This window comes from Dysidea avara, chromosome 9 (assembly GCF_963678975.1).
Source record: "Dysidea avara chromosome 9, odDysAvar1.4, whole genome shotgun sequence".
NCBI classification, from domain to species: domain Eukaryota; kingdom Metazoa; phylum Porifera; class Demospongiae; order Dictyoceratida; family Dysideidae; genus Dysidea; species Dysidea avara.
The window spans coordinates 5,462,956-5,535,044 of record NC_089280.1 but is presented as its reverse complement, the minus strand read 5'-3'; the positions used below and the strand labels follow the sequence as shown (position 1 = coordinate 5,535,044).

At 37.4% G+C, this 72,089-nt stretch overlaps 3 protein-coding genes across 5 annotated transcripts in view; all 3 read right to left on the bottom strand.

The window, feature by feature from the left end:
* Positions 1-15,128, bottom strand: part of LOC136266912 (coiled-coil domain-containing protein 180-like) — a 31,812-nt gene extending 16,684 nt beyond the window's left edge. For all 3 annotated transcript variants that reach the window (XM_066061957.1, XM_066061959.1, XM_066061958.1), the window contains exons 1-15: positions 14,984-15,128; positions 14,254-14,372; positions 13,730-13,791; positions 12,670-12,733; positions 8,056-8,107; positions 7,920-7,986; positions 7,434-7,471; positions 7,192-7,326; positions 6,079-6,174; positions 5,902-5,968; positions 5,306-5,402; positions 4,879-4,998; positions 4,302-4,470; positions 3,753-3,875; positions 2,577-2,705 (exon numbers count right to left, since the gene is read on the bottom strand). In XM_066061957.1, coding sequence (XP_065918029.1) covers positions 2,577-2,705; positions 3,753-3,875; positions 4,302-4,470; positions 4,879-4,998; positions 5,306-5,402; positions 5,902-5,968; positions 6,079-6,174; positions 7,192-7,326; positions 7,434-7,471; positions 7,920-7,986; positions 8,056-8,107; positions 12,670-12,733; positions 13,730-13,791; positions 14,254-14,372; positions 14,984-15,067 — 1,422 coding nt within the window. In that variant the 5' untranslated portion in view covers positions 15,068-15,128. The remainder of the gene's footprint in view (positions 1-2,576; positions 2,706-3,752; positions 3,876-4,301; positions 4,471-4,878; positions 4,999-5,305; positions 5,403-5,901; positions 5,969-6,078; positions 6,175-7,191; positions 7,327-7,433; positions 7,472-7,919; positions 7,987-8,055; positions 8,108-12,669; positions 12,734-13,729; positions 13,792-14,253; positions 14,373-14,983) is intronic.
* A 2-nt stretch (positions 15,129-15,130) lies between these two features.
* On the bottom strand, positions 15,131-16,092 carry LOC136266913 (homeobox protein BarH-like 1). Its single transcript, XM_066061960.1, has one exon. It carries the CDS (start codon positions 16,085-16,087, stop codon positions 15,377-15,379), a length of 711 nt encoding a protein of 236 aa, XP_065918032.1. The 5' UTR covers positions 16,088-16,092; the 3' UTR covers positions 15,131-15,376.
* Positions 16,093-21,471: 5,379 nt separating this feature from the next.
* Positions 21,472-70,830, bottom strand: LOC136266911 (mitochondrial adenyl nucleotide antiporter SLC25A23-like). Its single transcript, XM_066061956.1, has 10 exons — positions 70,466-70,830; positions 67,941-68,067; positions 66,304-66,391; positions 64,188-64,299; positions 57,087-57,201; positions 55,969-56,174; positions 55,722-55,829; positions 39,761-39,928; positions 27,949-28,093; positions 21,472-21,783 (listed from the first exon to the last, which is right to left on the bottom strand). Exons 1-10 carry the CDS (start codon positions 70,628-70,630, stop codon positions 21,590-21,592), a joined length of 1,428 nt encoding a protein of 475 aa, XP_065918028.1. The 5' UTR covers positions 70,631-70,830; the 3' UTR covers positions 21,472-21,589.
* Between the last annotated feature and the right edge of the window lie 1,259 nt (positions 70,831-72,089).

Sequence of the window (72,089 nt, the reverse complement as noted above, 5' to 3'; positions counted from 1 at the left end):
ATGGACAGTTTGCCCCATTAACACAGCTGGGTAGGTTGCTTTCTCAGTTACATCGGGTATCCATATAAACAGTCGGGTAGAGAGCAACGCAAGTAAAGTTTCTTGCTCAAGGAAACAACAATAGTAATGTATGTACTTACACACACTCACACTACGCACGCACGCATGCACCAAATTCGCCCAGGTATGGTTGGTGATATTCATGGCAATAATACTAGCAGATCTATCGTTGCATTTGTAAGCCTCAAAGTTGTGTTCATGCCACCACACAAATTTACGCATATTCATTTGTGTGTGGACAATACATCAGAAACAAAATGGTGTGCAAGACAAAGAATTTACACAATGAAACCAGGTCACCATGTACACAGTAATGTTACTGTTGTATAACCCCCAAATGTGGCAATTGAGTACAAAATGATCCACCAAACACAGCCACCAGTATATAAAATAACACACAAAACTTAGTAAATATAATTTGGGTCCAAAGACAATCAAGTTCAATAGTTTATGCTGATATAATTTACAACCAAAACTAGCGTAGCCAGTCAGGAATTTGCATAATTAATTATACCAATTATCTTCTTTGTGAGGAGATAACAGAGTGGTTAGAATTGGATAAACATAAACAATATAATCATAACTAACCACAGTGAGTTGATTCTGTGGTGCGTAGGCCGCATAAACTTAATATTGTTAGTTTCTCATCCCCACCCAAACAACCATTTTCTCATTGCGTCAACAAAACCTGTCACCCACTGGTGACGGAGTGCAGCCATATCAATGGGTTAGGTAGTGTCTACTTAGAATAGATTATAAAAGTTGTATACCGAATCTATCTAATTCAGCTCTGTATTTAGTTAATAAATATGTAAATAGAAATCTTCCTGCCGCAAATGGGTATTTGGATGAGAACTACATAATTTATGTAGCCTTAGGCATATTTTATACCAAGCCTACTGAGTAGCTATAAGGCAATGTATAGGAATTTTTTAAAATAATGCTGGTGTAAGGTTACCAGTAATATACAAACATGAGCAATAGACGTACAGTAACAGCACCAACACTACAGCACACCTTGTCAATAAATTATATGTTAAAGAGATGGGTAATGCATCGATATAATTATATCATAAAGGAAAGTGTACGTATGTATGTACGTAGGTTAAATGTGTGTACATATATGATAATGTAAATGTTCTATGCCATACTTAAGCTTCAACACTTAAACACTGTGTGCTTAAGTAAAACAAAACCTTTGACTGCATTACACATGGTCACACATACTCAGTGAAACACTGGGCTACTTTTCTGCTAAGCATCAGTACTAGCAAATTCTCAGGAGAATCCTGCAGGAGGATGTACATACCATGCCTTACAGGTAAAGGTGTGGGCACATGAAGTCTCATCCAATCCTTCCCTGTTATATAAAAGATGGACAGTTGGCCCCATTAACACAGCTGGGTAGGCTGCTTTCTCAGTTATACCAGGTGTCCATATAAACAATTGAGTAGACCAGAGCAACATTTTTTGCTCAAGGAAACAATAACAATGCACACACACACACACACACAACACACACACAAAGCAAACCATGCTAATTATAGCACAGTCACACCTATCCAGTGAACCAGCACTCAGAGCACTGGGACACCTGCGTACTAGGGTTGGGAAATATTTCAATATTATCGCCCTGAATGCAACATTATGATGTAAATACTAGCTATTTTGAAAATACCACAATACCGTTTGTGCAATATTATTGCATTTTCTGCATAATTGATAAGTGAAAAACCATAATGCTAAAGAAGCCTTATATTACTTATTAGCACTTTATGGTGACTACAGGACTGATACAGAACTGGACCTGAAGGTCTGACAGCAGCTTGTGCTACAATATCTTATTTGGATGTTGTAGCCCCATAATAATGCACTAAATAATCTTGACTGATAACGTGTTTTGTTTCTCTTACTAGACATGGCAATAGTTGTAATTATCGCACAGTCACCTTGTCGCAATAATTGCAAGTAGAAATTACCAGTACCGCCCAACCTTACTGCGTACTACTACAGTGTTATGAGTCAGCACAGGTAAGTCCTCAGGACTAGTAACCCACAGAGGTAAGGTATGGGTACCCGAAGTCCCACCTAGACTTTTATCTGTTAAGTGAGACATAGACAGTTGGCATTTGCTTCCCCAGTTAACACCAGGACACCAGGTCTCCATTTAACAGCTGGGTAGACTGGAGCAATGTGAGTAAAATTTCTTGCTCAAGGAAACAACAGCAGCAACTGAGAATAACCAAGCATCCAACCTGGAATCTGGCTGGTGCTATACAATGTCACACACACACAACACATACCCACAAAATACTATGCATAAATGCATACATAAGCACTATGCAACACACAATATATAACCATCAGTGCATGAGTACATACGTATGTACACTTCACACACACAAAAGTGCTTCACAAAAGTACCTCCAATTACCCAATACCCATACAGATAACCACCTATAGCACTTAATCAACTACAACACTAATATACACACTAGACAGTTACATATTCTTACAGTTAACTGTTGTTCTAGCTCAGCCAGATGGCTATTGTGATCGTCCCAGACATAAGCCGCCCCCTGAGCCAGTTGAAACAGCTGTTGAAATTGTTGCTGATGTTGACCCAACACTTCATCTAGCTGTCTCTGTCAAATGAGATAATACAGTGTCTGGAACCACCCTGTACTGGTATATGTAAATACCTCTTTACACGGTCAACTTGAAAATCTAATTTGTTGGTGGTTATAATATACAGACCCACACACACACACAACACCTGTGCTTTGAGTGCAAGCAAGAGGGATTACAGCCGAGCAGTATGGCTCGGGATAGTACCAAAACAATTTATAATCTAATTTCTATAGCCATGTACTTTCAAAGAATGCTTATGTATGTACCTACGAACAACCACCTAGTCCAGAAAATAAGGTTTTCCAAATTTGTTTTGTTCATCTATGGAACTGCAAAGTCAAAAATTAAAATCTTCTAGACACAATTAAAAGTGCATAATATGATGGAACTACCGTATGGAGGGAAACTTTGGCGCCGTTAAAATTTGACGAATTTGGCGATTGACCATGAATTCGCCAAATTTTCCCCATCCAAATATTTTGGCGGCAAAAAAAATAGCAAACCAAGCCTCGAACTAATCAATTTTCTACTCGACCAAGGGATAGTGGGCCAGACATTACGCTAGAGCCAAGCCTGCCTCGACTACCTCACTAGGTAGCTAGCTAGCTAGTTACTGTACACGTGGTATCCTCAAACTTCACCTCGAAACGGGCATGACAAGTATAGCGAGTCCTACCATGTTAAGTACGATATTCACTATTCCAGACGGTGTAGATCTACTGTCTATATAGTATTATCTTTTTGTTGGTAGCTGACTCCAGGCGCCGAATCGCTGAGAGGCATGGCACTCCAGTTCTCGCTTCAGGCACAGCGATTAGTGATCTAATTAATTCAATACGACGTGCACTTTGCTAACACTTCGCCAAATTTTATTTCGCCAAAAGTAATATTTTACTTGATTCGCCAAATTTTCCCCACTCCAAAGTTTCCCTCCGTACGGTATAGCAGAGCACAATATCAGCTGTAATTACAGATGCCCCAGGCTAATACCATCACCCTGTTTCCTATCTAAAGAAAGAATCCTTCTAGTACTTATATGCAGAGCCATAAAAGGGATTTACCTCAACACTCTTCAGAGCACTACTACTCCTAGCTTGGTGCTCCTCTACCAGTCTCATACAGGATTGATTCATCAGTCGATATGCCATGTGAACATCACATGCTCCCATCTCTACCAGCTGTTCCTACAGTAGTAACACATCAATTAGTAATGTTTAATATTATACCTGCTGAAGTGTTATTTGATCAGCAGAGAAAGCAAACAATATCTTTAAAAAATTTACATAAACCCCTGGGTGTATTGTATGTGTGTGGTAAACACATATCAATTATGGAATTAGTGTGGCCAGCACCTTCACAAATAAGACTATGGCTAAGACTATAGGGAAAAATCTCTCATAGTTGTCACAGTTACTCAGATTACAGGATGACAACATAATAACATAATAATTATGACAGACCATTGTTTGCATATCCTATAACACAGCTGTTGATAAATAATTTTATTTTTTCATATTATGCACTGAAGCCCCTTAGTCTTCACCAAGAAAAAACATGTTACGTATCTAAGAGAACATTAAGACAATAATGTATAAGATGTAGTATCGTACCCGGTGACGTTCCACTTCACTGACACACGCCATGTTTATCACTTCCTGACAATTTTGTAGTTGAACTAGAAACTTGTTGTGTACCTCTTGAAGTTGATTGTGTAGTCTGGTAACTGTTCTGTGCCACTCGTACACCAGTGATTTGTTAACAGCTGGAGGACCTAGTGAACTATACATACAGTCACACATGTGCACACAAAAACACACACACACACGAGACAGTAGTGTGTCATGTAGCCCAAGAAGCAAGTGCACCACACCAGACTGTATTGTATTGCTAAAATGGTTATAAGCACTCATACATAAGTTAAATCACTTAACTTACATAAGTGACACAAATCTGATAAACAAACCTTAAACTTCTATTTATACACATGGGTGCAGTAACTGAAATTAGTTCAAGTGCATAGCTGTCAGTTTAATAGAAACTGAATACAACATTTATACCAACAAACACTATCCACTAATCTGATGGGATTACTTGCACAGGATATCTCAACCCTCAACCCTTACATTACAACATATAGCTATGACTAATAACTGTGTTATAGTAAGGGTGTGGTAGTAGTAGCCCTACCTGATCTGTTGTAATAATTCTTGTCTCTTCCGATTGATGGATTTTTGTTCTGCTATCAGAAACTCCTTCAGCTTGTTCACCTCAACTGGATTACAAACTAGCTCACTGTTCATATACTCCCTGCAGTAATGAATGCAGTGTACTTTGGTGTGTGTGTTTGTGCGTGTGTGTGTGTGTGTGTGTCTGTGTGCGTGTATGTCTGTGTGTATCCGTACATGTGTGCACGTGTAGAACGTACATCAATCTATACAGCATGTGTAGTGTATGAACATGGTAGTCTTCTTAAGAACAGTCAGAACAAGTACACAAACACAACAATGGTAGGTGCCAGGTCGCTGGCTGCCATATACAAACTAGTTGTCTGTGTAATGTGCCTGACAAGTACACTAGTATATTGTGTATATGTTTGTGTAGTAGCCTACTGTACCGGAACTGTTCTTCAGCAATTTGCTGCATCAGCTGTTTCCACTCTTCAACCTTATCCTGCCACTTTACACGATATTCCTTCTCTCTTTCAACCTCCACTACAATGACACACACCAGTACAACATATCAGTACACACACACACACACACACACACACACACACACACACACATGTACGTACACACAAAGCAAAGTAAACTCCTGCGTTGGTCATACCTATGTACCCTGTGACACACACAAGGACACCTGTGCATTACTCAGGTAGTCAGTGCAGACAAACTCTCAGGACTAGTACCCCATAAAATGTTGTACTATGCCTCACAGGTGAAGGTATGGGTACCCTAGGTCCCACCTGAATCTCACCTGCTGTATGAGATATATACAGTTTGCTTCCCGGTTAACACTAGGTGCCCATTTATAGCATTGATTACCAGGCCAATGCTCTACCACTTGGCTACATATGATTTTACACACAACACACACATATGTATACACACACACACACATAGGTACGTAGTACATACATACGTACAACATTTTACCATACAAATACTCATATAAAACCACAGACATGTACACACACACCACAATTCTTACCAATCATCAGGTGTAGATGCAAGTCGGCATATTTTCGTCTGTTGGACAGTACAGTGAGGTTGACCACCTGAAATGTGAACACTTTCTATGAATAAATCAAAACTGGCCAACAACAACACTATATGGGTACACATAACTGATAAACAAACATCACACCAAATGTCATGTGGTTTTCACCTGTGCTTCATCACTAATCAACCTATTAACATCTTCAGACAACTGGTAAGCTATCTGCTCCAACATCACACCATAAGATTTCAATATCTCCTCAATCTATCACAGAACACATCAAGGAAGTTGTGAGAAGACATAGCCAGGGTGTGGTGTGTGTTTGTGTAATGTAATTTATTTAACTGATGTGTACGACACAAGTGAAATGGCTTTAACCATGCCATGGTGATATGAACATATAATAAAATGATATTAATTATATGTTATGTCTTAATAACATAAAGCACCCTAGACTGGCTATGTGTTGAGACAAAAGCCAGTTCACTATTTGCCAACTGTTAGTACTTAATACACAACACTGACATTGGAGCAGAAAGAATGGCTACTGTAAGTTGACAAATATTGTGATTAAAGTCTAATTGAACATTTCTACTATAATCTCAATACAAGCAAGCCATGTTGACCCACAATGCTGATGAGAACATCTTTTTACAATAAAAACAAAATATTTTAAACCACAAATCATACGAATTAACCTTTAGTTGGCAAAGATTCTTATTTACAAAACAGGCTAATATACACCAGTGGAGTTAGCAATTAACAAGTAGTGCGTAAAATTATTACAAATGGTATGAAATTTCTACTCATTATCATCGAGTTAGCTGTTAACTGGCCAACACCATTTAGTGTAAACAGGTGACAGGTAAGCCATACAATAGTAGATGCCAACACACTTCAGCTACACTAATACCTTACATCACCACAATACCATAATTATAACATACAATGATATGCATCACGGCTTTAATTTGATACATAACCCATACGATGTTATTTTACTGGTTAACGTAGGTTTTCTATTGCTCGCACACTTGGTGTAAAGTTACCAGTTGGTAATCTATACACACCACATGTAGTTCGCTAGTGAAACAATGTGGAAAACAAGAAATGGGGTTGGGCACCTATTATGACTGATAATTATACTATTAACAAGCTGATCTTATTCTGTTTGTTAGCAACTGTTAAGTCACAATAGGAAAGTTTAACTCGTTTTATGATAATTTTATGACTGTTGTTATATTCCATAGACACAGCATTTATAAGGTTGCTAAATTGTACCATTTTAATTCTGTCATCTTCAATTGATCGTAATTGTGAGTCCAGTACTTTAATGTACCCCATTCTAACTGTTGTCTGGCCAGTAATTTCCTCCCACACAGTGTTCAGCTGTTCCAAACTGTACGTCTGTAGTTGCTGTAAACAAAAAATACAAATCATTGATTATATACAGACTATGTAATTAAAACATGAAGGATAACATTTAAATCACAACAAAAACACTGACAGTTATAATAACTTACTTCAGAGGATTCAATCTTTAAGAAGAGACTGCTTAAAACTACATTAAAATATATGTCAAAAAAGTAACATATAATAATGGTAATAGCTTCACTAACAAAACTTGGTGGTTTTCTAATCACATTCATGAGTGTATTGCTCATAGTGGACTGGCACTCCAATGGCTTTTGCTTTACAGCCACTAAAGCTATGATAACACACAAACTTGTAGTATGAATTAAATCGTGAATCTTTCATCACCTTCTGCTACTTATTAATCAGTCAGTGGTTACTAATACGTACAGCAGCCCACAGTATCAAATAGCTAACAGAAGGCCAGGGTAGCGAACCATTAAACACCTGTTACCAAAAGTTGTTACACTACCACAATGAGGTACAAATTTTGGCAATTGAAAAGAAGCTTGTAATAAGACCAACACTACAAAAGACTCCCATTTAGTATAACGATATATGTGTGGGTTGTGGTGTGCCAAAGTGATAACACTCACTTTTATCGTTTGATGTTAAGTCATTCTGTAACTGTTCAGATGATTTAGTCATCCTCAATTCTAGTTCCTAAACAGGTGTGTATACTTAGTTATATTGACAGCTGAATAATATTGAATTATACGTCATGCCACTTACGTTGCTAACAAATGTTAATTCCTGCTTCATGTCTTCTATTGCCTTCTCATGCCTGTAGAATAGCATGTTGACTTGAGCAGTTGCACATCACTAACTCTTACACAATTATTACTAAATCAATTATGTATATTTTTACTTACAAGGCAAGGGATGGAATGTTGCCCAATTCCTAAACAAATCAGAAATCAGACTTTAGGCTTGCAAAATACTGAGGGATATAGCCACATTGTAAACAATGGTTGAAGTTATTAACCAATAAATAAACCAAATTCCACTTTATTGGTAAAAGCTCAGTGTAGCTAGCCTAGTTTCTAAGCAGCTAAGTGCCACAACGCTTTACCAAAAAATCGAAACAAAAAACATAGAGCAGTTTAATGGAATTCACGGGTACATTTTGCAAAGAGAATTAACCAGGTGGCTTTGTCCTGATGTAAGTTAAGAGAAATTGGCAGATGGTTCCTTTAAAGCTAAAACCAAAAGCCACTAGTTATCACAAAACGAATTAAGCATTACATTCCAACAAACACTGATGTGTATTGTAAGGTTTCTGTGCTAGCTAGTGACACACTTGAAGGAAGCCAAACAGAGTTAGTTAATAAACATTGTCCACACAAGCAATGGTCTGTGTACACAGGGGATCACTATACATATGTGACCATTAATTCAATGATAGTGCAACTTGATCTGACACTTTGTAGGCCAACTAGCTGTGAATATCATCATCAATAAATATGAATAATTTCTGTCATGTTTTGACAACTAGAAAAAAAATTGGCCATTACTTCATAATACATGGTAGCTGGTTATAAGTATGTATGTATGTATGTACGTACAATGTACAGGCAGGTTTTCAAAAATGTGTGGGCCTTACATGTTATTGCATCAAAAAATGAATTTTTTTTCAGTATTGGCTATGGTCTAGCACAGCCATTTAAAGAATAAAATGAAAAGTCTAGTAATTTGATGCAGACAGACATTACCATATCAGTTAATATAAACTATTCCAAGGCTACATAAAATAATACACTAAAATTAGAATGAGAGTTATGCGACGCCAGCTAGTCAGAGGGGCTAGACATGAATAGCAAGTTTTAGGTAGGAAACAATCCATTCCTTGATAATTATCAGTATCAGCTGAATACCTAATAATGAATACCAGTGAGGAATGACTTCTCATATTGGTCTAGAACTTGTGAACATGTACTATACTTACAATAAGGCTACACTGGTTTCTGTACTTCCAGCCACAACTTATATAAATAAGGATCGTTTATAAGGTGGTTTGTGAGCTCTTAAATATCATCAATTTGCCATATTATGAAAGACTTCAGTGTTGAAGTGCTTCAGCCAAGCCAGAGAACATTCAGCCAAGCCAGAGAACGGTAGGTCTCAAGTGTGAATCCTTATCACGATGACTAAAAATGATTCTTTGCATTCTAAGACAGATAGTGAGTTTGAATGGTGAATGTTTAGTCTGGTACGATGAAGATTTCAGCTATTACTGGCTCCATGGTTCTTGACAGCCACGCCTGTGATGGCGGCTTTGCATCAAGTCAAAAGTTGATGGTTGGTAGTTCCCATTGGATACAAACACACACACATGTGTAAACAATGGTAACCATTTGACGCAAGTGAAACAATTGGAACAAATTCACACTACGTAGACACTACCATTTTAAGGACCTGATGATTGTTACAAGTTTAAATGAAACCAGATGTGCAGGGCATTGAAATGTCTTTTTGTCTTAAACAAGACATCATTATTACAATGTGGAATGTTACAGCCTAAAACTATTATAATGACAATGAGAGAGCCTAACTAAATCAATAATTACAGTTGTACTGATTCCATTACAACAAAAAAAAACACCACTCAAGCTAGCCGATAGCATGTGGACCATTGGCAGAGGTACAGCTTCAAATTAAGCTGCTAATTAATAAAAATATGATTTGTTTGAAATAATATTTGAAATAGTTAGGTCAATTAATCAAACTTGTATTCAGGTACCAATTTAACTGAATTACTACACTAACCAATTAACAGGAAAATGTCATTTGTGTAGATTTTATAGAAATTCACTTATTGTCATGTACACCTATACTGCACATTCTGAAAAGGGTCAATCAGGTCCAAACAGGTCGGATTGCCAAACTATGACCCTGTTAAGAAATCTGCTACAAATTCAGCATGCTTCCCACGGCTGCTACCACCTCAACAGATTTTATTCAGTAGAGGGTAATGTTGTAGACAAATTGTAGTGGCCACCACACAGATAGGTAACAAGGTTTTTTTTTGTTATGTGATCAGTGATCAATGTATATGTTTACTGGTAACTAGGTGAATTAGTGTGTAACAACTATCTCAAATTAACAGCATCCACAAAACTCACTTCAAGTAGTGATAAAAGGGAACGTTAACCTGTCTGTAAAAGCAGTGTCGTTTAAACAGTACAACTGTTTAAAGGTTTCCATTTATCTAGCATGAAAACCACTTTAACCCACACCTTAATTCCTGTCACCCACTTACGGCTCAAGTCGAGCAAAGCATAGCTAATTTCTACATCAAAATGTATTAATCAAACACACGCTTAAACATTGTAATGGATAACGCTATATCGTAAGTCAGCTGTTAATCCACGTCTGTATGTAGTATATAGCTCAAGCTGTTAGAAACCATACCACACTCAACCACATACAAGTTAGTCACTACTACTAATAATTAAAAGCCCTTGAACTTACAAACTGCAGGAATTTGATAGTTTTCATCTTAAGCACCAGCCAGCTATGAATATCGTAATGTTCAAGTATCGGAAGATGGGAATGAATTAGCCATCTGCACACGCCCTAACCAAGGAGGTTAAAAACCTTTAGTCTACCCTTTGAAGCTAGGGTATCAGGTAACTTCAGTCCATGGGATACCAGAAATTATACAGCTAATATAAGATATAGTTTGACAATTTAGTAGGACAACCAACACCCAGGAGTACAAAGGCACCTCGGTCATACCCAATAGTAAAACTGACCACTGCAATATAATTGTTTACAGTAGAAGGTGCTATCTCTCAATATGAGAACATTGCTTGAAGACAATACATCTCTCAGCTGATCTAATACCCCCAAGTGATACATATATGGGATAGTGGTGAAGGAAGCTGTTACTATAAACACTGAATTATAATAAATTTCTGTTTAGTATAAATCTCCATAGAAATGCGCACACCTGCATGTTAGAATGAAACTTATTAACTCCATACAACCCATAGCAGTGGACCAGTTTCTCAGGCTAATTGCCATGGAACAATAGTCTCTATACACAACAATATCACACTATAACAAACAGTGGTTTATAATAAAGTAGTCGTGCAGTCTAGGATATGCCGACTGTTCTATCAACCAAAAACAGTCCCTAATGTTATACAAAAATTAGCCGAACTATTTCTACTTAATAAATTATGATTTTGATATGGCTTATCACATAATAGTGCACACACCCTGTCAACATTAGACCATATGAAGAGTTACAATGCATCAGTCAGATCAAAACAAGTGTTACAGCGTCACACTGTCTAAACTATTGCAGGAATCATCAACAATTGCAGACAAGCGTATAATACATGTTGGAGACATGATTTAACAGTTGACCAAAATGTATTCAGCAACATCTGGCCACTACGTGCTTGTTGAATGAACTGGCGACAGCTTAATGAACTACAAATGGATTCTTTCGTGTTAGCGGTTTAGTTTAGTCAAAAAGATTTGTTAACTCAGTCAAGCCTGTAATCAAGCTTGTAGAAAGTCATCTAAAACATTTTAGCGGCCGACCATAGAAACAAGACGTCTTTATCGCCCAGAGAAAACACTATTGATTAAACATACACGTGAACTAAGTGTCCAGTAAAATAGACACACACACTGTATCATGGTAAACACTTAACGTCATGTATGTAAGGTGTGTACTACGTTGGCAGTGATAAAACTCGCTTGTAGTTACATGCACCTCCCAAACATTAACACTTAATCCATTTTGAAAAACCCATAGATGGCCGGTGCATTAATATTGTTATAAAACCATTTTCCATAAATGATATTAATCTAGAACACTTTGATGGTACCTGAACTATGTATCACTAGCACCTGTACAGTTAACACTGATACTGTTTCTGTCATAAAATAAGTACTTGTCAAGTATAATAACTGTTGTATGTACCCTTGATTGAACTGGACTAAAGCACCAATGTATTCCCACAGTGAAACAATGGTACGTCTCCTGAAACACATATCAAGGATGAAGCCCTGTTAGATACCAGGGAGTGACCATGTCAAGTAATTCTCCTACTGTAAATGTGTCGGGTGCCAACACAAAGTACAGGTCACGCTATTATCTCATTGTAGCTGTACAAAATGGATTGCTGTTAACTACTACAACAATTACACTGATGTTAAACGATAAATGGCATAACTCAACACCAATTTTCTCAAGCAATGAGCCAGTTTCATAATAACTTTTAAATGTTAACAACAAAGGAAACAGCTACACTACACTGAGTGCACCTAAAGTGGTGACGTTGTGAGGCTTTGGTTGATGTGAATAATTTTAAACAAATCATATCCTACCTTTCCTTGCGTCGAGCAGTGACCCTTTCCGTCACGCTAAGTCCATCCAATTCTTGGCTAGTTCCTAAAAAAAAATAAAAATAAAAAAAAATAAAAAACCACACACACATACATGCATACACAAAAGCATCATGACACCCTTTATGTTAACACAGATTAGCTCAAGTCAATCTCCCACAATAAATACCTTACTAAATTTATATCACACAATGGTTGCCAGGTACTGACAGGCTAATATGTTCATTCCTTATACTACTCAACCATCAAACTTGTTAATATGATTATACTTGTTGATTAGTTATGACAGTTATAAAATCTGTTACCAAGAACACTGTATAAGGAATTGTTACAATTTCTGGTTAGACAGTAAAACAATGTGGCTCCCTCCCAAAATAGACCACTCATGCTTGAGAGGGAATTATTTAGCCATCATACAAACACATTCCAAATAACAGTAACATTCAATGACCATCTGGAAGCTGGGGAGAAGCCTGTTTATCAACCTTGATCCTCAAATATCTGATCTTTGTAAGGGACAAACAGGAAATTAAGTCACCGCATTGCTAATGATGCTGTTACTGGGTGAACAACGAAATCAAGCATACCTCAAAGTTATGATGTAACATTCTAATTAACATATCCAACTACAGTCGCTTGTTCCCATGGTTGCTACCGATACAACAATATTGTTCAGATATTACCAAAACACAACCACAAACTTTAAGCAAAATGTTGTCCACACACTGAACATGATAGCATACATCGTAAAAATATGATGTAAGGTTAATGGAAACAAAGACACTTAGACTTGTGTACTGGTTTGTATCTATGATAATATCAGCAAAGTAACTAAGCATCTAGCTACTTCAGTATTCCAATAGAGGAAGTGTTCCATGTGAAATTAGTACACAACAACATATACCACACCTTAGAGCTTTCAAACAATGAAAACCATTGACAACAGTAAATACTTGATGTACACTAAATATGGTTGTGAAGTAGGAAATTATCAATCAGTGGTACTTAGCTAAATCTGACCACAACCCAAATAAGGTCATACCTGGACAGTCTGTGAGGCTAAGTACTTCTAGGGCTGCTTCTTGCTGGTCCAAATCTTGAGGTCTGTGAAGTAACATTGTATGAGTGAAGCAAGTGAGATATCAATGATCTCATTGTATTAGAGACAAAGATCAGCCACCATTAAACGTCAAGTACTGCAGCCACAAAATATTACATTGACAAAATAGAAGGCGTAGTGGGCCCTCTATATTTAATGAAATTGCTGAAATCTTTTAACTGTAACAAACATGTTCCGTATGATTAAAATAAAAATGTAATGGCAAGATTCTGGGAACAAGAAAGTGGCTCTTTACTGGTAAAAAGTGGGGGGGGGGGGGCTTTTCAAAGAGGTTTGTGTACATATACAGACACAAAATTAAAATAGATCTATAACAGGTGATATTACATAACCTATTCAATTTGTAACCATTTAAACAATACAATTATACAATGAATGTGACTAGACATTTCTACACACGCATAAGCACTAAATGATATAAACATGTTTTAATATGTCAAACTCACTTAGCGGATGAACACATTAATGTCTTCGTGTCTTTATAATCCATTGTGTTTTTCATCACCAGCACACCACCTTTCTTTGCCTGGGTGAACACATTACTCTGGAACTTAGCGATTCTCTCCTGGAACAAATAACATGTGTACTTCATGTAGGTACAAAGTAACTTCCTACACTTCTCAGTACATCAACAAACCATGATTACCCGACCTTAACAATTTCACTGAAATAATTATCTCTCACTATACACATAACCATACAATACCCAATAGGCACTCCAAGCTCATACATACAGCTGGAGAAAAGCCTAACAAAAACAAGTGACACATCTACACGCACACGCAACTTTAAGCGCACACTATAAAATGACTCAATGTACCAGGTACAGGTGTTTATGATCTGTTCGTGAACTGTTTGATGTACAATTAAGGTAGAATATTAGCACCACACACCCTTCCTGGCACTAAATCAAGTGTACAACACTACACTGGTGAACAAAAGGTAAAAATAAAATATTAGTCATGGCTCTACAGCCCACTTTAAACATGCAGTGACTGATACACAACCTCAAAGTGTATTTCACATCCCAACACAATACCAGGATACACAAACACTTTCTAACTCGATTTAAACACTCCATTAAATCGTATAATGTAAAAGAGTGGGCTTATAGAAACCATGGGAACCGAATTCAGTAGAACTGCAAAACCAAAACCCACAATTATAGAGCGCTACCTCTCTGGTTGGCACATCCGTCTGGTTTTCATCCCTGCTGCTTAGCTTAGTAAGACTAGAGAGCGCTGCTGTTGCTGCAGCCATTTACCAGCCCGTATCTCTCCCGCCAAGGTTTCTATTGTACTACTTCCATAGCAACACACGCTATTTGATTTAATTTCTTCATAATTCTAAAATTAACGCATACATAAATAATTATTGTAGCACAGACCAGCTGCGCTTAAGGTACACCACACAAATGCAAACATTTACAAAGACCAAACACAAAATAGATAGAAAAAATAATGTTCGCAGTTGCTGCTACAGCATTTGAGGGCGTCTCAAGTGATAAATGGCATTGAACAGCGACTAAATCAGCTAGACGGCTGAACGCGCGGCTCGCGCGCTGCAGGATCACAGCTTTCGGTAGATCGGGGATGGTTGGTAAGGGAAACTGTTACTTCTAATCTGCAAGTGCTGGTTGTAAATTATCGCGGCTGCCTCTTCTCTTTGCTTGCTCCAGGCGATATCCGAGCATTCCCTCTTCCATTTCGTTCGCCTGTTCTGGTACCAGGTTTTGACGTGCTTCTCCGTCAAGCCGAGTTCACCAGCAAGCTTGCATCTATCAACCTTTCCTAAGTATTTCTGTTGGTCGAACTTCTTCTCCAAGCGGTTGAGCTGATCATTAGTGAAAGCTGTTCTCTTCTTTTTAGCTTTTCCAGGGCTGGAAGCTGGAGGAAGAATTCTGATTGGGCTCGTCACGGAAATCTCTCCGTCGCTTTTGCTTCTCTCTGCACGAATCATTGGTGGAAACGGGATCGAGACTGGACCAAAGCCTGGTGGCAAGCAGCCAGCTGGGTAGAGCAGAGGATTGAATGGTCTGAACGGCAGGGAGATGTTGGGGTAATTGAAGAAGATTGGAGCACCAAGTTTGGTTGAATGGCTCGTCTGTTCCTCGCATCCGCTAGTCCCGCTAGCTGGGCTGTGTACACAGTCGCTATCAGAGCCAGAGCACTCAGGAGATGATGGCGGAGTGGGACTCAGAGATGAGCTCCTGTTGTCATCCTTCTGAAGGATGTTCTCAATAGAAAAATTGCTTCTCGGTGAGTTTGAAGATTCCATCATGTCGTTGACAGTGTTTATGACCGTTTGACTGTAGCTGCACCATATTTATAGCTGCTAGACGAAACCTTACTAGGTCAGAGGAAATCTCGTCAGTTAAATTAACAGAGAATTAGTGGCTTTGACACTTATGAAACGTTGTCGTCACTAGTTCATGTAGTTTAACTGCCGCAGAGAACTGAATGGTGACCAATTTTAGGTCTGAGCGCGTATGCACGATAGCTAGCAAAGGTAATGAGAAATAATACTATGTAACTTAGCTACTAACATAGAGAGCTATTGCATTCAGTGTAGCTGGATACTATCTAACAGTCTATGGCATAAGGTTTTCATAGCTATAGATAGTAGGTTGATTAATTCAATCCTGCCACAGTTTAAATACAATAGCTATAAGGTTGGCACTGGAGGGCAATATAGAATCTGTTGATAGCTATAGTCTTAGTAGCTAGCTACAATGCAAATATCCCACTGGCAAATAGGCTACACAGGAAGATGACAACTCAACTTAGACATGACATGATCTTTTATACGCAGCATAACATCCCACTTTTCATAGCTAGCTAGGTAAATGGCTATCACTGCTCTTGCAGATTACCAGAACAGTGACATAACTAGGTGACACTGCAGTGACTTCAATTCATATATATTTAGTGCATAAAATTATAACATTTAGGAGCTAACAGTTCATGATCGGTGTCAGTATGTTACGTCAGTACACCTAATGGCATCAGTATTCTGTTTGGAATAATTATTACATAGTCATTAAAGTGAGACTTCCATGCAGGCAGTGTCATCTCAAATCCAGTATTTGCAGATTAATTATAGCTAATAGCTTGGATAATAGAGTAGAGTGGATGCATACAAAACCAGCCTTTAAGCTTTATACATGATGACAGCCCTATATTGACCACTCCTCAAAGCTATAACTAGACTATCAGAGATCACATAGCTAGGATAGCTGTTTACTGTAGTCCCTATTTTTCTGACCAATACTATAATGGACAATTCCTCAGTCCAATAGGAAGCCATTGATAGTGATGATTTCTTATACCATTGTAAATGGTTGGCAATTTCTGATCTCCATTTCTAGCAGTGGAATTTTAAAAGAGAGATGTTTTGCCATTGTCTTGCACTCAGCCTATATGTAGCTATGTAATTGCCCTAACTAAATAAGCAACATACACACAGCAGTCAAAATTATTTGAAATGGCCATACTGAGAAGCAATTAAAATGTGTATGCAGGTGTGTGTGCGTATGTGTCCAATTGATTGCTACCTAAAAATCTTTCCTATTGCTACCTGTTATGGTTGAATAATTGTATACAACAGCTTCCACTTCAAGTGGGCTTCTTCAGGAATGTAGACATGAATCTAGATTGAAAACTTAGTTATTATAATGCATAGTTCTCATTATCATAATAGTTTATGTATAGGCTTCAAGTCTGGAGACAGCCCATATATTTATCGTAGTATAGCTATATCAGGTGTCCGAACAAGATAGGGGTATATATGGCAAAGGTAGGAGGTAGCTACTGAAAATTCCAGTGCAATTTGTAGACAGCAACATATCCTGTCTTGATGGCCATTCCCTCACGTTGTTCATTAGAAACAACATCTAACACTACATAATGTCGAAGTCATGCCACATGCAATGTTCGCATGAAATCACTTACACACAATTATAATCTAGTTTAGTATACTGAAACATTTAAGAGATGAACATGGGATTGTAGCTAATTGAAACATTTGAGTTATAAATTAGTGGTAAATCATTTTGGGGTTAACCACCCTATCATCACTCCACTTGTCTCTGACCTGATCATGCTGCTCTCAAGAGATGTTAGCTGTAGGAGACGTGTGCTGTGGTTGTGATCCACGGCTGGTTAAGGAATGGCTAAACCTTGAACTGACAAGTAATTTACATGTTAATGTAGTGCTAAATGTACAGGAAATCCTCCACTGCTTCATATCCTATGGTGGCTTAAACAGTCAGCATTTAACTAAATGTATACATTTCTACCTAAAAATCTGCTAGATTTTAGCTGTGGGTTCTTTAACATGCCACTTGCATTAGTGGATGGTTAGTGGTGAATTAAATTGTAATGATGTCATTCTTTTCAACATCAGGGACTTTTATGTGAGCAAACCCAGTTTAATGGGGATGTAGCTTTAAGCGTGCTGACCTTTACAAGAATGAGATAGTTATAAGCAAGCACAATGGAATAAGACCATTAATGGCTTTCCTGTCATCATAGCTAATATGCTATTATGCCCTATACCACTGTTAAAAATCATTAGTAGTACTGTGATGTTGTACCGCTCAAAGTTTACTGTTTGACAAGTACGTTAAACAGCAAACAGGTATCTAAACAGTCAACTACTATACTTCATATCCAATACAAATACAGCGAAACATTGTTTACCACAATTTTACAACTGAAAATTCACCTTCAATAAATGTTTGCTATACCCTGGGAATTTCACAAGAAAACAAGACTCTGAGAGTAAATTAATTATTGCTGTCACAAAATTTTAATGATGGTGGTTATTTTAAGATCTGCTGTAACTTCTTAGTTGGCAAATATTCCCATGCAGCAACCATAGGAATTTATTTATCAAACACATTATTACAAGCATGTACCTATATTGTGTAAGTATGAGAAAGTAATGTAGTTCATTGTAGTCTGAAGTGTTAAGACCAGCAGCATGCCTGGCAGAATATTTATTACATCACAATATTATCAAGTCCAAGTAGATAATTAAATGTTTGTAAATAATATCATCAGTGGTGATCAACATTTGGGATGTTGATGGATAGGGATGACCAAGTGAGAATTGACACTTGTTTGGGGATGGTTAGCAAGTTTGATGTTGTCCTTAAACTACAAACTAGTGTTTATGAAGGGTGTGTAATTATCATAATCATATTATCATCTTAAAATAATTTTAGTGGCAGGAAATAGTACAATATGATACTTGTCTTGTTTGACAACGCAAACACATTCTCTTGGGGTATATACCTTCAGTGTAGGGAAGAATTCAATTTAGTTCATAATCAAAAAACTCGAAAAACACAACCCATAGATAAACTAATAATTGTATACCAGGAAACAATCCAGGGGGGGGGGGATATCATTTTGCAATAGTTTTAAACCAAGGGAAAGCTTTTTGTGGCTACATGTGATTATAATTATCTTTCATGTTGATGCATACGAGATAAAGAAATGATGTGAAATGGTTATGAACAATATCACAAAAAAAATTCTTTGCTATAGTACAAGTTGGATCTTCAAAAACATTTAATAACTCATGGATGCAATTACACATGATCTTAAAATTTGGCTCATTTGTAGCACTGCTTGACCTGCTAAACATAATATTATTTCAAAATCTTTATATTGAAATGTCTGACATTATTTACAATCAATCTAAATATTCACCATACATTTTCTACGGAGAAGCCTTAAAAGTATAGTTAGTGTCTAATACAATTCACTCTTGAACTTGTAATGGAGCCAAACCATGTGTGTCTGTTGTCGACACCTTTATATACTGTCACCTTTAATCATCTGGTTTGTTGAAATATTAATTCTTTTGAGCCACAATTCATTTTAAGCTGTTTTTCAGGATCCAGCTCAACTTGTACATACTAGCTACAGTTTTGTTCTACAAGGTACATTCTTTCAAACAGACCACATACAGCTGCCTTCAAATAATATATATTTTCAAACTGACAAACATCAATTAAGTGATAGTTCCTACGTTACCATGCAGACACACAGTGTTGGTGTAAACAAATGATACAGATGGCTCCGGGGTCACTGCCACAGGAACAGTATAGAATTACTGCTAAACCAGTAAACAAGATTAAATTTTAATGTATGGAAGAAAATTTGTTGAGTCCCTTATACCAAACAGCTCTACTCATTATCTTCAAGAGTCCAAGTCAAACTAGCTGTACTTTATCAATTGAAAATTTAACATGTGATTCATTGATAGCTACCACTGACATACACAAAACTATGTTTATTTGTCAAGTTGTAATCCTATCCAGTATAAGGTCAGTAGCTATCTGCTCTATGAATAGTTTCAGCTTTACCACATTGAAAATTGTAGTAGCTCACTAAGTGCAATCACTTAACATATGAATAACATTAACTGTTTCCATGAGAGCCAAGCCAATGTAGTATTGTGTTAGCTGGTAATCAAGGTGTGGGCCATTAACTGTCATGTGTGGGACTGCCAAAGATCTCTTTTATCACAAAGAATAATAGTATGTTAATACAATTAGAGAGGTGAAGTACTTTAGCAAAGCCAGGGGAGTGAAATAATTGATTCAACTGTCATGTACCACATTACCTTTACAATAAATGTAGTTGTTGCTAAGAGAGTCACCTACAGACTATAGTGAACACAACAATGTTTATAATTGTTAGTGAGAGTATTCAACTGTGAACATAGAAGGATGTGTCACCAACTACGGGAATATCATCACACCTGTACCAGAGCATGTTTGTCCTGATTGAAAAAAATTAACCAAATGTGTTTACAATGTGACGGTACTGGATATGTTGATACTGGTCATGACAATGTGATGGATGGGTTTGTCGTACGCTATATGCAAACATTGCACGAACATACTTGGCATCTAAAGAGAAAACTTTGGATCCCAGACTGTGTGGTTGTTTAGGTGCTTGCTATATAGACCATATAATTGATAAAGTCATTATCTGGTCTGTGATTTCTTGCGCATACTGTGTTACAAGGGACTCCTTGTGAAACAAACTTTCAATGAATATGTACAATAAGCAGTTTGACTGTTGTCTGTATTTTACCAAAATTTCCTGTAAAATCTTTTGCATTTACCAGCAAGAACATAAACAACTGACAGTGTTGAACTGAAGAATGTATATTGTTGTTATGTAATTATACCAACCTCTATAGCAAAGATTAACACACCCTAGAGATACTGTTTCATCATTTATGTTCTAGTACTACTAACAAGATTAATAATAGAAAAGATCATTAGATTAAGTACTCCCCATGTTAATGATATCACATGACACAAAACAGAGCTCCACAAGGGACACTGCTCAACATCACAGACCAAACAAAAGTGTTGTCGCATATCAAGTGGGAGAGGACATTTCTCCCCTCATGAGAATAGGGACTCGTTGGATGCATGTCCAGTTGGCAGGCCTCTATTGCCCTGACTATAGTGACTACACAACTAAGATAGGATTCCTCCAAAACAGAAATGATTTAAATCAAAAGCATGCTAGACATTAAGCATTAATATTGAACATGTAGTTCTCTTCTTTCATATTCAAGTGAGTTATTTGTAGGTACATGGGGGAAATAGACTAATCTTATTCAGTAAACATATATAATCACGTATAGTTTTGTGATTTTTTTTTACACATAGTGAAATACATTCAACCATATTATTTATCTAAAAATATATACAAATAAATAAATTACATAAAAACGGTGAAATATTCCTATTCATCTAATAGTTTGTACTCCTAGTAGACTCTTCAGTTTCTCATAGACAACATAAGCGATGCTGACAGCTGGTGCCACCTTCAAGAAATTTGGTGCCAATCCACGGTACAACCCTAAAGGTCCCTCAGCCTGTATAATAAGCTTGATTGTACCTATCATGCCCACTGCACCATTGTCTCCACCAACACGAGTAGCTAGAGATGAAGACAATACCTTCTTAAATACTTCAGCTTACACTTATTAAGAAGTGCTTGTATGGCAAATATCAAATAATATTCCCTACTACGGAAGTGTGGAAGTTTCAATTTCAACTACTTAACAGTGTGCCAAATTGTGTTATAACAACAGATAACTGTGGCAAAATTCCCCAACACTTTAACACTTCAATGAATTTTAAGCATTATCCATTTTTAAAAAAATGTAGACGTTTTCCTTGTTTTATTTGTTTCACTTCACATGTATGTGGTTGTCCCCAGTAATACTTGCTAAAGTTTGTAAATATTACGACAGTATGTACTCAAATAGAGGGCTCCCATCACTACACTTAGTATAACAACTTGTACCTGTCACTATACTCCATTACACCATACTGCTGCACAAAAAAGTTAAGGTAGCTGAATGATTTAATCTGAAAAGAAACCATGTGTTGTTTCCCTGTCTAAGGCTTCATAATTATTTGACGTTGGCCTTCTATACAATCTAATACACATGAGATTGTATGTCCTCATGTTGCCTTAAGTAAGGTTAGTGTGCTTTATCACAATTCATCGAAAAACTTACTATGGAGATAAAATGAAATAAGGAAAGCCCATAACTGTTAATTATTAAATTAAAAATAAACTTAATTTTTAAACTAAAATTGTAACTAAGGGTGTTTAACACAATGTTGAAAAATTTAATAAAAGAGAATGCATAACTGCAAAGAACAGAACTTTGCACAGTGCAGCATAGTGAGAAGCCATATAATCAGGTCACTGCATAATAAGGTTGATCACTCAAAGTGATATGTCTATTGTAGCAACTATGTCAATAGGTAATAAGGTCAGGACATTAGGGATCTCTGGTTTTGCTGTAGGAATCGACCATCATCAAACTGCAGTACAATGAAGAATTATGTAATGACAAATTCACAATGAAATCAGTAATTACCAAATAATTTATCAAAGTCAAAAAAATTGCTTTTGTTGGGCAATGACTTAGAGTTTTATAGTTAAATAGTGCCACTAAAGCAGTAAAATGTACTACTTATTCAAATGCAAAAATTCTCTAGTCTATACGGCACCAAGAGGGAGTTGATATCATGTAACACCACAACATTTCTAATATGGGAGGAACTCGGTCAGTGACAAAGCTAACAGGCACACCTAGATTAGATCAATAAAATAGAAGCACAACACATGGTCTAAAATACACAAAGGGTATGTACCAAATAAAAACTAGTTACAAGATGTTATGTGAGCACTAGTAATATTAGATCATGTTACATCAATGTCCGTTATCTCAAATATTTAAAAACTACGCAACAAACTAATCAAGGTTACTACAGTAAATCAAGTTCACACCAATAAGTATAGATTTAAATTTGCAAGCTTCTTTTAATACAAAAAAGATGTGTACAACCAGCTTACAATGAAACAAATTGTGACAATCCAAGAAAAACCTTATCCATTCAATAAATATGATATGCCCATGACACAAAGACTGTATAATCACATTTCCACACAACTTTTAAATATGTTCGTAACAGTTGAAACAAATACTCAAAAAGGTATTTGGTATGCGGTTAGTAAAATTGGTATGTATGTAGGCTGTAGAGTTTTAATTTGTGGAATTTAAAGCACTTTGCTTGTTAAAACATTTACTAATATACTGTGTGCCATCATTGCTATCACTTGAAATCTGGAAAAAAAATGCAGGTACAAGAGATAGTATTTATGAGTACCGGATTGTTAATAGTAGAGTGTATTCAAATACCAAATATGCAAAACTGTTTCAGTTTTATCAGTGATGACAATGTTGCCAACTAATACTGGAGCACCTGTTAAGTATACCAATCTGGTTAGGATTAAGTTAAATATTATATAACATGTTTCAGAGTGTACAGTGTGTTGGTACAACTAAGTGTTATCAATAATCACTCCTTAATGAAGTATTTATATTACATAACGAAATGTCAGCAAAACTACCAATAGTTACAACACAAACACAGGACGGCCTCTATTATCAAATAATACAATCCAAGTACACAAAATATTAAAAATGAATATGGGCGTGAATTTGATGACAAAATTCCATAAATGAAAACTGCAATCAACCATGTGTTGAAATCATTAATTACATTAGGCCACAAAATGGTTACTGTCCTTGGCCACGTTATCGTTTTTCTCAGTTGTTCCTTTGTATGTGGTCTCTCTGGTACTAAATCATAATCATACCAGTGATTTTTGGTACCACTGGTGGTTGAATGCACCTATCAAGCAACTGTTGTGGTAGTGCCTAGCTTGGGCAGATTATATTCTTAGTCATGTGAGCTGTCTAACTGAGCTATTTATTAACAAAAAATCTGCTTGCCATTTTGAATTTAAAAAATAATTTATGTAATCTTAATGTACCAACTAAAATTTTCAAGTAAGTTAATACTGTGTGGAAATATCAAATAAGGTTGTCAGTGTTGAGGGTAAGGCGTTATGTAATAATTATTACTTTTGTGGTAACCAAGTAATATAACGAAATATGCTATAAAAACCAGTAATATAACGAGTCTAATATTATGTAATTTATTACAAGTTACTAAAGTGACAACAGACAAGCACAAACACAGAAACAATACAAGTACAATAGCAAAAATTAAGTCAAATTGTCAATAATAGCACCATCTTCGAAACCCAGGCAATGCCACTTGGTCCTGGTTCCCCTTATACAACAAAGTTACTAATTTCGTTAGTAATCCACTGAGTAACGCCTAGCCACAATGAAGTAATGAAGCCACCTTGAATTAATGAATGAAGCTTATTCACCAGCTTCTTACAATTATAACCAAGATTTATACAAAGCCCAACAACACAATCACGTCAAGTGATAAGGTGGTAGTTGCACAAGAGACAGATTAAGACTGTGGACACAAAGTAATATAATACGTAATATTATTATAGTTACTTTATTTTAAGGGTAATATGTAACTGTAACTAAATAGTTCAGTTGCAAGTAATATGTAATGAGTTACTTTTAAAAAGTAATTGCTTGCCCCAACACTGAAGGTTGTGTATTAATGTATGGGGACAGGAGGATGCAACAAACATACTTGTAAATTGTTACATAACAAAAGATGACACACAAACTTCTAAAGAAAAGCCTACAAAGATATTTGAGCAGTGCAGACCTGCACATTGAAGGGGGTGAATAGATAAGCCACTATTCATTTGATTATTGCTAATATCATTTTCACCACTCTATTTACATGTAAGATTACACAAGTTTGCAGTAGTTTCATCATCACACTGGATGGGCAGTACCAAACCACTTCCACAATATGCAATAATCATCTCTTATCTTACACAACATGTAAACATTACACAGCTCAATGAATAGCAGTATTTCTATTTATAGTAACAATCACAACCATTTGGGGAAGCACCGCTAGGAAGACCAGCTCCCTTGACAGGAAGTCAAGGAGATCTGCCCAGGTTAACTGAAAACTAATTATCTTGTTTAATGCAAACAAAAATTAGCCCAGTCTATATATGCCATGTTGTATGGCTACAGTTACTGACTGGTGACATCAAGATACAGACATTCTTAGAAAATGGTGACTTTGAAAACATTCACCTAAACAGTCTGTATGATTTGCAATCAGTCTGACCATTCTACCCAAACAAAACCATCATATTAAAATATGGAAAATTTCTTACTACAATTAAGCCTTCCACTAGTGAAACACATAACTTATTACAGCCATGTAAGGCTGTCTACCCATGTATAATGGAGCTCGTGTAACATGCACAACAACTTGGGATGAACTTTACTTACCATATATAGCAATACTAACTGCAAGTATGCGGATTATGTAATTTTCAAATGTCCTCATGAACATACTCTACTGCATTATCAGTGTAAAATGTTATTACTAAAATTCACTTTTATGAGATGCTTGCAAACTTGTACCATTTGTACAAGTAACAATGAGGTGGTATCAGCTACTCCCACAGTACAATCACATGTTACACACATGTCCGTCATGTGATAGTAAACATGCACCAGACATCACATTGATTGATTTATAATACAAATTAGCCGTTCTTAGCTGTTCGACGACAACCCCACAACAACACACGTAACACAGACACAGGGTACAATTAGCAACTACAAAAACAACACACACAAAAACATAATATCAACAGTATCAATCACCTGACAATAAATATAGTAGAACCTCTCTTAGCGAACTCCCCGAATTAAGGACACAATAGAAAAAACCTCCATAATAAGGACAAAATTTTTGGTCCCAACAGGTCTGGTTAATACATTTTTACCTCTGAAAGAGGAAAACCTCTATATTACAGCAAAAAGTGACCAAAAATTCAAAGTCCCAAAATGTCTGTAATAGAGAGGTTCCACTGTATAGTTCATTATAGACACTTTTGCCATCATCATTTTCCCAGATAGAAGGCTCCACCACATTGTCACCCTATATTGAAAATGTTTTTAACTGACAAAAAAACTGGCCAAGCAAAAATGTTGAAGTTCTGAAGTGTGTACAGTCTAATGGAATTTATCCAGTCTGTATAAAGCACAAAGAGAACGATATTGGACTAAGAATAATTCGAAAGGCAACCAGTTAATGACAGTGATGACTAATGTGGTCATAATTGTGAAGACATTTACATGAGTTCAATTCATTCAAGTGATGATGTGATAGTAATGAATAAGTCTAGTAAAAACAGCCTGAACTTTCCGCAAACGTTCTTAGTAGACCATCACATTTAAGAACGTGCCAATGTTTACATAGTAAATGTAGACAATAAGACATACAGATTTACACACTTGTTTGCGCGTGTTAGATATTCATCAATATCAATCCAAGATATTTCTGCTTGGATACCGCAGCCAGTATTATCCATTGTGACTACTGGATAACCATTAAACTTGTAATGATATTAATAATACAGTGTTGTAAACTATGTGTAATAGATTATACCTATTGCCAGGCAACTATACTGTAAGACATCTCTAGAGTGTTACTTAATCGTAATAAAGATCTTCCACAGTTTTCAGTACATACAGGTCTGAGAATGCTTTAATAGCATATCATGGAAAGAATCTTTAGAAATGTTTACAAAGTGGCCACAGTTTATGAAATGATTACTACACAGTCAGCATTAACAGGGAAGCACTGATATGGGTGTACTGGCCATGTGCAGGTAAGATTTGTTTATAGTATTAAGTATCGATACCAGCTCTTGTACAGAAACAGAAACTCACTATTTACTTATTGTAACTGCAACAAGACAAAAGGACAATTACATGATATTAGGAACACTGACAATGCTGTAGACAGAATGGCTCCAGCTTTATACTGAGCAAACCTTCAGTCAACTTTTACCCTTAAAACAAGATACTTGGTCATCCTTAATGCAGAGATCTCGCTAGAAAAACTTTATCGTGTGTTGCACTGTTGATGTTACAGTGGCTGCATGGGTCTTTATTGGATAATAGCACGTGTCTACACAATTAATTTACTCATAACTAAATATCATAATTATAATTCTTGTTGCAGTCATCTGACCAATTAGTAACTCCATTACATCACATGATCACTTGTGGTGGACCACACCATAGTAATTGTGTAGTGTGTCTCTAGTGAACACAATAGCAGGGATACTGTAATATAGTATGGACTAGCTTCATATGCTGAACTATTCGATGACGTGATCCAAATGTCAAATTATTAACTGTTGATGTAACCAAGGTCTACTACTACTATTTACAACATTCATTATACTACAGACTAGTGATATGTAGACAAAGTATGTACATGTGTAGATATATCAGGCTAAGTTGTGGAATTTTAAAGGGGACAAACTTTCTTGCTTTTGTTACCAGACAATGCTCCACACACGCACACACCTACACGTACCCTCAAAAGTATTTTTGCATAAAGTTCAAATAATTAAAAAATAATGAAAATTCTAACCTACATTTACATGGTTACTAACAGAATTCCTTAATGGCCAAATGGACAGGGATTAACATAATAATTATGTACAGTGAAATTTCTTCAAACACATTACAAATTCTTACATACCTGCACGGCTATACGTGCTTATTCGAGCGGCAATAACAGCAGCCCAACTAACACTTACTTTGTGCTTGTAGTCTAGTCCTTATAAGGGATAGTGGGTAACTGGCCAGTTGACCACATGAACTGGACAGAGCACCACAAGCAAGAGGTACCAGTACACCGGGATCTTGTAAACCCTCCTTCCTCAACCACATGTTCTTCAATGCCTATAGCAGAAGATGTACAAGTGATAAGTGTGAAGCATATGTCCTACACATGTACACTAGGAAATCACATACACACATTATAGTGGCTTCTTTTGGAAATGTATTCCCTTTAAAGTTAGGACATTTCCATAACAACATGAATAGAAGTCTGATAATGTAACTTGGGAATTGAAATAGAAAATGGATACTGGATGTGTAAATACATAACTTTACCGACTTCAATATGATGACAACACACCTATTGAAGTCCTCATGATTTTAGCAAACAAATAAGTGTTAACACATGGCAATTACCAGTTGATGGTAGTAAATTTATCCTCCTTATCTGTTGTTAGGAAGTATGTATACCATCAATACATTGTATTTCCTTTGTGACTCAGTACAATGTAATTACTCACTCAAATATATACCAATGAACACACACTACGGTGGTTAGATGTTAGGTGTTCAGTGAACACATCATAAATTGTTCATCTAATCATTCTCAAATAAAGTAAGTAAATATTAAAAAAATGAAAGTGACAGTCCATGAATAGCTACATCAGGTTCCATATTGACTACTACTACTACTACACAGATACAGCTCTCTAACATTTAGTAATGATAAAGTGATATCACATCAAGCTCATGAGTTGAAAAGAATTAAAGCAAAACTTGTTAAAGAATTCACACATCACAGGAACGTATATACTACGTATCTATACACGTAGCAATAATTTCCTAAGCTGCTAAAACCATTGTTCCTTTCATTCAAACTTTCTATAGCAAAAAAAATTAACAAAGTATTTAAATTTGTCCAATCAACTCTCGTACCAGAATTCAGTGTGAAAATATTCTTTGGCAGCCAAACAAAGGAAGGTATACAAAAATTAGTTTAGGCTATATGGTTACTTAATTTGAAAAGCCTAATAAGCTTATACCTAACCATATTTGGGTAGTATGTGATCAGATTTGGGAAACCATCCATTTAGACACACTAGCACGAGATGGATACACTATCTGGCTAACAATTATCTTAAACTTGTCAAGTCAGCTTTCAATGTGACTACATTGTGGATGACCATTCATTTGGCATATTAATCATTTTAATGAAGCTGGTATATATCCTCCGCTCCTACGTGAGCATGCACCCATAATACAGCAACACTAGTGAAAAATCTCTATCCTCTGATGCTGACAAGGTTGGTACATTACATTCAGCCATTTTAAATATACTATATATTCATGAGGATGGTTGTGTAAAATTATGTGGTTAGTAAATTTCCCATAATAACTGTTTACAAGCAATGGTTACTAATCTCAAAACTATTATTAATATTATGATAATGAATCATAAGATACTAAACACAACTGATTTTATTATATTTCCCAGGCTGGATGGACTACAATTCCCACCACTCCCATCATTGTCTGTTAAGTACAGTACAGCTGGAGTTATCAGTGACTATAGCATTTGAAAGGTATTAAATTCTAAGCCTGAATTGTTATCACCTTTCGATTTATGCTAAAATAGGCAACCTTAAAGGTTGACACTGTTCAGGGTGTGTGACTATATTCTTTCTGAGACAATTACTTCTATGACTACATTTTGAGACACTTTTACATACAAATAGTTTATGGATCAGAATTGCTGAAAAGTATTTGACTAAAATTATTCGGCAACACAAGAAATAGACCATTTAGGCAGTGTACTACTGAATCAATATAGTATATATGGTACCGCTCAAACGTAACGTCGTACTCGCTCATGCGAGTGATTAAAAAACTTGCTAATTAAAGGGCGTGGCACCTGTTTCCTTCGCGAGTATTCATCCTATACAAATAGGATGAATACTCGTGAAGTAGGTTCTCTCCAACTCACAATTCCATATTGATTGGGGTGAGCCTGAGTGAGCCTCAAACTAGTGAGAGGTCTTGTCATCGTACACCTCACAGAAAAATAATAATTAAATACGAAAAACAAACCTTAAAAGTTAGTTGTTCAGTGTCACAAAAGGCTGTGGTAATATCTTAAGACTTTTTGTCATCATCGATGACATGGCAAAGTTAACGTTGTGGATTACTGGACTTCCTTATTTGTACTTGCCATTGTTCATAGGAATGCATAAATTAACGTTAACAGAAGAGTTAACGAGATAGATTACTGCCTTAACATATTCGGTATACTGATCTATGTTGCACGTGAATCATTTATGATAATGCTGGAAACACTGTGTGTACTGATTATGGTGGTTGGGAGGTAGGAATGCACGAAGAAGAGAATTGTAATTATACAGAATACATGGTGCCTATGTACTATGTTTCTGTCACAGTAACATCGATTTAACCAGATCTGCTTACAGCAGCAACCTGATGGTGCTACTTTATTTATACCACATAAAAATGAACCCAACAAATGTTGGGTTTGTATGCCTGTTTTCGCCACATTTAAGTGGTAAAGTTATTGGAAGTATAATTATTAGCCATGAATCCTTTGAAACGCATGCATTACATACTCAATTTGAAATGGTACAATCTAATTGGAGCCACCAACATTCTCACAGTGCCAAATGTTTTGTACAGTTTCTACATTGCGCACATAGCCAGAATGTTGTTACTGACTTTTTGTCTTTTGTTATTTACGAATAAGTAATATGCTGAGTATAACCCTTTTGTTTGTTACTATTTCACTCATCATTGTCCAAGAGTAAATCCTAATAAAATGATTAGATTTGAGCTTACACATTTGAATTTTTTTTTGTTTATGTAGCTATAGTTTCAATATTTGTAACCGAATTTTACAAAACAAGGCTTCCACACACATCCACTTTTATGACTTTGAACATAACTCAATGTACACTGTAGGACTATGCCTTTAGTTTCAAATTTTGACCTGGTATTTTACAATGCTATGGAAGAACTGCGTGAAAAATTTAGATCAATAGCTTACTGAGTACCCACGTTAGCATTGGTTGAAGTCAGAAAATTGGAAGTCTTGTTTTGTCTAATTTGGTCACATTTTGTTTGACATCTCTACAGGTTTCAGTAATAGTAATCAATATGTGTATATTACAAGTATTGTTCTCACTCGAGGAGCAGACACAGCTGGGCTCCTACACTACATACTCTACCTGTTAACAGTCACATGTTTACCAACTGTGAATAACTGTACTGTGTGTATATAGTGTGTCCATCAAATAGATAATGATATTGTGTTCTTTACTTTTAGTTTCAGAGAGTGTTAGTCAGTCATACAATTCCACATTATGGCTAATACTGCTGGCTTTCAAGTATAATATAAAGATACACATCTAATGGAGAACTCTCAGCAAAATAATAAGTCAGGGGAAATCTGAGATGTGGATCTTTAGTACAAAAGCTTATAAAATCAGTTGAGCATATACTCTTTTACAGTTACATTACAGTTGTACAGGATTACAGCAAATACCACAATGGTGGTAGTGAATGATAGGTGGAAGTGGAGAGCAGTTAGAAGGAAGTAAACAATGACTATACTCAAGATACTCGATGTAGACCATTACCAGCCATACAATAATTTCAATAAAGAACACTGTCAGTTTGTTTAGTAAAGGAAATGGATGCTTATCAACAAAGGATATTCCTGTTTATAGACAATTACACATGATATCTTCCAGTCAATATCTGGTGTGGTATACCAGGAAATGTCATCCAATAGTTGAAGAGGCAGTGCTTCAGCCATGTGTCCATACGAGCGTATACGCTCTTAAATTCTGTAACAACTTTAGATGTTTCACTGGCCAAATTAGGAAATCCTCTTCAATGAATACATTAATATGGATAGATACATACATACAATGCAGACAATGCAACAGTCAATAACGTACGTGTGCTTATTGCATATTACACCGAGAACATGAAACTCCATAGCAACTGACTTGGACTGGAATACACCTAAATAAATATATCCAACAAAAGCCTTAACTGGGGGAGTACTAGGAAGACTGCCATGCCTTAAAATTAATCGCTTTAGCCACATAGAGAAATAGTAGACACCCTCAGACCCCCACATAAAGTCATGTGGTACTACATTGTTAAACATAATGTATTTATCATTGACAAAAACCTCCAACAAGGTGTGTACAGATGGTACTATCATGTATATCCCATTGTGAGTGAGTAAATGCTAAAGAAGCCATCCATAAGTGTATGCAGCTAAGATAGATACTGTGAGAAGTTTACTGGAATATATGTAGCTCCTAAACACCTAGTTTTATAATTTGTACCGAGACAGGATAATTTCTTGGAACGCAGTGGTGACAGTGGCATATCGGTTGTTTTCAAACAGTCAATGAAGAAACCACAAACTGGGCATAACCCAGGGCAGGATGTCCATCGGCACTTTTGATCCACCCAAATTACGCAGATAGCAAAACGGGTTTCATCCTTTAATGGATGGTTTCTTTTAAAATCAGTGACAAGGGAAGAGCAAATTAGCCATGTCAGCTCAACATGAGGGAAATATCCCTGTAGAGTATAAACACAGGACACACACTCCATTGTAGAGTTGTCTAATACATTGTATATATCTTCCTGTGGAACAAGTTCTTGTTTTAAAAAGTTGACCCATGCATTCCACATTACAGTTGCACTAGAAAAGAAGGAATGGTACCAAGCGTATTGTTTTTGTCTGAACACATGTCCCAACTATCAAGTATGTAAATAGTTAAGTGGCCATTATGCTTCGTTTTCAGCTATGTTCAGCCTGCTACACAGTACAAATGAAAAACACTACGAGAAGGATCTCTGCAATCAATCCAGTCACAATGAAAAACTCGGATGATTCCCATCAAACATAGGGAAGCCATCACATGGCGTTACTGTGAATTGATACCTCAGCAAAGATAAATGGGACACAAAGAAGGATACAAGTAACTCCATAAAGCATGCATTGTACGTACTGTAGTATGCCAAAAGGCACCTATCCGGCTGAAGCAATGTTGAACAGTAAAAATCAAGCTCGTAGCCTTAGCCGCTATTGAGTTATGCTTGTCTGAAGGCATAGTCAGTAGAAAATTTAAATAAAATAAAAATTGTAGCAAATTTTTGGAAGCATTTCAGGTCGTATTGAAGGAACTTTTGGGCTTGGTTATACCTAGCCAATACTGCCAAGGCGCCATGAAGGCACTGTGAGGTAGCTGGTTTTAGGGTGATATATTTCGGCCAGAAAACCCCACTGAACTTTCTGCAGTATGCCAAAAGGCGACTGAAGTGATATCTAACAGTGAAAACATAGCAACTAAATAACCTTTATTATTCTATTTTGTAGCAACTTATTGGAAGAGTTCCGGGTCACATTGAAGGCATTTTTGAGCTATATTAAACCTGTGAAGACACTATGAAGGTAATGTGAGGCTGGTTTCTGGTCAACATTATTTTGTGAGAAAGTGCAACCCTCCACAACCCCTGATATATAGCACAGTATAATAATTACCTCACTATTGAGATGATAATTAATACAATGTGTACTTTATTATACAACATGATAGTACTGTATATTACAGCCAGAGACAACTGCAAGGGTGACTCTCCTACTGATGTATCCCAGATAGCTACTGTTGTATTCTGGTAAGGATGCAGCTATAATACTCAAAGTTACCCCTTGAGGTGGCTTGGACCTTCATGACACGATCACTGAACATCTTGAATATTCAGTACATACATAACTAGCACAGGCCTCTGCAAGCAAGAGAAACCATTAAATTTAAATTCGTCACTTAGGTATGTCAACGTTAAATTTACCTCCCATCAATTAAATTTTCTACTTCACGGTATATGATATTTATAAAGTACTTTATCATGAGTGTAGCATTGCAGTATTAGCCAAGAAGGCATTTCAAAATAAATAAGGATGGCTAGATGTCTTGTAAAGAACTGTTTAACTGTCTTTTTGAAATACAAGGCTGAGATACTTATCAAGCCATCTGCTGTGTTATGTAGTCAGTTGGCCTCATCTGTACCAACTTTGTAACAGTACCATAAGTAACCAGTGCTGTGATGTGTAACATATGGTGACCACATCAAAAGAAAGAATGATATAATACTACATCAGCCCCAACTGTTAAGTGAACTGGTGAAGTGGCCATCACACTTTGTTTTCAGCTATGTTCAGCCTGATACACAGCGTTGCAAACAAAGATCAGTATTGTGATTTCCAAGTTCTTGAAATTATAAGCACCATGTGTAATACTGTTTCTGTAGGCACAGTTATTGTCTAACATACTAGTGGATGTTGAGTTGTATGTGTGGACATGCTCAAGCTCCTGTGTGTAGACGACTCTGCCACATTCACTTAAACCACTGCAGACGTACATGCTCATACACGCATGACACTTTGCATTTTCAAAAACTTGGTAAACTGGATTGCAAATAGCATTTTTGCTATCAATCACTACAAAGAATACAGACGGTTCCCATTATAAACATGACAGTACATATATAAGCAGATGTAAGCCATAAAGTGCTACCACTAACCAACACCTTACACTGTCAGTGGAAAGAAAAGGGACACAAAGGAGGACAAAGGTAAGTCAATGATGTGTGCATAGCACGAAAAATCAAAGTTCGGAGAACTGTCTCGCTGCAGCTGTGGGGACCATGCTCAGTAGCTAGCTATTTTCCAGTGTTGGCTACATCTTTGTCAGAATAAGCTGCGTAGGTTAACTGGTCTTCTCCATGTATCCGTTCGATCTCTTATATTTAGTGCGTTCAAATTTGACAATTTCAGTGAAAATTTGTCAACCGCTAAACTTTTAATTCCCTGTCAAATTTTCTGCTTATACAGTACTTAGAGCATGGGTAGTTGGAAAAGGCGGATATGGTCGGACATGGACACGGACATGAACATTTAAAATATATACTTTTACATTTACAAAACAGTTATTTTTCATACCTAACGTTGTTTTTACAGCAGCATTTGCTTCCAGACCCATGTGTCGATCTTATCATAGTGCTTATCCATACATAAGCACACGTGCAAAGGATAGACTAGCATTCTAAAGACCATATAGTGTTGTACACGTGCTCTAGAAATCTAATTCAGTGTCATAGAGATTAAGCCGGAATGTCCCAACCTAATCTCATAGGCCAGGTCCTTGAAACCTTCAACGCTTGGTATAAGCGCCTGCGCCTTATACTAAAAGACGTAAGATTGTGGATTTGGCCTAAGTTAAATTGCATGGGGCATACAAGCTAATCTCTACAATTATGTAACTCTGTATTAGACTTTAGAGCATGTGTACAACACTATATGGTCTTTGGCATTCTGTGGAGTGCTGGTCTAGTCCTTCATACGTGCTCTTATAATGCTATGACAAGATCGACGCCCGGGTCTGGAAGCGAAGACTGCTATAAAAACAACGTTAGGTATGAAAATAAAATGTAAAAGTGCTTTTTGAAAATGTCTGTGTTCATTTCCACGTCCGATCGTATTCGCCTTTCCAACTACCCCTTAGAGCATACATTTGTACAGTTGATATGGGAAGCCATAATGATTCATTAAGTAGTTTAGAACTAATTAAATATTAGATGATATAATCCAAGAGGTCATGGGATACAGACCCATAGAACAATGGGAAAATAAACATCTTAACATTGTCTTCCTCCAGAATCACATATCACTGTTTGATGAGGTCATGGTTTTTAAAAGAGTCATTCCCACTAAATCCCAAATGGTTAAAATATCCCAAATAAAGGAAATGATAATAACCTTTACATTGCACATCCCATGATTATTAAGATTCCAAGTTGTGCGCTCATTTTCCTTATCAAATTGACAGTTAATACACTATTTCTGATGTATGATGGCTGGATATTATACATACACATGGTTCACAACAATGTCCATACAAATGTATGTGTAAAACATATGTACAAAGATAAAATTTATATCGACAAGATGGTGTCTAATTTTCTTTCACACCAGAAAACTTATTCACTATGTTGATGCTGTTAACCAGAGCTTGTAGAGAAGAACACAAACTGTCATCTACTGACCACACACACAGTTAGGCCATACAACATTTTCCCTGGTAGTGTGCACAAGTTTAGGTAAGTAATGACATTGTGAAATGTTTACATGTTAAAGGTAAACTGAAACCAAACAACAGTCAGCTAGTCTCATGAGAAACAAAGAGTTAAACTATTATAGTTTAAGCCATCAAGGAAGGGTATTACCAAAATGTTCAGTGGCTTCCAATAGCATTAATAACAGTGTCATTGGTAACTATAGGATTTTATGAACACCTGTAGTGTATTTGATCTCCAAAGCAAATGTCCATACTGGGAGCATATAATAGTCAATACACAGGTATTAACACACTGGATATTGTATGCTTTGTAACACCTTTAAAGGATTGACAAAGGAAAGTTGTTTTAGTTTTAAAACGACTAAATTTACACATATTAGGGTTACCGTCATTGTTCTAAGAGGATAGCTAGTCAGGGCCTGTCAGAGATACATACTTATATGCATCTTTAAAGAAACCACTCAATAAGTTCTCTACTGATACTTATTCTTTGGTGTAAGAAATGTGCACAGGCCCACACGCATGCACGCACGCATGCACGCACGCACGTACACAAGCAAAGCCTCCAGCACCCATGTGAAACACAGTTATTTCTACTGAGAAAACCAGCACCGGGATGCCTGCGCACCACTTAGGCACTTGAGTCTTGTGCAGGCAAATCCTCCTGGGGTAAGACTAGTAAACCCACAGGGGTACTGTCCAGGACTCATGGAGAGAGGTCATGGAACCTGAAGTTCCATGCCGACCCCAAGCAAGAGAAGGACAGTTGAGTATTTGCTTCCCCAGTAAACACCAGGTACTCATTGATGTTATTGTTATAGCTGGGTCGGCTGCTTTCCCAGTTGACAAAGGCCACCAGGTCCCCATTATACATGTACATATGTACAACTCGGTAGACTGGAGCAATGTGAGTAAAGTTTCTTGCTCAAGGAACAACAATACCAATTTGACATAACTGGGCACTGAACTTGGAACCTTTCGATTACCATGCCAATGCTCTAGCCACTTGGCTATGCTAATACTACTACTACTACTACTACTACTACTACTACTACTACTACTACTACTACTACTACTACTACTACTACTACTACTACTACTACTACTACTACTACTACTACTACTACTACTACACACACATAACACACATACACAACACACACACACATACAAACAAATTAAACCATGCATTAATCATTACAAAATTATGAATGTACACATTATAATGTCTAAACTATGGCCAGAAAAGGTTGGTCAGTAAATTTCTTAAATATTATAAAGTTTTCTGTGTAGAGAGATGACGTTCTATATAGGTGGCCATTACTGAAGTCCAGAGTTGTTGCAAAAATGAATAGTCCAAACTTATAATCACCCATCCTAATTATAGGACAAACACATGTTATATAATATTACAAGTCAGGGGTTAATCTAGGGGGAGGGGACATGCCCCCCCCCCCCCAGGTTTATACTTAAATCCTTGAGAAATAGAAAAGGTTTAATTGATCCCAAAGTTGTATACTCAAATGGTCAATATTCAATGGCATCACAGTAAAATTTTACCAAAACTGAGTATAATTACACCTAATTTTTCAAAATTTTCCTAGGGAAGCTGCCCCCAGACCCCCCTAGAATCCAAAGCAGCTTACTTTGCCCCCCCCCTAGCTTAATATTCTGGGTTGAGCCCTGCAAGCATAAGGAAAAATTTGGAATTTTAAGTTCAATTTGGGATCATAAAAAAGAGGAGTGAAACAAGGGAGGTTGCATACACCTGTAGATATATACTAGCGGATATTTACGTAATCTAGGGCTGGGATGAAGCTTGAAATTTACCTTCGAACATTCGCTAAGTAATAGTTAGACTTCAGACCACAGGGGTCTAAGTAATTTAGTAACCCGATGGCCCTGTGTCGTGGCGCCTGAGCGAAGCGAAGGCGCTACTACAGGGCCTGAGGGTTACTAAATTACTTGGACCCCTGTGGTCTGAAGTCTAAGTTATTTAGACCCTTTATGTAGTTGTTGTACCTTAACATTGTTGACAGCTGCTTGTGACAGAGAAATGTAGCGTTCATAAGTAGAAACAAGCCATTACTCCACCCGTAACAACAGTTACGGGTTTAAAATTAATTTTCAGGTGGCGATGCGTTGCCAACGCTACCAGTCCGGGTGCGCGTAATAAACATGAAAAGGGTCTAAGTAAACATGAAAGGGTCTAAGTAAACATGAAAAGGGTCTAAGTAACTTAGACACCTCCAAAATCCACCAAATTCACCACAAAAAGGGTCTAATAAAAGGTTAGAACATTTGAAGCTCCGGTGTTAGCTATATGAGTTACAAGTTTTCTTGTATCCTTCATAAGTTTTATCCTTCATAAGTTTTATCCTTCATAAGTTTTATCCTTCATAAGTTTTATCCTTCATAAGTTTTATCCTTCATAAGTTTTATCCTTCTAATAAGTTTGCAAGCATTTGGAAAATGCATAGCAGCAGTTCTTAATGACACGATAGATCGATTGCAAATGGACGTGTCCACTATACTGCAATGATGCAAAGGCAAACACAAACTAATGGCTAAAATGACATTTTCTATGTATTATCTACCATCACTTTATAATGTGTTTTAGGCTACAACTATGGTAGCTATACAGAAAATGACATTTATTCGTAATTCTTTTGTAGGCTATAGTACATTATGAAGTTTTGAAGAAAAGTTTTATAATTTGAAGTTTACTTAACCTTCGAACCCACAAAACATTCAAAGCTTCATCCCAGCCCTAATTTAATCCCTACTTCCCATGACTGAATTAGGAATTAAATATTTACTAGTACACTTGCAGGTGTAGGCGACCTCCCTTGTTTCCTACTTTTTTTTCTATGATCCCTAATTAAATTTAAAATTCTATTTTTCCTTATACTTGTTTGTTTACTTAAATACGGACAATTCACATGCCCTAACTATCAATTGCTGACTCGAGAGTGAAGTGGCCATCACGTTTCGCTTTCAGCCATGTTCAGCCTGTTACACAGCGTTACAAACAAAGAACAGTAGGAGAAGCACCTCTGTAATCAATCAAAAAAAGAGAGGATAATTCCGGTTTACAAATGTTGGGAAGCTATCATGCTACCATGAATCAACACCTTGGGCTGTCAGCAAAAAAATGAAATGGGACACAAGGGAGGACAAAATTAAAGTTCATTGGGGTATGCCAAAAGGCACTTGTCAGGCTGAAGTGATGTCGAACAGTAAAGAAATCAAGCCCGATACCTTAGCCCTTATCGAGTTACACTTGTCAGGCAGACAAGCGGCTGGGCGGGCGGTCAGGCAGGTACTCATTGATGTTACAGCTGGGTGGGCTGCTTCCCCAGTTGACAAAACCACCAGGTCCCCATGTAAACGCTAGGTAGACTGGAGCAACGTGAGCAAAGTTTCTTGCTCAAGGAACCAAGAACACCAATTTGGCATAACTGGGCATCGAACCTGGAACCTTTTAATTACCAAGCCGATACTCTAGCCACTTGGCTATGCTGCTTCATCTCACTCACACACGCACAACACACACACACACACACACACACACACACACACTGCACTACACACTAAGTACCAAACAGTACATATTACTTACTTCATAAATGGCAAGATCAATTCCAGCATAAGGGATGATGCCTATCAGACTGGGCAATATTCCTCTATATAATGCTAGGGGACCTTCAGACTTCACCACACTTTTCATACAGTGAGCCATCCCTCTGTACTGGCCTGTACTACCCAGTGCCAACCTGGTCTTCATCACCTGGGGGTGAATTATACAGAGTTCAAAATCACGAGTGATGGTTAACACTGGACTTATGATATGGTACCACTCAAATGTAATGTCATCTCGTGCAAGTGTGAGTGATTAAAAACAAGCTAATTAAAGGGCGTGGCACCTGTTTTGCTTGTGAGCAATTATCCCAAACAAAACAGGATGAGTACTCGTGAGCGAAACAGGTGCCACGCCCTTTAATTAACTCATTTTTAAAATTGCTTGCACTCTTGCGAGACGACAATACATTTGAGTGGTACCGTATGTATTTATGCAAATATAATGTTACATATAATTCGACAAGAATTATGGTACACATATGTAGGAGTTATGTATATTAAATTTCTGCAGGTACACATTCCCACTTAGGCATTGCTCAGGATTGGACAACTTGTGTTGGCTGTGAACACTAAATTTTAACACTGTTGTAAAGTTACAAATTAGTGTTATTTATAAACATACATCACCACAATAATTTGCCTCTCCCATTAGGGAATATATTAAATCAGTTGTTAGTAACCCTTAATACAAACATGAAGTAGAAAGACTTACTCAACCTCTCCCAATTGGGAATATACAAATTGTTGTTATGACAACAACCACTATACTAACTCATAATTAGGTGTGGCTCTTTGTGATCACGTACTACTCATCATAATAAGATGTGACAGCTCAAGTGAGATGTAATATATTATTTGGCCAACACTACGTACCACTTTTTAACAATAAACACTATCATATATACGTTGTATGTTGAAAATACAAAATGTTATGTTACAAAGCGACAATTAATGATGAACTGTTATGATGGTGGTGCTTGTGACACCTCACTTAGCAGCCAATTCTTTAATACGACCATCCCATTGCACATCCCGAACATATGTAGCTAGTGTGTGGGTAGTTTCTGTTATATTTTTGGCTTATCTTTCCTACCTACGTTTTGTGACTGTCAGTTTGGGACTCAACTCACAAACATGTACCCTTTGTGTAGAATGTCAGTGGATGATTTTTATTATGCACAATATATTCAGTATCACAACATGAGGAGAACATTATGGTGTGATGCAGTAACTGATACTGAACCAGAACTCAGCTGACTAGCAAGCACAACTACACAATAAGTAGTGCTGTGCAGCATGTGATTTTGATTAATACAATATTGATACAATAATCAGTAAAATATTCAATTCAATTTCGATACGTATTAATTGTATGAGTGGACTAATTGTGTGGGTGGATGATATTTATTAAATACAAAATTTTTACCAAAACCTACTAGGGTTGGGAATTATAATGATATATCATTGCTATCGCAATAAAAGCATGAGATGATAATTGTATTAAGGTTATTAAACAAACCGGCTGTGGGCGCGTGCCTGGTTTACTGAAATTGTTTTTGTAAAAAACGTGTTGTGTGTGTACCTATCAAACTATAAAACAGTTTAGAAGATACTTCTGTGCATAATATAGGTAAATGCGGTTTGTTTAACAAGCGCTTCCTTAGCAGTGCATAGCAACGTAATTGAATGAATTACAGAAATTTCATGAATTATGAAATACGAAAATTAGCTAATAATATTATTGCACAACCCAAAACTACCCTATTGTAAAATAGTAGTACATAGTTGGTTAATACATAATTTAGTATAAGTAGCATATACTATCTATGGTTAATTCCAGATGAGTTATGTAGCTAGCTGCATGGTGCCTGGTTTTTAGAATTAGCACAACATCAACTTGTTTTTACACATATGATATACCGAGTTTGTGATGTATCGTGATATATTGCTTACAAAATAAAAAAATACCATTAATGATACTGTCTTACGAATGCAGCAAATCACATTTAACATGAAGCTACATGTATATGCAGTGCTTTTAGCTAAGGAGTTGTTTATGGGATGGATATAACAATAGTTACAAACCATAGAAAAACATGAAATGACCCTAAAACCTACCAGTAACAAGTCTAGGAAACTAGTAGATAAGCTTTTAAAAATGATGTAGAACTGGCCCTCATTTCTAGCATGATTGCACACACACAACACACACCAAAAGGCTGTAGCTTTAATGCAAAACATTTTGATAAATATTGAAATCAGCAATTTTAATATCGAAATACAATACAATACAATAACAATACCAAAAATTATCGCGATATTCATAATTTTTCAATATATCCCACTAACAAATAGACAAACATCTACTAGGGTTTGCTTACTGTACTTTCATACTGAAATTTGCTAGCCAAAGCATATGTGCACAAATCATACAGTATGGTAGTACTATATATTAGGAATCATGGAGGTTTGGGGTTTTCTGGCCAAAAATATCACCCAAAAACCAGCTTCACAACTCCATCCTGGCACCTTGGCAGTATTGGTTAGGTATAACCAAGCCCAAAAGTGCCTTCAGTACAATCCTAAATGCTTCTAATAAATTGCTACAAAATTTAAAAAAATTATTCAATGGAATTTTCTACTAACTGCCTGCCTGGCTGCCTGCCTGGCTGCCTGCCTGGCTGCCTGCCTGATACCTTCAGGCAAGCGTAACTCGATAACGGCTAAGTCTATGGGCTTGAGTTTTTCACTATTTGATGTCACTTCGTCCCAAGACATGCCTTTTGGCATATTGCAATACATAAAATACATGCATCATGGACTACCTTTGTCCTCCTTTGTGTCCCATTTCTTTTTGCTGAAAGCTTAAGGTATTGATTCGTGGTAGCGTGATGCATGGCTTCCCTATGTTTACGGGAATCATCCATACTTTCCATGGTGACCACTCCACTGTAATTGATGGTTGGGGCTTGTGAATCGTCCATATTTTTCGTGGTGATTGGATTGATTGCAGAGGCACTTCTCTACTGTTCTTCGTTTGTAGTACTGTATAATGGGCTGAACATAGCTGAAAGTGAAGCGCAATGGACACTTCACTTTTGAGTCAGTAGTTGATAAGCAGGGTGCATGTTCAGACAAAAGCCTTATCTCTGACACCATCCTTTCTTTTGATGTGATATGCACGGATTCACCAGTCATAATAATGTTACAAAAAATGTAAACAAACAAGTATAAGAAAAAAATTAGGAATTTTAAGTTTGATTAGGGATCATAGGGAAAAAAAAGTTGGGAACAAGGGACGTAGCCTATACCTGCAGTGAACATTTAATCCCTAATTCAGCCATGGGTATAGACTGAATTAGGGATTTAATGTTCACTAGTGTATCTGTGACCTCCCTTGTTTCCCAACTTTTTTCCATGATCCCTAATCAAACTTAAAATTCCTAATATTTCTTATACTTGTATCATATAGGTAGATAGGTAGGTAGTTGTACATGTGAAAATCAGTTATGTTGTGACACAGAATTAGTTTGACCATATTAATTACCTAGCGTATTAAACCTAAGGCTAACTGTAAGCTCATACGGGTACAGACAGGCACACTATTTATTTTCCCAAATTAAGCCAAACCTATCATGATTTCAGGACTGGTTCAGTTTTACGGTTGGTACACTTCAAACTTGAAGTGATTGGTCCAGTGGTATAATACTGGTGGACCAGTAGATGTCCAGGATGGACTCAGACTCTAACTTTTTAACAAAACGTCTGTTAGTACATACATGTTGTACAATGCTATACATGTGTACATATAACTGGTCATAACACAATCTGACTACTAATCAGATCATGAGGTGTATAGATGTGTGATGGGTGTAGTATCTTTATCATGTCCTATCACTTCATCTACTTCCTCTACCTGATGGGTATGTTTGTAGTATCAGTTACCAACTGGTCATTGATTATAATAATATTACCCTGGTACATAGAAACCATTGAATGAACACTTGACAATCAGATTGTAAAGAAAAACAATTGCTAGAATAAGAGTTTGTATTTAAGACAAATTAGCTTGACCTATTCAGTGAGTGTGTGAAAGTTTTTGAGTTTCTTAATATCCAATTAATGTTCATTATGATGGACTTGTAGGGATCTCATCAGAACTCTGTTTGTGTATGTGTGTGTGCGGTTGTGTGTTTAGTATACATGTAGATACATGTAGTAAGTATCTTTGCACTTTGTATGTACTGTATGGGGAAGTGTGTTTATCTACCTACATACGTATATATCTACAGCCAGTCAACTGTACTAATACAATACTACTAAGACTGATATACGTATGTCTCATGTCCCATCACTTACAATTTATTATTTCCATTGTCATGACCTGTTGAGACCGTAAACCATTAACTCATCAGTGCAAATGTTTGCATGGTATTGCGTCACAATAGTATACATACATACATACATATGTGTATGTACGTCTGTAATGTATACATGTACATACACAATATGTGGCGTGAGTTTATTGAGACTACAAGGGTGTGCAATTAAACTGATTAAAACTCGTCTTGCTTTAATTTGTGTTTATAAGACACTACCAAAATGGGAAATCAAAAAAATACCAATATGCAGGAAGGTTGCAGTTAAGTGGATTGCGTATAATGATAAAGTCACTCCCAAGACAGACGAAAAGTGCTACGCAATAGACTTCAAACCACAGATGTTAATGGAGTTACTGACCCGACCCAGTGACACCTGAGAGAGGCAAAGATGGTACTACATGGCTTCAGGATTACTACTGTATGTCATGTAAACACTAGTGGGTTGATGTTTAATTTATGTCTACTCAACATTTGTAGTTAATGTTTGTTAATGTACTAATTGTAACAAAGAAAGGATGAGAAATATAGCAACAATAACATGTACCAAATAATTATATAATAAACTCACAGTGCCGGCATTATTTTGAAAAATAATTTAAGGGAAATCAGTGAGAACATGATGAAATGGTCTCAGTATTTAGTCAAATACGTACGCACACACAGTGAAACCTTATTAATAGAGCCATCAAAAAAATTGGCCTCAATAATAAGGTGGTCTTATTGACAAGGTCATGAAAGCTGTCATGGTAATCCTTGTAAGGGTATCATGTTATACCTTCAGATGACACCTGATAGAAATTATTACACAAAAAGGAGTCTTAGATACTGTGGGACTTGTATAAGAAGAGAAGCCTGGTTGACTAAGTTGGAATTTATTAGCCATAGGAAGATCATATGTATATTATAAGAAGTGGTTTAAGGAAGGTTCCTCATTGTACACTAAATCACATCCACATAACATTGACTCATAGAGTACATTATGATGACATCATATTACAGTTAGTTGCTATGACTTCCAGGAAACTTGTAAAATTTTAAATGGGAAGAGAAAAAGCCACAAAACAAGATGGATCACTGGTGTGGTAATGTAAAACGCACATCCTTATTTGGACACTCCGTTAAGAAGTGTAAATTACATAATACAATTCATTCATCCTTTTAAGTTAACTGAGTCAAAATATTGATTTGTGTTTTACATTATCACCATGGTGATCCTTCTTGCTTCGTGGCCTTCTTCAGTGATCCCTATTCTCCTTTAAAAATTGTTAATTTCTTTATTCATCTAATTTGTGTACATTTTATTAATTCATTATTGACTCGTAATTTGTTTTATTGAACAATTTGCTTTCTATACATGCGTACAGTCAAACTTTTGGTACAAACTAGTGTTGTTTTAGTAAGGACTTTTAGTTTTAGTTATAGTAATTTTTCTTAATTCCTTTTAGTTATTGATTTAGTTATGGTTATATTCTCTGTGTTGTTTTAGTTTTAGTTTTAGTTAAAAATGTGAAATTTTTTTAGTTATAGTAACATTTATAAAAATGTTATAGTTTTAGTTGTACGTAAGAAAATCTATTAGTTTTAATTATAGTTTTAGTAATCTTTTCTGATTCTTTTTAGTTTTAGATTTAGTAAAACAATCTGTTGTATTTTAGTTATAATTTTAGTTTCAGTTTACTAATACATATTTGCCTTACTAAAAATACTTTTAGTTTTAGCTACAGTTAACTAAACCACCATCAGGTCACAAACTATAGCATATATTGATGTTTGGGTGCTACATACGTATGCGTAGCTGTATAGTTTCATTCTGTGCTTCGTTCCTCCTGTAGAACATGCGTGAATTTATACGTGCAGCGATCTGAGCAACATGGCGTTGTTTTAGTAAAGAGTTTTAATAATAGTTATATGGGCACAATGTGGAGTCTATGAAATTTATAAACCCGAAGGCCCGGGCTGTAGCACACGAGCGAAGTGAGGGCGCTACTAAGGGCCTGAGGGTTTATAAATTTCATAGACTCCACATTGTGCCCGTATAACTGCTTTAGACTCTATTTCACATTACACTCAGATTACTTACCTCATCCATGGCTGTTTCTGCTGTAGGCTTGGCGAAAGCGGCTGGTTTTCTTGTGATAATACTAGCGCCATGGCAACTATGCGTCCTCACGTGACAAAATAATAGCGCTCGTTAAATCACTGCACGTGAACAATGCATAGCAATTGGATAAACCTAGATTTTGAGCATATGCTATATTGTGCCTGAAGGCGTGGAGTATATTAGAAAACAAGGTGGAGTATATGAGATTTATTACCCACCCAAAACAGCCTAAATAGAGTCTTAAGTTTTAGTTACAGTCATAGCTAGTTTCTTCAATAATTTTAGTTTTAGTTATAGTAATTCTTCTGAATTCATTTTAGTTTTAGTTATAGTAATTCTTCTGAATTCATTTTAGTTATAGATTTAGTTATGGTTATATTGTCTTCGTTGTTTTAGTTTTAGTTATAGTTTTAGTCGTGCATAAGAAAATCTTTTGGTTTTAGTTATAGTTATCTTTCTTAGTTTTAGATTTAGTTTTAGTTATACTACGGATTTGCATTGTTTTAGTTAACTAATACATATTTACCTTACACTTTTAGTTTTAGTTATGGTTAACTAAAACAACACTAGTACAAACACAAGAAACTGACTGGATTGCAATGTGTACAGAGTCTCTTAATAGGAACTAAATTAAATAGCTGTAAATTTAGTGCATGCTCAGCCTGACTGCTTTATTAGAGTATTTTAATAGCCCATGTACAGTAATCACAGAATAAAAGTGAAATGGATCAATATGAAAGCCTATGACTGATGTTTTGATTTAAAAACAGCCTAAACTGGACACGCAAAGCTACGAAAGATTATGCTTAGTGTTGGGTTTGCTGGTGTGGGCTGCTTGTTGCTAATGAAATCTGTTCTACTAAACAGTTTAATCTATGCTGAAGACTTTGTTACAAAGTGTTCAGCAAGCAAGCCTTGCTACTTTTTATCCCGGGATTGTCATTGTAAATTTCACTATGCTTGTGAAACAAAACACATGAGTGATCCCTATTATGAACCCACTATATTGTGGCTATGATTATGTACTATATCAATAGCCTATCAAAGGATTCTGGTCAATGCTTTTCTTTCTTTGTGATAAAGTGCAAATCTCCATGATTCCTAATATACACAACTACTGATGTGTATCACATGTACACACTAGTACTGGTCGATGGCGCAATTACTATAAGATGACCAATAGTAATGAAAATACCACAACGCAGTATTGTAGTATTGACTTACCTGGTGTGTATTTATTTTTTTAAATTTGTATTTGGACATTTAATTCCCATATCATACAGACCTGAGCAGCATTGGTCAAGCCCAAAAATGCCTTCAGACTAACTCCAACAAGTTTCAATGGAACTTTAAACTTTTCCTATTTAATAGAATTTTCTACTACCTGACTAACTGTAACTAACTAACTGATGCCTTCAGCCAAGCATAACTCGACAATGCATACAGCTATGGGCTTGATTTTTTCACTGTCCGACGTTGTTTCATACCGAGACGTGCCTTTTTGCAAACCGCAGTACGTACAATACACACATCACGGACTTACCTTTGTCCTCCTTTGTATCCCAGTTCTTTTCACTGACAACACAAGGTGTCAATTTGCTGTAGCGCAATATGGCTTCCCTAGCTGTGGTGGTAGCTATTACACTGTATTTTCCATGGTGACTACAGAGGCACTTGTTGTATTGTGCTATGTTTGTATTGCTGTGTAATGAGCAGAACATAGCTGAAGACAAAGCATAATGGCCACTGCACTTATCAGTAATTGACTACTGGGGGGCATTTTCAGATGCAAGATTAATTTTATGGCATGCCCGACACCATTCTTTCTTTTGATGCGGTATCTGTGGGTCTATGGGTTCATTAGTCATAAGTATGTTATTAAAAAGGTAAACAGACAAGTAGAAGGAAAAAAAGAAATTTTTAAGTTGGATTAGGGATCAATGAATAAAAAAGTGTGGAATATCAAAAACATAGTAAAACAAAGAGAGGTTGTCTATGTAATAGTTGTAACACGGGCATGAGGGCTTTGTCTGATATGTATGCCTACATATCAGGCAAAGCCTGAATGCCCCGTGTATGTAATACTTATCAGGCTGATAGCCTGTACAGGACGATTAATCACCCAAGCCAATATGAGTGCAGCCACTGGATGTATTATATATGCATACCTAAAATTTTAGATTATGGGTCAGCAGCTAGTACATTCTGGTTACGTTTGGTTACAATGAACGGACATATCCTAGAGATATCACGGAGAATTTCAGTTACACGAGTTTAATGTTTTAATCAGTGCTATTGAATTATTTATGGGAAAATTACAAAGTTCACTAAAGGCCTAGATAGGTAAGCTTGCTTGTAGAGTGGTTACTCTATGCAGAGTGGTAGCTTTATGATGGGGAGTGTCCGTATTCGGAAACGATTGGTGAATAAGCTATAGCACTAGTTCTCACCTTAGGCCAACATTTTTCAACTCGTAGGATGGCAAGGATAACAAAACGCTCTCCACCTGAGTGGTTTGAAAGTGAAACCCAAGTTGTGCATCCTAATCACGTGAGTATAATCGATCCCCCCACAATCGATCTCGGCCTTAACATCTATATAATCACTGCCCAGTTGTAGCCGGTTACATTTCTTATGTAGCCTGGCCAGCTGGGCTTCATACGAAATGCAGCCTGGGCAGCTCCTTTGATCTGAGGTGTGAAAGTGTTACATGCCTTTATAGACTGAATTAGGTATTAAATCTGTTCAATAGTATATCTATAGGTACATGTATAGCTTTTTTCACTACTTTTTTATTCTTTGATCAGAAAAAGGGATTTATAATACTCAAATACAAAATTTCTTACATTAGTTTATTTCATGACTGCTAAATCAATGCATTACACATAAATGTTGCAAGCAAATAACATCATGATAAGCACCTCTGAAATCAATCCAGTCACTACAGAATTACAGATGATCCTTGTGACAGCCTGAAGCCATCAAGTGTTACCATGATTCGATAATCCCACACTATAGCATACATGCCTTTGGTCCATTTAAAAGCCGGGGTGCTAAAAACTAGGCTATACGCCAGAGTAACGTGCTATACAAGAGTCTATACAGTATAATGGATACACACTTTACCTTGTATTTTATTGGTACTAGTAAAGATTCCAAATGGTCAGTCAATTGTACACTCTCAGAACCAATTTGTCTACAATCATTTTCTGCCTTCTGCTCTCTAAGAAATAAACACCTGGGCCTCAACGTACACCAGGCTCGTTTAAATTACTGGTCCATAGGAAATAAATGCCTGAACTTTTACAGTGTATTGAGGCACAACGTATAACACCACCCTTTAATCAAAGTTTACAGAACCCTTTTGTCTTCTGATTATCCTGGCAGGTCACATGCTCTTCAGCAATCTGGTTGATGTCCTTATTTATTTAAGCCAGACACTTGCCCACAGCCAGTCTCAGATTGGCTTTGGGTATGCACCTGGTTTTCATCTGAAAAACTTGTGTGTGTTTCTATTGTTTGTTTATATCTATGTTTATCTTTCCGTACCTGTGTATTTGAAACAGCTTACTGTAATTGTCCACAAAACACACTTTCATAGGGTACTAGGGCAAAATTCCATATGTTAACTGCTTGAAAGACCAATTCCAACATACTCAAGTTACCAGGCAATAACCAGTAGTAGTGCATAGAATGAGTGAGTGTAATTCAAACTCACATTACAGAAATGTGACCCGCTGAGCGAAAGCCCAACTTGTTTGCATGTTCCTTGAATTCGTTTTATGACATTTTTGTTGTCTAGAGGGAAAAACCAATGGACTGTTTAAGTTTCAGCCATTTCTGGTAAGTGGCTTTGGAGTTATAGTGATAGACAAGAAGAAAAGCAAAACAATCGATTTGTACAGTGCTTGTACAGGAAAAAAAAATTACAGGCGCCCGTTTAATCAATCATATCTCTCGAGTGCAATGGGCTACGGAGTTGGCTTGTGCAATTTTATTCATCATGAACTGGGTGCAATGGGCTACGGAACTAACTCATGATATCTCATATTGCACTACATATCTCTCGAGTGCAATGGGCTACGGAACTGGCTTGTGCAATTTTATTAATCAAGGTATAGGTTTTGACTTAAACACACCTATGCTATCAAGCAAGAAGGCCGTTCAAGCTTAAAAATGGCGACGATAAAGTTACATCTTACCACAACATTAACAAACATATGTAACTCACGTTTGCTCCATGGTACAGAAACAAAACAAAGATACTCTTACTCTCCATGAAGAGGTGAATCCACTACTATATCAGATTATTCGATTCGAGTCTTCTTTCATTGTTTACAGAAGTGATTAAAATGTTACATAAAATTATTTATGTAGCACGCGTTTTTACCCAATGTATTTCAATGGCATTTATCAATGCAAACAAGTCAGGTTTTTGCTCAGCAGGTCACAAATACTAAATCAGTTATAACTTCTAGTGTATTTAGTGTGTTCTCAGACATGATTAATAACATAGTACAATTACATGCCTAGTAACTAACTCATGATCTCACTATTTACATGTACATATATGACATTGAAGATAACTACAACAATAGCAGTACCAGTAGTCCTGTTTGGTTATATTGTATACTGGTACATACTTAATCAATGATAGCCTCCTGCATCTAGAGGGGTGCATTTTCAGGACATGTCTCAGCTATTGTATCTTAACTGTTGTCTAAAAATATAAGGGGAAGGGAGCTTGTAAAGGGGGAGGAGAAAGAGAGTTTATCAAGGAGAGGAAACCATACCATCCCATCCCACCCGTCCCTGAGCCTGGAGCCCTGCAAAGCTCGTCCCCCAACCATGAGTATATATACTTACAATCAGAGTTGATAACATAAAATACTGCGTACATACAAATTTTTGATGTCTGAAATTTTCGTGGATAAACAAATTTCAGGATTTTGCGGGTTTTTTATATTTTGGTGGATCACTTGTTTTTTTTCACTTATGAAGGCTATCTGGTATTTAACGTAGGTGGAAACGATGGGTATTGGTGGAAACAGTAGAATCATCATTTTTACCATAGAATATGGACAGCTCAAGAGCACTAGCACTATACAAGTACCACACGCACAGAAGTTTTCACAGTGCATAATTTTCACAGATTTCGCAGTTAACACAACAACCGTAAAAATAAAATCCATGAAAACATCATAACGTGTAATGACTTCAACAATGACCAGTACTTTAACCATTAGCATGGGCTACCATGTATATGGAATCTCCCAGTTGGAGAGATGGTGAATTGTGAGAGGGAATACAGAAATGCAAAGCACTTCAAAGCGGGACATGGCTGGTGCTTGAGATCACTTTCAACTCTCAATTAACATGTTGCTTGGCAAAGTGCTGGCTTTAAGTTATGAGTTATATCTCAGTGTAACATGAGCTTGAATACGAGACAACTCTGCAACCACAAAAACCACAATAAACTTGAAGTACTTGATCTGTGAAAATAAAATCATGAACAATCCAGTATTGGCATTGAACTGTGAAAATAAAATCGTAAAAATCTTGTTTTAGTTTGCAACTGTGAAAATTTTCACACATAAGGTAGCAGGAAGGCTCACTACCAGTTAGCTACTACTGTTAAACATACTACAGCTGAACATAGAACTCACCAGAATTGATGTACATACAGTACCTGTTCTTTAGAGTGATGATTGTGTCTTCCTTGCAATTTACGTAGCGCCATGAACACTACATGAGGCATAATTATCCACTATCAAACCTTTCAGCTATTCCTAGACTGTAGCCTCATTGATAGGACCACATCAATCAACACATCATATTTAAAGTTCATGTTACTAGAAGCGCCTAGCAATGTTCTCACACATGACAATTGTACAACATACTATAAACAACATAAGAATGAATTATGTGAGAAAGATAAAGAAAATTTTTAGAACACTCATCATGTGTAACGTACTTTGGCTAGGCCCTTCTAGTAACTTGCGCTTCAAATATGGTGTGTAGTGTTGATCGATGAGGTCAGGCTACAGTCTAAGAATAGTTCAAAGAACTGATAGTGAATAATTTTGTCTCATGTTGTGTTCATGGTGCTAAGCTGCAAGGAAGACACAATTGATGCTCCAAAGAGCATGCTCTTCAATTGTGTTGCAGTTCAAAAATACGATACACTTTTTACTCAGTTATATTCAGCGACATGGAGCATTACATTGTGGGTTTTGGTTTACAGGTTAGGCTAGGCAGTCAGTGTAGTTGCTAAGTTTCAACTAGTTGATATCCTAAGGTGAATGATCAGTAAAATTATCGTTTGGGCAATGCGTGGATGCATATTTCTACCAACCACATGTCAGCCATTGAGCAAACCAAGAAATAACACAAACAGGACAACTAGATTTAAATAGGTGAATAACTTGTAGTTCTAAGTACTTAACTTGATGTGTTAACTTACTTACTGTTGACCAAAGTTAATTAGTAGGCTTAATGTAGTACAAAATGGTAAAACTAAAAACTAGATCCCACAGTTACAATTTTTATAGCATTGTGTGTAGAAGGAAAATGACGCATGAAAAAATCATCCCACACTATTAAAACCACTATCGATCATCAAATACTAATGTACAAAACAAACAGGTTTACCTATCAGGTTAGTGTGCCGAGTGATATATATCACTTTATACCACTTATGACACGACTGTGTTGGGTTTGCTGATACGCATATACACCTCAGCCCTCGGGCTTTCGGGTGCATATATCAGCAAAATCCCTCGCAGCATTGGTAAAACTATATACTACTCATGTTCAACTGTAGTAAGTTTAATAGTAGTAGCTAACTGTTGGTGGATCTTCCTGCTACTTGCATAGTGATCTTAGGGCTGTCCATAATGGAAACAACAATTCTATTGTTTCTGCTAATTTTGGCATTCATTAAATCTCCTTCCACACAGTACAGACTAAGATATTGATTACACAGTGATTTTGTGAATGTGCTCCAGTTAGACACTCTCCCTCACAACTTGATATTATGAACTCTTGATACATACAGGTATATGTTTTACATGAATGAACACATGCAGCTTAATTTGTACTATTTACAGGGAAAACAGGTTAGCAGAGCTAAGGTTATACACTGTAGTTTAATCTGATCATTATTTGAGGTTTCACTACAACAGACAAACTGACAGGACACCTACTGAACATGTAAATGTCTAGCACTAAAAATTGGCAGGACAGAAATGCAACTCAACAAAATGGTCTATCAAAAGTTTACATTCCTCAACAATGGCATAATGGGAAAAGATTAGCCAATATTTTAATGAATGGTTCACTTACAATCATGCATACAAACGATAATGATTTAAAACACAAGACGAGTGTTATTCCCAGATGACACAGCAGCCACAACCACAACAGTTCTCAGTATTGTAGTAAAACACACAAAGTAAACTAAACAGCCTGTAGAACATTATTTAATTGCTGGACAGACAGAGTGACTGAGACAAGGGTGACAATGAGTGACCAGTATGACCATATAAGGAAGAGGACAGTTACATGGTTAGCAGTGCTAACTTGGCACTTCCAATTAGAGGACCAACACATATCCCATATATAGCATGGGTCCTAGAAAATTAAAACTCTGTTGTAAGTAGCCTGTTATTGATGTACACTTGTACTTATACTCATATGATGGCATTAATGGGAACATTTGATGGCTCACGTTGTATATTGCGTCGTACAGTAGTGGTATACACACGTATTGAATCTACATACACGTTACATGTGATTCCAAGGTATCATTAGCACTACCACACGTGCACAATTTAATGTGCTAATCTCAACACTTCTAGGAAACATGGCCGACATTATTATAGTGACCTAAGCATGGAAGGAGGACATACTTAGTGAAACATACTAGAGCTGAGCGATAGTTGTGATCTATCGATTATCGTGATAGTGAGTAACAATCATGATATGATAGTATACAATGGTACTATTACGATATATTAATTAAACAAGGCTGTATTTAGTCAAAAAGCATGGATAACAGAAGCAAACATGATAGTATTGAAGTTGAGGAAATTGTGCAAGTCTAGTTGATCATGTACAACAAAGATTACAATTGTAATACGTAACAATGTTTACTAGCCAAGTGTTAAAAAAACAGATATGTAGTATGTAATTGGATTATTTATGTGCTATTTAAGTGTCTTTGTAAACTGCTAGTACTACCGTGATACTATCGTTATTGTGATATAAAAGTTAATATCAATCGTGATGGTGATTGTTGTACTATTGCTCAGCTCTACAGCATACATAGATACACACAATTGTCTTCAAAGGAAAAAAAATGATATATCACTATGTACGTACACATCGAAAGTAAATAACAAGAACATTACTTGTCTTAGCTGTTAAACTTTACGGAGGACAATATTATACAGTATAGTAGTAGTGCATAGTAGGGATCATGGAGGATCATGTACTTTATCACATAAACAAGAAAAAAATAGACCAGAAACTATGCAGCCTAACAATATCCTCTGGATGCCTTGGTAGTGTTGGTTAGGTACATGTAATCATGTTAGGTTGCCATGAACATTTTATTGTTAATTGGAATTTTCTGCTGACCGATTGACTGACTGACTGACTTACCAGAAAACTTTTCAGTGAGTTTAATTTTAACAAGTCATTATCAGCCCAGCCAATAGGCCAACAAAAATGTGACCGGATTTGCGAAAAGGTACCTTTTTCATACACAAAATTTGACCCATATTTTGAATTTTACAGCTTCATAACTTTTTAATCATTTCATGTAATCATCTGAAATTTTCCATGAGTGTAGCTACAGTATCTGGCTGCATTTTGATGCAAAGAACAACTTAATCAGTATAAGAAGTAAACAGTTATGACATTTTGTTTGCTGGTATGTAAAATGTGACCTTTTTGCAAATCCAATCACAAATGTACATGAAACACTAGTTGTTGTTGTCACTGCTTTGGGCTAAAAAGGAAGAAGTACAAGTGTGTTACTAGTACTAATTATCAGTGGATTGGTCATTTAATTAGGAAATGTCTGCCATACACTTGTCTGTACTGATGTTATGAATTGATTGTATTGAGCAAGTGTCTAGTCACCAACCAGTTAATATTGACAATGAACATGCCAAGGAGCCCAAGAAACTCAAAAAAGTACATATATAGGGTAGGCTATATAATAGTTGAAATGTAATGGAAGTGTACAATAAACGATTCTAAAGACTACATCTGCAACAGATTCTGTATGCTGAAAAGCTGCTGGTCTGTCTGTCTGTCTGTCTGCATTCATTTGATGTTGTGCAATTTTCTCACTATTTTCTCACTATAGACTGGAAAACATTAATGTAAGTGAATTATGCAGGTGTTCTCAAGTGTCCACATTAACAGGTTCCATTCATACAGGTACTCACCTCCATAGGATAGATTGATGTCTGGGCCACCACACCAGCACTTGCTCCAGCTGCCAGTCTCTGGTACATGTTTAGTGGCTTATCATCAGAGGCAAAGAAACGTTTGAACTAAACAATACAAAAAACATTAACAATTTCAAATTCATGAACTGTATCTTTATGGCACACTGATAAACTCGCATGCAAGCAAGCACGCGTGCACACATGCACACGCGCACGTACGCACGCACACACACACTACACTCACATATTCATAGGCATAGAATCTGATGGCTGACTCAGGTGCAATCTTCAACACATTGACGCCATTACCTCTCCACAGTGACCGTACACCTCCTTCCTTGAGCATGCTTCTAAACCCTGACATTATGGTCAGTCTTTCTCCTCCCTTTATTGACTGAACTTGGAAGAAGATCTTTAGTCGGTCAAGAGGAGCAGTACATGACCTGGAGACTGTGGAAGAGAGTGTACTATTAGAATAAGTGTGTGTGTGTGTGTGTGTGTGTGTGTGTGTGTGTGTGTGTGTGTGTGTGTGTGTGTGTGTGTGTGTGTGTGTGTGTGTGTGTGTGTGTGTGTGTGTGTGTGTAAGCTTGTCACAATAAAATGTAAGTGGGGATATTTGGGTGTCCACACCTTCACTTTTGAGACATGATACAGCCTCCTGTGATACTAGTCCTACACATGCTATGAGCACTCACATGTATACTACAGAACTGTTTACATGCTACATGCACTCACTTACACAAACAAAACTATTTGGCTACCGTATAGCATGGTAATGTCTAGTTGGTGGTACACTAAGCCACTTGTGTCAGGAGCTATGAGTCAGTGAGTCTTATTCATAGCGCTGAGAGTCTTCGTTTCTACACCAAGGTATGTTTCTGTTCCTGTAGCCCCTGCACACATTTCCTGGTATCAATGATACATGGCTTTTTAGAACCAGTTTGGTCATTAGAATGGAATGTACAGAACAGTTTGTAAGTCACACCCCTGGTTTAAACACTGCATGTTTCCTCTGTTACAACTTTGCTCGGTGCTTGTGGTTCCGTTCTTGTAACCCGACATGGTTGTTGTTTAGCGAAACCATTTGTCTTTCAAGCTTTAATCTAAAACTCAAGCAGTTGAACAAAGTTAGTAGTAGTATGGTGATACACTTCACTAACTGGTACTAAACTTCTAATCCCTCTCGCAAAACCTGTAATAGGCCAATAAATCTAGTATGAGGTGTAAATTACATGCCCCATTCAAAACATGGCTATTTTTGGCACATGATGCATTTTCAATCCCTATAAAGAGTCGTATATTTATGATTACACTGTATAATTTTCAAATAAGCAATGCCTACTAATCTGCACAACCACTCACTTGCGCCAGCTCCACCTCCAGCTAGCAATTGTCTCCACCACATGCCAGTCTTCTTCTCCTCCTCTGAGAACTCCTCAGGAATAGCCACCGTGTCCACCTCTCCTATGTCCATCGCCTACAACAGTGGACCAACACAAGCAAGTACGTAGTTTCCAGAACATCCACTGTACAAGTAGTCAACAGCTACCTGTAAATTTCCCACAATTTTAGATGTTTTACTGAATTTGAGGTTGACTGTATCCATGCGAGTTCCAATAGGGGAGAGGAAAAGGTTATTAACAAAATGAAAGAGGAACGTGTAAATGGCCATTCAGCTAGGCTCAAAACTGGCTAAAATGAAAGGAAAATTTACCAAACACCACAGAGCTGTACAGCCATATACAGCCATCTCCTAGTTGGTCAAAGCTCCATCAAGGTCCCAGACTGTTCCTATGGATTGCCACTGGTCTTGGAAAAAGTAGCCAGCAGAAGCAGATCATCTAACCTTGGCTGATTATGACAGTAAACTTTGACAGTGCAGTCATGCAGTTTTGTATTGGTGGCTAAAAAATCAAACTTGCTGTCATGGGAAATAAGACTGGTTTTCCCAGACCCAGTCACAAATAATCATTCAAATCTGTAGCACAAGTTTCTTGAACAGTGAAATACCGGCCACCTCTTTAATAATACCACCTCGTTATGGTGACCACTTCTAACAGGTCACAAACACAGCTAATCCAGACCTAATAAGGACACCTCATTATCGGTCCATTGGTGAGCTTATTATTGAGGTTTAACTGTACTACAAGCAGTACACAATTTTATTGTAAGTTCTATTAGAGTAATTCAGTGTTAGTACAAGACCACAACATCACTTCACACACCATCATTAACTAACACAATAGTAAGTGGAGTACAGCTTGATGTAGGAATGTGGCACACCCCTTTTTCAATCATGTCATGTAGAGACAAACGACAACAAAAGGAGAATTCTTAAGGTATTCAGAAACGTGGCACACTCCTTTTGACACACATACTTGGGATGACAAAGAAAAAACTCCTTATTTAACACTGAAAAGTGTGTCTGTGTTACATGGCTGTCCATTCAACAAATTTTCAGACAGTCCAGCAGCCATAAGAAGAATGAACTGAGAGGCCAGCAAAGTCTATGACATGTGCACATAATTAAAATAAATTTTACATGATTGTCCGTGACTTTATGTGCATACGCATGTGTGTCTGTTTGTATACTATTTGTATTACATCTCCTATGGTACACACCTCCTATGGTACACACCTCTTATGGTACACATCTCCTATGGTACACATCTCCTATGGTACACATCTCCTATGGTACACAAAAAGGCACTTCTGGGTACCAAGTGACTAACAAACTACTGTACCAGAATTAATTTTGACAAGTTACAGAATTTCACATGATCACCAAATCTTCACCTTGTCATTGTTATCATTGATTATGTGCAACCACAGTGTACTCTTCACAAATAAAATCTCACCAAATCATATTTTAGGCAATACTAGTCTTGCCAAATTAGTGGCAATTATTACATATGCTCAATCATGTGAAGATCATCTGGTGACGTTAGTCAAATTTCGTGGTCCAAGAAATAAAGTAGGTGTACCAGTAAAACATTATTTTTTTTTATGGAGCAGTTAATTACATTTAGGAAGGTTCTGTTTCCATATTAACGCGTAATGAGCATAATTACAGGGTATAACAGCCATTTTGAAGTTCACGTGACAACAATGACATCACAACACTCAGTCCCTATAAAAGGTCCGCTTGTTCACACTTGCTTGGTTTTTTACTTGGCTGTAATAGCAAACTACCTTGATTTGTGTTACAAGTACAAGATGAGTAACAACCAAGACAATGCTACAGCGAAGGCGATCACAGGACTTCCAAGAAAAAAGCTGAGTTTTCATAAAGAACCAAGAGCTGAAGAAGAGCGGAGCCACGAGTGTGGCGACCAATCTGCTACTGCCTGGCAACAGCCAGTTGCCGATCGTGTCAGACAACGTGTTGAATTCTGGAAACTCTGGCAACTGCTCAGGCGTTGTGCAGAGAACATGCGGTTGAGAGACTGATGATGAGGAGGAGGTAGACTCCGACGATGAGGACGAGATTGATGCTGATACTTTTCAACTGTCCAAGGCTGGGGTAGCGTTTCTACAGACTGTCTTTAGTAAGTGAAAGGACATGAAAGGATGAACTAAATGGATAGAGAAGCAGGGAATGCCAAATTGCCAATGGATGAAGTGTCCTACCTTGGATCCCATCATTTCAGCCACTAAGTCAATTCAATAAGTCTAAGTCCTTGAAACTAGGTTAGGTAATCCTAAGGCTGCAGCACATGTTGCTGTCAGACCTTCAGTGCTGGTTACTGTAAAGTGTTTATAATAATAATAATTTCAGCTAATGTGTCTAAAGACACCATGAGGAGTGATAACCGAGCAAAGAAACTGCAAGAGTACCAGTAACTCCCCTGATTGCAGCCCTTGAGAACATCCAGGAAGACAGAGCTAATCTCCAAGACACCACCAAGGCAATGCAAGAAGCCCTAGCCTACCTGGGGAATGCCTCGTAGCATCACGCAGTGCATTGCAGGCGGGCCATATTACAACAACTGAATCCCCAGCTCAAACCTCTGGTGAAGGGTGAAGATTTTGTAGATGCTCCACCTATTTTGCTTGGAGAGCGCTTTGCCTCGGTGGCAAAAGAGCAGCTGCTGTCCTCAAAAAGTCAGTGTGTTCCACCAAACAGCAGGGTTTTTACAAGAGCCATCCCCAGAAGTACACCTGGGGCCACGGGGGTGGCCGATCCTGAAGTGGCCAGGACTACTCTTGAAGTCGGAAGCCACATGGCGTGGGAACCAACTCAGCAAAGCCTGGAAACTCCCAGGGAAAGAAATGATTAGAAACTTAATACCCTATACCACATCATTCAGAAGTGTTAAATGTAACAAAATGTGTTCAACCTATACAGTTATTAACACATTTGCATGGGGTTCAGCCCGGTCAGTCAGGCTACAGGTGTTGATTGCCAGTATGAACATGAATCAGTATTGGCAGAGAGACTGCCCAAGTTTCTGGAAAACTGGCAGCAGCTGACCCTGGACCCTTGGGTCTCCAAGTAGTGAAGGGCTATCATATCGAATTCACCACAACCCATCAGTAGCACTGTGCACCTCCAGAGATACACATTTCAGAGGAAAAGTGCTCTCAGATAGCAAGGGAAGTAAGAGGGCTCCTGTCCAAAGGTGCTATAGAGGAGACCCAACTGGGCCCAGGCAGTTTTATCTCTCAGATATTTCTCATAGAGAAAAAGGGTGGGGGATATCACCCTGTGGTGAACCTCAATGAGCTGAACCAGTTTGTCAAACTAGAACACTTCAAAATGGAGGGTCTCCATCTTCTTCCATCCCTGATGCAACTGGGAGGTCATATGGTGAAACTGGACCTCCTATCTACAGGTTCCAATTCACCCAGACTACCATCAATTTCTTCAATTCCGATGGGAGGACAAGACTTATCAGTTCAAATGCCTTCCATTCGGCCTGTCAACAGTACCCCGAGTCTTTATCAAGCTGCTGAAACCAGTGGTTGGTCTACTCCAACAGATGGATCATCCATCTGGACAACATTCTTATACTTAAACAAAGTGTAACCCTAGAGACACTTGTCACCCAAGTGTGTCAACTTTTCAAGGCAATGGGACTCATGATAAACAGGAAGAAGTCCCTCCTGGCCCCAACTCAGCAGCTAGAGTTTTTGGGGTTTCAAATATGTTCCCAGATGCAGATAATCCAGACTCCATTAGAGAAGCTCCGAAAGATTCGTCAGGATGCACTCCACCTGTTACATCAGACCATGTGCAGTGTCTGTGAGAGGTTTGTCAGGAAAACATCTGCCACAACCAGAGCAATTCAAGCAGCCCTGCTACACTACCAGGGACCGGAGTCAGTGCAGAATCCTGTGCAAGTCCGACAATGTAACAGTGGTGACGTACCTCAATCAGAAGGGCAGGGTACACTCCAATCTCCTAGCGTTGGAGATTCGGGATTGGTGTCTAACCCAGGGGATCACATTAACAGCAGAACATCTCCCAGGCCCGGACAACACAATAGCAGACTGGGAGTTCAGGGCAAATCACGATTGAAGTGATTGGAAACTTGATTCGTCAGTGTTCCAAGTTCTCAAGCAACAGATAGGACCACTGGAAGTGGATCTGTTTGCATCACGCCTCACAGCACTCCTCCCACGCTTATATAGCTGGCGCTCAGATCCAGAGGCAGAAAATGCCTTCACACAGAATTGGGCTCAATACAGGGGATATGCCAACCCACCTTGGTGCCTCATCAATAGGTGTCTGGGGCAAGTAACCCAGCAGGAAGCGAGAATAGTGTTAATAACTCCTTGGTGGACTACTCAACCCTGGCTCCCAATAGCCAACTAGAGATCACTCGAGGACTACCCACACCTCCTCCCCAACATCCCAGATCTAGTAACTCTTCTGGCAAGGAAACAATTCATAATGACCCAGGGAGCCCCACAATTAATCGCATGGCCCATCTCTGGAGTGTCTTCTCATCATAGGGACTTTCTTCAGAGGCTTCAGAGCTCCTACTCTCCTCCTGGAGATCAAAGACTAACCAAAGCTATAACTCTTTGTGTTCCAAATTGATTTCTTGGTGTCAGGCTGTCAGCCAAGGGATCGAAATCCCTTTGAGGGTCCTGTGAGTGATGTGGTAAATTTTTGGCAGAATTGCACTCACAAGGCTATAAATATCGTTCCCTAAATTTATACTAGTCAGCAATATCTTCTATCAACAGCAAGGTACCGTAGAAGACCATCCAGTGGGAGAACACCCTTTGGTTTCAAGAGTACTAAAGGGGGCATACTAGGCCACCACTCCCACGTTATAACACCTTCTGGGATGTAGGAGTGGTGTTACAGTACATCAAAAGTCTGGGGCATAATAGTTCCTTCACTCTATGCCAACTATCAATCAAAACAGCTATGCTGCTCACACTAACCAGGCTGTCACGCTCAGTAGACCTGGATATCAGCACCCGCACCTACAGGCTGTATGTGGCAATATTTATACTTTACACCTCTCCAAGCAGAGTAGAGCTTCATGACCAATGGAGGATTTCTTCTTTCCAGAGTTTACGCAAGATTCAAGCTTATGTCCTGTACAGACCCTAACGGTTTATGAATCTCAGACGTCTGAGTTCAGCAATTCAAATAAGAACACAAGTTGTTTCTGTCATGGAATGGGAAACATGCCCCATTGACCAGTAGCACCATAGCTAGATGGCTTCGTGCATGCTTGCTTGAAGACACATCAGTGTTTAGAGCTCATTCAGTTAGGGGGGGCTTCATGTTCAACAGCAGCATGGTCAGGTGTGACAATGGGGATATCTTAAAGGCTGCAGAGTGGTCGTCAGAAGGGACCTTTCAGACATTTTATAACAGAAGTAAGGGTTCCAGAGAAGCATTTGGATTATCAGTGCTAGCGTCTGCAGCTTCTTTAAACTTACATGATGATATGGAAATAGAGCCTTCCGAAATGTAATTTACGAATGGCTCAGGACACAAAGTGCCCGCATGCTATTTGTGATTATATGAGGAAGGTGATGTTGAAATATCAACATATCCACCACCTTACATTGATAGTGTTAATTTTGTGTATATCTTTCAGACCAGCTAAGAGCTGTTTTTCCTGACGATCCTAGGTTATTTAGTTAGATACAAGCTATAAATGTTGTAACTTTCAAGCAAGCATACACTTAGCCTAGAGGTTGACTTCTAAATGCCGAGCAAGTGTGAACACGTGGACCTTTTATGTGTAGTGATGTCATTGTTGTCATGTGAACTTCAAAATGGCTGTTATACCCTGTAATTATACTCCAGGGGGTGGGAGCGGTTTAAGCGCCGTTAAAATGAATTATGCTAAATGCTCGTTTTCTGCGATTAACTAAATCATGTGGATGGTGTAACGAAGTGTGGCATCATTGTCTTGTTGTAGAATATACATATCTGGTTAGTGCAAGTGTACTACGCGCAAAAGTGTTTTATCAGTTTTGCCCTGAAAACTAAGTGATTTTACAAAACAAAGTACATCTTAATTGCTTACGCAAAGTACAATCTAAATATCTAATGATCCCCAGTGATCCCTACTGTTCGTTAGTTTTTTATTGCAACAATTCAGGCTCACATGAAATGCTAAACAGAGGTATGCAATTAATGTAATATTTTCGAGCAGCGCTTCCACCCTCCTCTGATTATGCTCATTACATGTTGGTATTTCAACTTCACCTTCCTCATGTAATCACAAATAGCACGCAGGCACTTCATGCCATGAGCCATTCGTAAATTATTGTTCTTTAGAAGATTGTCATATATAAAATTCTTTGTTAGTCATATATGATACGATGGCCATATCAAACCAACAGTTTCTTCAATTCATAAACATGTTACTCACTTCACTAAGGCCAATAATGAGGACCAATGTCACCAAATGACCTTTATATGATTGAGTGTGTGGGTAGCTAGTGTTAGTTGCTATCACACAATTTCTCTCACTATATTACATAACAACAACGATGATGATGATGATGATGATGTTAATAGTTTAAGTGGCTGTTTAGTGGTTGAAATGAGACAAAATGAATATAATATGATTTACATTATGGCTAACACAATGGCTTCCATGGCAATGAAGGTATTGTAATATTTAACCATTGTATGTAGTATTGTTATATGTGACCATCTCAGCAAAAATCCAACTTGTTCGCACAACTTCCAAACTTTTTTCTTGGTTGCTGTGTTTGGCCACTAAACCAAGTGAAAACATGATAGCATTAAAGTAAAATGGTCAATAGTTTAGGTTAGTTACACAGGTAGAGTGTTCAGATATGTGAATTACAGTATAATGGATTTTATCACAAGGACTTTAATCTCGTGTTTTGGGCACTTCACAACATTAAAAGTTGAGACATATTTCATCATGTGAAGTTATGTGGTCCACTACACAAAGAGGTCCCACTTAACGTACACTGTTACAATACATACAGTACAGGTGTATAATAGCTTACAGTAGCATGTCTCCAGAACTGGAAGATTGACTGTACACTGGTGTGAGGCTGTAGTAGTAGGAACTTACGCCACTCCTCCCAACTAACTCTACCATCACCATCACCATCAACCCTACAAGATGGCGACCAACTATCACCACATCCACTATGTAGTGTTGTGTGATATGGAATATTATTATGCATAGTACCTATCAGAATTATTGCACTCTTGTTATCACAATGTACAGTAAATCAACATGTATACACACATGTAGTGGGGTAGTAGTTAACAAGTAACTTTCCATATTTTACTTCCAAGACATATGGATAATGTAGAGCTTGATTCTTAGCTAGGAAAGCAATGTACTGTGTGGGGATGGCTGACGCAACGTGTAGGAAGGTTCTGAGGAAGGTACACACATATCACAATAGATAAACAATTCCACACATTATAATCCTTTAGTTATGAACTCTGAGGTGTAACACTGTCAGTGTTCAACTCTTTGACATCACGAAATGGATGATGAAGTGTCACCAGGGAAATTACTCATGTCATTGACTTTGATTATAACAGAAAATTAACACTTGGATATGGTTTTGCTGCATGAAGAAGATGACAACCAGCCTGATTGAAGATAAAAGGAAAGACAAGGTGCAGAGGGCACACACTCATCTGAACTCCAAAAGACACATCCCACTGTTGAGTTTGTTATTGTGGTGTAAAATGGTGGCTATACGCTGCTTCGTTAGGTCTCCAGCCTTGTGACTGTGGTCAGGCAGGCAGGACAGCAGACAAAAATTAGAGTTTGGCCAATTCTTAAAAAATTGTATATCCAGCAGCCTATAAGTGTTTTATGCTTCTAGGATGATTTTTAATGTTAGGCGACTCGCATCATTTTAGAGGCAATCCCTGATTAAACATTATAACCATACTGTTTGATAACACGTTAACCTCTACACATCAACAAGTTGATGTTATGCTACTTCTAAACCAGGTGCCCATGCAGTTAACACTATCCAGTTGTAACTAAATAGGCAATTAAACAACCATGAATATTTGCTATTGCTATTTTTCTTTTTAGATAATTATACTGTAATTTAGTGTTTCGTAATTCATGAATTATTTTGTAATTCGGTAATTACATTGCTATGCATTTTCTAAGGAAGCGTAACTATAACAAACCACTTTAAATTGCAAATTATGCACAGAAGTATCTTCTCAACTGTTTTATAGTTTGTCTATCATGTTTTCTCACACAAATTGTATAGAGAAAGCTTTGAGGCTGCCCTTCATTTTTGTTCGCATAAGTTCAGGTACCACCCCCCTCCCCCTTTCAACTCGAAGGATATGCTGCCTCTGGTAGCCTAAGAGACTTTCAATGTTGTTTTAAAGTTGTTAAACATCTATAAAACCGGAAGGAAAGACTGTTCACGAAGTACATATATGAAGAGTCACCATACCCATATTTCAGATCGCCGAGAAGAACCACCTCAGAGCAAAGTTTTGTGTGTGTGGAAATTTAATATAGACTTAATTTAGCTTTCAATTCTTACATCCTGGCTGCTTTTTACTATTTTTAACGTTTTAGCTCACGTGGGTGTATACGGACAAACAACCATAGGTAGGTAGGTAGGTAGATATAGGTACCACACACACACACGCACACGCACGCGCACACACACACACACACGTTTTTACAAAAACAATTTCAGTAAACCAGGTGCACACCCACAAATAGCACACTGTCTGCCCATAACATGAGTTTTGAGCAGACACAAATGTTCTTGCAAAACCAATAGTGTCATCAAGGCTGATGTTTTGTAGTGCTAACAATAACTGTCACTTGGTTGCTATGAGATGCTACATTTTCCCAGTATACTGCTGTAATGACCACAGCCTGCTGATATGCTGCAGCTATGTGGTTGTAGATAACCTCAAAACTTTCAATCATACTAATAAAAACAGTACAATAGAAACTACCTATTCTGATTCCAGCAGTCCTATTCCTTATAGCTCATGTCTGTACAACTTAAGTCTATGTCCTAATAATTTAAGGACATTTGTCTTAAGAATTAAATTAAGCTCTGTACTGTACACACTAACGAGTATCCATTACTTGTTTAATATGATCCTCACCTCTGTAACAACTTGTGTATCTCCCTCTCATCAGTCTTGATCCCAAGATTGATCAATGACTTCTTGATCTCCTCAAAGTCAAGAGCTCCTAAATGATCACAACACATCAATACTCTGATGATGATCACACTGTCTACACTACACACTGGATACCATAACAACAACACAACATGTCACTACAGGTTATGTACCACTCTGCGAGGGCAGTTCAAAGGTTCCGCCAGTGCCATAATTTGTATATGGCACTGCAAACCCCGGGAATACAGGGGATTTGTACGGCCGTGTGGCATTGGTCTAGTGATGAGTTAGTTATTAGTGAAGACAAATCCCCTCTATGTCGGGGAAATTTAGTGATCAATTCTACTGTTTTATACCGCAGCGAGTGCATTATAAGTTATACTGCACCAAGTGCAGTGCAATATACAAATATTGCATTGGCTGCAGTTTTGTGCAGCATTGCACAAGTGCTGGCAGCTGAGACCGCTATGACACCACCTCACAGATCACTCAAATTCTTTTATAGCCTGACATGTAAAAGTCAGTTGAGGCCATAACGTCACCAATATGTATAATGTTTACCAAGCAGCCAATGGCAATCGAAAAAGCCAACGTGGTGGCCACAACTCTAGTTTACATATATATAAACGTCCTTATACACCTTACTAGTCTGGTGCCTTCTGAACCCAGATAAAACCATAGTCCACTTCAACAATGACTCAATAAAACTATTATATTCTAAATAATACTCACCATTATGTTCAATTGTGGCAACCAATTTTTGTCATGCCACCAGATTTGAGTTTAACCAGTATGGATAGTAAGAATTATGCTAGTATTGTTTAGTGGTTAGGTTTTGTTTACTTAAGGAGTCCAATATCTGCTCTTTTTTTGCTTGAGAGAATCACTATAGGTGATTGAGTAATCACTTATGCTGAGCACTACATGAGAGTCGAACAGCAAATGCAGGTTAGTGATATGCCCATAGCGTACTAGCTTTCAATATCTCAGGTGGCTGCGGTAGAAGGAACGTTACCACAATGTTTGGTTCTGTCACCCACAATCGACGTTAGAAACCTGGCCTTTATGAGAGTTGCAGCTGTCTAGTGAGACTCTCCCCACCTATTAGGTGAGTGTTACATAACAGTTTTACAACGTGCACTTGTGCTCTGCCTGTATAAACATACTCGTACTCGTTGTATAACTATACAACAAATGCTGTGTGAAGCCTTACAAGTATAATGGGATCATAATTGTGTTGCTAAATGACCAGCCAAGAGGTGAAGTAAAAAAGTGACTTGATTGACAGAAAGGAATTAACCTCTATCAAGCTCCTTTACTGTATCCATGGGTGATCAATGCTGACAATATTATTTTTCCATTTTGCTCAAAATATAATGGTAAAGCTTGACAGGTAAAAACCTGATTCTACAAAATAGTACATGTTACATGTAGTGTATACAGTGGAACCTCCACTAACTGATTTTGATATAATAAGGAGATTCTTTTAAAAGGTAAACTGGTAGGGGACTAGAGGGACTTTACCTTAGTAATCCACCATACAGTATATGAACAATTATATGTAATGAGTACATTCACACAGAGAGCCAGGTATCAACAATACAGTACTTCATGCTTACCATCTCCATTAACATCCAGACTGGAGAACACCTCCCATAGTTTACGTTGTTGTTCAGTCACAAACTGCATGAACTCGTTCAGGTCCATCCGACCATCAAGATCCTTGTCTCCTAATGTGAGGATTGCCTATAGGACAACATCAACTGGACCAGTGAGAGAACACTGTACTAGTAAATATTTTAAAGATTTACTACAACAAATTGGATATTAAATAGACTACTGCAGTGTGTCTTTTGTGTTATAATTGTATATGAATGTACAAAATATCTTGAGGGCATACAGGTGACTAATTGAACATGTATAGGTGGGGGTCTGCAGCGATTAAGCACCTTTAGAAATCAATTACACAAAAGTCGATATTCTGGGATGAAATAAAATGTGTGGAATATATAACAAAGTATGGCATCATTGTGTTGTTGACAAGAATATACACACCTGGTTTGTGCTGGAAGATACGTGTCAAATAGAGTTATGTAATTTTTACCTCAAAATCTAGGGTCTTGTATAAAACAAACTACATTACCTTAATGTTTATAAGCAGCGCAATCTGTATATCGAACAACCCCTTGTCACCCCCACCGTTTGCTAGTTTTTGTATTGTGATTATTGAGGTTCATGTGAAATTTCAAAATATGGAACTAAGGTAATATTTTAAAACAGCGTGTAAATTGCTGCCGACCTTCTCTGGTGACTAAGTTGCTGCCGACTTTCTCTGGTGACTAAGTGAACATGTCAGGTGACCAAGTGATTTAGTAAACCTCTAAATGAGCTGTGTTATAGTCTAAATTTATGTGATGATAATGAGACACAAAGTTTCATAAGATAATCATACCCAAAAGTATCTTTTGGTCTAGTTGACTAAATTATCACAAAATTTGATATCGGTAACTAATAAATGTCACTGTAACATTTCTCTTCAACCAGACAAATTGCTAAATACATCATACAAAAGCTGTATATGTTAAAACCCTAGTTTGTTTGGTCTCTACTTTCTGGTAAACATTCTCAGTGTACAAAGTGATCTAGCTGCAGTGGCGTAGTCAGGCCTTCAGGAATGGATGGGAACACATTTCACCCCATTCAACTAGCTAGCAAAAAAATGCGAGTCCGTCCTTAGTGGGCTCAACGTACACATTTTTGGTTCAAAACTGTTTCAAAAGTGCATAAATGCATCTAGCTAGCTAATAATAATTAATAATAATTATCGCTATGCTGCTGTTCCTGCAGCTTATCTAATGCTACTGCATGGACAGTGTTGGGGCAATTACTTTTTAAAACTCATTACATATTACTATTACCAAGAGTTCATAATATTTGTATGGGAGCCATACAAATATTATAAACTCTTGCTATTACTTGCAACTAAAACTATTTAGTTACAGTTACATATTACCCATAAAATAAAGTAACTATAATAATATTACATATTATATTACTTTGTGTCCACAGCCTTAAGCTGTCATGTGTGCAACTACCACCTTATCATGTGACATGATTGTGTTGCTGAATAATGTGTAAATATCTTGGTTATAATTATATTCAAGAGAAACTGGTCAATAAGCTTCATTCATTAATCCCTTACTTTGTTGTGGCAAGGCAATACTCAGCAGATTAGTAACAGTGTGTGTGTGTGTGTGTGTGTGTGTGTGTGTGTGTGTGTGTGTGTGTGTGTGTGTGTGTGTGTGTGTGTGTGTGTGTGTGTGTGTGTGTGTGTGTGTGTGTGTGTGTGTGTGTGTTTCTGATGAGATTAGTAACTTCATTACTTGTGGTAATAAAGTTTCTTAATATTAGCCTTTTAAATCATCTGTACTTGTACAAAACTTTATACTCCAGCCTGACTGTTAAAATAATCATATGGCTTATGATTCAGTCAACAAGTTTTCATCTCCAATTGAAATTCCTAATGCTTAAGAATTCAATTTACATCTATACACTAATCCTGCCAATAAAATAATCCATGCTGTCAGAATTATGGATGTGGAAAATATACTGATTTTCTCCTTCCTTGCATTAGTCTCTTACCCACTTAGAATTGATAGCGTGATACTGTGCATTAAATAGAAAGCACTGAAACTACTTAAATTACATGATGCTATCAACAAACTTTTTCCAATATCAGCTGCTGATTTACAACGAAAATATCACACACTGCACTACTTTTCTCTTGTTCATATAGCAATATTGTGGGCACCGCTGTCCTATTGAAATTTGGGTGGGAACATGTCTCTGGCATGTACACCAGGTACCCTTGGCTACGCCACTGCCTAGACTTTGTAAGGTAAGGAATTTGACTAGAGCACATGTCATGTTTGTGCTAAAAAATTACAGGACTGGATTTACTAAAAGAATACACATGAGCACACTTCATGTACAATCTGCCAATTTTTTCCACTGTAATTTGTATGAATTTAATGTAATCATTATTTTTGTATGATCCCACGATGAAATTCATGATTAGTGAAAACCACACTAACCCTCCCAACTATCAAATAGTTAAACTACATCACTGATGAATTGTACTCACCTGTGCTTGGCCGGGTATGGTTGGTACTCCTAGCATACTCAGACCTTCCGTTAGTTCCTTCACGTCCACGCGACCATCTCTATTGGCATCCAACTGTTCAAATAACTCCTTCACTTTCTCTGGGTCCATTGAAGGAGGTTGTGGTGGCCTTCTACTTTCACTCATGGTAGTATTCTAATTGTTTAGGTCGACGTAAACTTTTCAGAACACGAAACAATCACTGGACAATAAAACATCAAATACTTTTGATAATTCGCTCTTGCTACCGTTTGCACATAACAACAATAAATCTGGTTACTAAAAGTCCAAGTTCGAGGTTCACTATAGTCATCTGGTTCTATACGCATGCGCCTATACGACATCTTACGTACAGTACCAATACCTTGACATTTTTGCGGGAGTGAAGTTCCTCCCTCGTTAAAAGATTTAAAGCATTTGAGACTTAAGAACCAGACCAAAAAAAAACAAAAACAATGCAAGTTCTCTATTGTTTTTCTGACTTGTCCGTACTTGCTAGCTACTGAACTTGGGCTGTTGGAGCAGTTACATGAGCTAGACAGTGACTACATATGCAGGCCAACAATGAGGAGGATGGTGGTGATAAGTGCATAACTTTAGAGACTCATTAATGAAGACTTGTCGGCAAACAGCTCATCAATTATGCAGTGTGTCTCGGCAGCCGGCACTCAAACTAGGGACAACATTACTACACCAGACTACGATGAAGGCAGTGACAAGTGTGAGGATGCTTTTGAGGAGCTGAGGACATTGTTAGTTCATCTGAGGAGGAGTGGACACAACATCAAACTAAGCTAGGCTTCAGTTCCACATGCACCACCTGGCTAATGATGAAAACACAATCATTGAAGTTGGTGCACTCTGGCAACCAAATAATTAGGTGATCAACCAGAGAATGCTTACAAAGATGAATCCTATTTATCTGATGAAGACCTTGCTTCCTAGCACATCTTGACATCACTGGAGCTGATAGTCAATGAGCTTATATCTCTACATGGTGACTTGACTTGCAATCGATGACTGCAACAGTCCCGCGTTGACTAAACCTCCTAATTTCACCAATGTTTGGACTATACTCTCAGGTTGACACAGTCCAAAGCTGGACATTCCTTGTCACCATTGGATTGCTGCACTCATACAGTAGCTACCTAGCTAGCACAAGAGAATGTGAAAGATTGAAGTTTACAAGTAATTTGGAAGTTGATCCTCGAGTGGGATTGATCATGTGACGAAGTACAACTATATGTAGCTACATCTAAAGAGGATAGTTGCCAAACTAGATAAGTTGAGTTAGCAAAGTGGTCATCGTGGTTCCAATCGATTATTAGTTATTAGAGTATATATCTTGAGTCAGCCTTCCAACTTGAAGGTGTGTGGTCACTGGAATACAACTAGCGTAAAAGGGTGTGTCATCATGGTTTCAATCGATAGATCAATTGGGCGTGATCTTGTGACCTATCGTGAAAGTTATCTAGGCCATTGTGACCCTTATGCCACAGTACTAGGATGGATTAGATCAAAATGATCAATTGGGCGTGATCTTGTGACCTATCGTGAAAGTTAAGCGATTGGCGAGTTTATTGTCTGACAAATGGAATGACCCTTA

Coding starts and splice junctions, on each gene's coding strand:
- LOC136266913 (XM_066061960.1), bottom strand. CDS start 16,087: ATGATGGAATCTTCAAACTCACCGAGAAGCAATTTTTCTATTGAGAAC.
- LOC136266911 (XM_066061956.1), bottom strand. CDS start 70,630: ATGAGTGAAAGTAGAAGGCCACCACAACCTCCTTCAATGGACCCAGAG. Junction 56,175..57,086: donor TGGAGGTGGAGCTGGCGCAA/GTGAGTGGTTGT, acceptor TCTCTTCCACAG/TCTCCAGGTCATGTACTGCT. Junction 39,929..55,721: donor CATCAATCTATCCTATGGAG/GTGAGTACCTGT, acceptor ATTCACCCCCAG/GTGATGAAGACCAGGTTGGC.